General features: G+C 39.7%; 4 protein-coding genes across 4 annotated transcripts in view; 3 read left to right on the top strand and 1 right to left on the bottom strand.

Moving 5' to 3' along the window:
• The first annotated feature begins 621 nt into the window (after positions 1 to 621).
• Positions 622 to 5,188, top strand: tpt1 (tumor protein, translationally-controlled 1). The gene is made up of 6 exons (XM_084022331.1): positions 622 to 697; positions 1,392 to 1,459; positions 2,252 to 2,436; positions 2,725 to 2,830; positions 3,000 to 3,116; positions 4,757 to 5,188. Exons 1-6 carry the CDS (start codon positions 670 to 672, stop codon positions 4,757 to 4,759), a joined length of 507 nt encoding a protein of 168 aa, XP_083878457.1. The 5' UTR covers positions 622 to 669; the 3' UTR covers positions 4,760 to 5,188.
• An 827-nt stretch (positions 5,189 to 6,015) lies between these two features.
• Positions 6,016 to 42,507, bottom strand: LOC311021649 (general transcription factor IIF subunit 2-like; the record flags this gene model as incomplete). The annotated part of the gene is made up of 8 exons (XM_084022333.1): positions 6,016 to 6,832; positions 9,183 to 9,326; positions 9,850 to 9,949; positions 13,183 to 13,264; positions 41,555 to 41,699; positions 41,996 to 42,014; positions 42,116 to 42,189; positions 42,442 to 42,507. 8 exons carry the CDS (start codon positions 42,505 to 42,507, stop codon positions 6,701 to 6,703), a joined length of 762 nt encoding a protein of 253 aa, XP_083878459.1. The 3' UTR covers positions 6,016 to 6,700.
• kctd4 (potassium channel tetramerization domain containing 4) lies at positions 25,008 to 26,070 on the top strand. The gene has a single exon (XM_084022330.1). It carries the CDS (start codon positions 25,285 to 25,287, stop codon positions 26,059 to 26,061), a length of 777 nt encoding a protein of 258 aa, XP_083878456.1. The 5' UTR covers positions 25,008 to 25,284; the 3' UTR covers positions 26,062 to 26,070.
• Positions 42,508 to 50,920: 8,413 nt separating the features above from the next.
• The window catches only part of LOC311021645 (TSC22 domain family protein 1-like), a 26,136-nt gene continuing 23,326 nt past the window's right edge, over positions 50,921 to 53,730 (top strand). Inside the window, exon 1 of the mRNA XM_084022329.1 lies at positions 50,921 to 53,730. This exon is cut by the window's right edge and continues 595 nt beyond it. Within this exon, the coding sequence (XP_083878455.1) occupies positions 51,627 to 53,730 (2,104 nt within the window). The 5' untranslated portion in view covers positions 50,921 to 51,626.

Below are 53,730 nucleotides of genomic sequence, written 5' to 3'. Positions count from 1 at the left end.
CTTGAGTTTTACACATCCACATAACTGTAGCCTCAATATATTTGATCTTCACTACTTTTAAGCCAAACAGAGAGATCCCTTAGTTCACAAGAAGTATTAAGTGTTTGGGACTTTGTGTTAGGAAATATTGAAATATATTTTACAGATGATATAAATGAAAAAGCCATCCCAATCAAAATCCAAACTGACATTCAACTAATTGAAACATTATACATGGTGTACGTTAAGGGGAGACTTCACACATTAAGCTTTGTATCGTTAGAAACCCACTAGTATTTTTGAATGGTCATGCATTTTACATTTCGACTACATATATGACCCACTTTCAATACATATTCATGTTTACACTGGGGAAGTATCCCTTTAACTTTTCTGGGCAAGGAAGTTGGACTGTGTGTGTGTATATCATTCATAACCTCTTTGTCTGTCCCAGTAGAATTTAGGCTTCTCATGGATAGATGCTGGAGTAGGTAGGCGTAGTACCACGTCCGGCCACCATGTCAAAATGGCAGCAAAGCTCAGCGGCAGAGCCAGAGACCGACCCACGAAGACGTCAGCAGGATGTAAATGCAGTGCCTCGCTGCCCCATCGGCCTTTTTCCTCTCCAGTACTGAGAGAGCGGGAGGACTACGCTCTGTCTCTGAAAGATTTAACACCGAAACAGCAAAAATGATCATCTACAAGTGCGTCATCAGCAGTAAGTAATCGTATTTTGTGTAATCACCCGCGTTCATTACCTAGCGTTAACGTTGCGGCCGTTATTTTAACGGTTTCGTGTGTCATGTTATGGATTGGAGAGCTATATACGGGCGAGCTAACGGTTAGCCTGATAACTCGTGTTAGCTAAATGCTAAGCCGAAATGAAGAAATCTACCCCAATGGCTAACCGGCGATATGAAGGCCGGCTAGCTTTTAAGCTTCGACAATGATTGAACTAAGTTGGCAAAAGTGGTAAAGTATTGCCTAGGGTTGGGCCTATATATTTATATATATAACAGAAAGCTGTTAGCGGAGAAACGACACGGCAGTTAACGATATTAACGTAACGTCATCAGGCTCGAGCGCAGATTGTACGCGGCCTTCAGCTAGAATGCTAGCATTCCTATTTATAGTGAGATATCTGACTGACCGATCTTTCTGGAACTAGCATTAGCATCGCTAACCGGGTGGAGTAGGGTGGGGGTGAAAAACGGGGATAAAAACGGGGATACCGCGCCACTAAACCCCTCGTTATATTTATCACAAAGTTCGAGACTCGGGACAGAAACGTTGACGATAGTTTATTACTACAGAATGATTAAAATGGTTCTTCCGGGATACACGTAGCTTGTGGCTTATGGCGCAACCAGACCTGCTTTGTGTTCATCAAGTGACCGTGTTTCTTCCCGCAGATGATGAGATGTTCGCGGACACCTTCAAAGTAACTGAAAACGGCCTATTCTATGAAGTTGAAGGCAAGGTGAGTCATAAATAGATACTCAAAATGTATTTGGATTTTTTTCCCCCTTTTCTTTCCACATGGTTGGTCTAACGCAGGGACACAATGGAACGGACGTATCACCAGTTAACTGTTAGCAATGTTTATGAAAACATAATTGTGTATTTTTTAAGTTGAGACAGATGTTCACAAAAAGTGATGTAGAGATGCCAACACCGCTAACGCATCCACAGTTAACGTCCCGGTTTTTTGCAGCCTCCTCCGGTCACACAGAAAACCGCATAGTATTCATGGTTTAATGATAAGAACTACATCATTCGCGCACGTGACAAGGGTTAATCGTGCTGTTTTTCCAAATAAAATGTATTTAAATAATTTTCCCATTTTTTGTACAAGTAAATGACTATGTAAAAAAAAAACTGATTTAGTTTCAATAGTTAAGTTGTGACTTAAAAGAAAAATCAGATGCATTTGGGTGTTTGGCTGAGTGTTTATTTTGAGGTTAATTTAAATTTGGTTTACTTGCTACCAAGGAGTGTTCCGCCCTGACGTCAGTCTAACGCTCCGGTCACGGCATATTTCGACTCGCCATTACGGCGGAATCGTCTGTGTAAAAGGGGCTTTAGTTTATTGGGATAAGCTTCACTTCATCTATTGAAATAAACCATGAAACGGTGCATGAAATCTTGACTTTCGAGCGTATGACTATCAACTTTCTTGCCATCCATCCCATTGTCATTGGGACTCACCATACTTTGATGTTCTCCCCTCTCATGTCTCTGTCCCCTCTGTTCCCCCGCTTAATGTGTCTAGACCATCACCAGGACTGAAGGCTTTGATGAGGCTTTAATATCGGCCAATGCCTCCGCTGAAGACGCGGCAGAGGGCACCGATTCATCCTCCATCTCCGGAGTGGACATTATCCTCAACCACAAGCTGCAGGAGACATGCTTTTCCAAGAAGGCCTACATACAGCACTTGAAGGATTATGTTAAAAGGTGAGTATCAGTGCTGAAATGCTTGAGATGGGTTTGATGCCATGTTCAAAGTTCACGTATGTGATGGTCAAAGGGAAGTTTGAATGTTTTATCCGAACAAGTAACTGTCTTGTAGAACTGTGTGCTGTTTTAGAGAACATTTATTCCGTGGGTCTTAGAAAGGGAAAGCCGAATCAGCAGGTCGTGGCCAAGAAAATGACAATCGCGGCGTCTTTATTCAAGGAGCTGGAGATGAAATGCTGTATATTGTCTTTAACACACTGATGTTCTTGCAATTTGCATTTCCAGCGTGAAGGCCAAGTTGGAAGAGAACAAACCAGAAAGAGTGCAGTCCTTCATGGCTGAAGCCTCAAAAGGAGTTAAGGAGCACCTGGCTAACTTCGACAGCTACCAGGTATTATGATGATTATTATTATTATTTAAAGTGAGAGATGTGGACAAGTCTATATTTTAAACTACACATTGTCAGCCCTGCACCCCACGTTTAATGTTCAGTTTTTTTTATACCAGCATATTTTTGAAAACCGACTTTCAATTCGTCTTCCGTCTTTGTCTCCCTGCAGTTCTTCTCAGGAGAGTCGATGAACCCAGATGGCATGGTTGGACTGCTGGACTACCGTGAAGATGGTATCACACCATTCATGCTTTTCTTCAAAGATGGTCTCCTCCTTGAAAAATGCGTAAGTACCCGGCTGAGTCTCCAAATACAAGGGCCATCTGCCGTAGAGTAACGTCTCCCGTGGAACATTCTGAAACGTCACAGTAGCACAGGCGTAAATAATCATACCAGGGACCTCATTTATCAACAGTGCAAGTAAAAAGTTCAAAATGTTGTCTTATGTATGAAATTTAAACTACGCAAGTACAAAAAAAATCTGTATTTATCAAACATGCGCACGCCAGTCGTACACACATCAGCGTTGATCAATCCCAAATTCTAAACCACCACGCTCCTAAACCTTCCCGTAATGCAAGATGTTAAATTTTTTAAATACCTGTCACAGGTGTCTTTTATAGATTTTGACACCAATTAGGCTACACGTCTGTCATAGAAAATACAGAACACATGTGGATGTTAAAATTGTTTAACGCATGCTGTAACACTCGCAATGCTTTTCTATTTGCGGTTCCCCTATTCTACCACAAGATGCTGTACGTAAGCATCGTCAGAGCTGGACTTATGTTTCCGCACATTTTTAAGTACAAGTACATTTTGATAAATTCCACACTTTGCGTAGGAATGATCGTATGCACAGAACTGATAAATGAGGCCCAGGACTCTGAAACGGCTAAATAGCATTCAACCCCACAGTCATGCCTTACCGGGACACTTGTCCATAGGTCTGTGGCAAAAGGCCAGTTTTGGAAATGTATTTTGTGTTAAGAGATATTTAACAGTTTGACCCTTGTAGAAGAAAATGCGTTACCGTACAATTCTTATTTTAATCTCATACTAATATTCCTTTCTCTTGTACTCATCAAATGTCCTGCTGCCCCTATTTGATTGTACTTAACCCTTGTAGTCTTGATGAAACGACCCTTTGAGCTTTCCCCCTTCCTGAACTGTCTCCGTAACATCTTTATCACACATACATTGATCAAGACCGATGAGTGGCTCCTGTTGTGATTGTCTAGCTGTACTGAGAAGAGTCACACCTTGTAGACATCCACAGATGTCTCTTCCTCTGTAGAAAGACATTTTGATTCAATGCAAATCCACTCATGACGCCGTCCCTTTTGTTCTCCAGAGAGTTCTGTATAAATCTCTCTCGGCTAGGCCATTCGACAGAACGCGGTATTTTCCTTTCTCCGCTGTCGGTGATTAAACCTCATCTGAACCAGCCACAGAATTGGACCTGAAGAGTTTTTCTTCCACACCCTCCAAAAACAAGCATGACTTAACATAACTGCCAGTTTTGATCCCTTTTATACTTAAAATAAAACTGCTGTATTCCCCACTTTATTCTTTTTAATTTAATTAATTTGAACAGTTTAATTTCAGGTGTCACAGTAATGTAGAAATTGTCATTTGAATGGAAAGTAGTCAGATTCTGGTATTGAAATATATTGTGCCATCTGGTGCAGGTTTTGTTTAAACCATAATGTTTCTTTAGTAGCACTAACTGAATAAACCAAAATCAAAGAGTTCCTGTAACTGAAGTAAAAACGACTAGTCCACATTTTCCTTGGATGCACGTGTATAAAGTCTGGCAGTATTATTTCTCACTTAACTATACCAGAAATACAATATTTAATTTGAGTACTCTTTGTGAAAAGTTAAGATGCCTCAAGTATATTAACGTACATTTCTTTCTTGCAGTAACTATTGGAACGATATCGGCTTCCCAAATGGTCCCAAGAGCAGAACGGAGCGAGATTTTTGCATCATACCAGACCAGAAACATTCTTGCAATTTCTTATATTCACATTAAGGCTCACAGCATCATACCCAAGGCTGAGCGAATCGAACACGAATGGTCAATGAATAATGTTCATTTTTCTTTTTGGCTTTTGCGGTGTTTGATTTTCTTTTTCTCTGAGGATTGGCCCAGTTTTGAACTGAAAATAAAAAAGGCAGGACAGTGAGTGGAGCTCTTGACTGACGTTTTATTTCCTTAAATCTGCATACTATTTTAGCAATGATCTATACCGGTTGACCTCCTCTGACCACTTGTTTATGGTTGCATTAAATGATTCCATCTTGAATGAAAATACTTATGGTTTGATTTGAAAATAAAGTCTAGTACCACCACTTTCTCTCTTGCTTTGCTGTACTTTACCTTTATTGCAATACAATCATGAATCGGGATGTTTCCCATGATACAAACAAAACGTTTACTCTGGCAAGCAGCAATAGTGACGGAAATTAGCATCCTGATTTTGTTCAATTGATAAATCCCTGTGATTGAGGGTATATTTTGAATATGAATGGGCTCACAATTGTGGCATATTCTCTTACAATGCTGAGGGATTTGAGGGTAAGACCTACAGTTAAAACTTATGGGAGGGGAAGGTATAGTGCCTAAGAGTATGGCGGAAGCATATTTCCAGATATTTTTTTTTCTGTTAATCTGTATTGAGGATTAAATACTTTGTATTCTTCCTCATTTTATTTCAATGAAGCCACATAAATTCGAGTTACACAGGTTATTAGCTTACAGTTTTTCTCCATTGGTTTGGCTCATTTCACCTGTCGGGTAGAACATCCTGTTTGGTCATCTGAGATGAGTAAAACTCCTCCTTCGTTAGTCAAGTTCTAGTTTCACCTGACTGTCCATTACTGTACTCAATTTATCAAATGTTCCAAGAGATTCATATATGGTATTCATGGTATTTTGTTCTTGACTAATTTTGACTAACGTTAACGTGAACAGACTATTGTGCAAGTGATGACTTACACAATGAAATGATGCCGACGTGTTTTGCAGAGAACAACCATTAGACTGAGAATCGACAATCAGTTTAGATCAACAAGATCTATTCACTTGGAAATTGTGCTAAATGTAGGCTACCTGTACTTTCATTTGCAAAGATGTAATGAGATATTGAGGCATGTACTAAGACAACTGCAATTTGGTGAGAAATGACAAGTGGTTTGGAGATTTGAGAATGTTTTGAGAATGTAATTTCTGTTTCAAGGAAAGAGCCAAACCAATGGAGAAAAACTGTAATATAGACTGTCCACGGGTGCCATTTTGAATGTTCAAGCTGATTAGACTGCATATTTTTTCATCAGAGAGCACTGTTTATTTTGTAAGACTTGACAAGTTTTCTCTACAATTTAGGCAAGAAGTAGGAAAAGCTTTAATTTAAATAACAAAAATAAACAAGTCTAAAGTTGAATAGACACATCTTGTCACACGTGTAACTAATGACATCATTAATTGCAGCAAGGCTTTGCACCTGACTGAAATGTCACCGTTTGGGGAGGAATCATCAAAAGTGCTCTGATGCGTTTATTCATGAAGTAAAATGTGTAAACTTTGAGATGAACAGACTTGATAGGGAACAAAAAGGAAACTGTTGAGGCTCATCAAGCAAACAGAAGTCAAAAGGCCAAAATAAAAATAATTATTCTTGCTGGAGTTCATTGTCAGTGGAGCAGGAGAGCCTCGAGTCTTTGGTGTCTAGAAAGAAATAGATTGAAAGAAGAGATTGGTCTTAATCAAACCTGTTTTACCCACATACGTCTTCTGATCATTATTTGGAATATAAGTTGTTTTGCAACATATTTAACATAGCGGAGTATTTAAAGTGCCGGTACCTAGGTGGTCTGCATCTCCTCTTCCTCAGCAGACTGGTAGTGTCGGTACTCTTGCTTCAGCTCCCAGGTGCTTTTGTGAGTCCCCTTGCTGTTGTATGTCCCGATTTCCCTCATGATTTCTTTCAGGTAGGTCTGGAGAAAAAGGTTGAAATGAACAGACTGTGAAAACTGATCTATATCTGTCTTATGGGTTGCATGTTTGTGTTTAAATTTGTATTTAACATAACAGATAAAGCAATTTAAATAGTAATAGCAACTTGTACTTTGAGTATTTCCATTTTTTGACATTTTTATGAAGTATATTTTTACATTTTTATATGTACATAGTATCATATGTCATGTTTTTAATGACATACTATACTATGACTTGACGTACTATACTTTTATGTTGTGTTATGTTTACATGCTGTATGTTTTATTGTACATTTTGTTTGTTGTGTGTTTTTACACTTGCCACAGCTTGAATACATTTGATTGATTGACTTTTATGGCATACTAATACCATTTTTTTTTTACAAACTGTATTTTTTCAACGCACTATATCAGAACTGTTTTCATTACTTACTCAAATTTTGTGTGACTTTTTTCATTACTTTTTTTAATATATGACTTTTGAACATAGTGTTCTATTACTTTTTTCTACCTACTATATACACTATGCCATTTTTTAACATACACTGACTTTTTGACATACTACACTGACTTTTTTCAACCTACAAAAAAAGAACTTTCGCAACTTTTTTTTTTTACCATACTATACTATATTTTTCAACATACTGACTTTTTTTTCGACGTACTATACTAAAACCTTTTCCGACATAATATACTACACATTTTTCAACATACTATACTAAGACGTTTATCAACATTCTACACAATAACTTTTTTATGACTTTTTTCAACATAGTATCCTATAACATTTTATGACTTTTTGACATACTATATGACTTTTTTCAGCATATTTTACTGTAACATTTTTATGACTTTTTGACATACTTTACATATATACTTTTCAACTTACTATACTAGAACTTTTTTTGTGACTTTTTTTTAACCATACTACAACATACTATGATATTTTTCAACATACTATGACTTTTTTTCAACGTTCTATACTAAAACCTTTTCAGACATACTATACATTTTTCAACATTCAATACAAGAACTTTTTTATGACCTTTTTCCACATACTGTACTATAACATTTTATGACTTTTTGACACTATATACTATGACTTTTTTCAACATACTATACTTTTTTTAATGACATACAATACTATAAAAATTATTATTAAAATTGAATGACGCCGGGACAGCTTTATCGACTCTCACCACTATACGAGGGCAGTGCAGAGCGGCGATTGCATGTTAGCCAGTTGGTAACGCTCAAATTAACTATTAATTAACCCCACTACGTGCATAAAACACAAAGAAGCTCAGATTACAACATACAGAGAGGGAGAGTGACATTCAGGTGGCCATTACTCCTAGATCTCCACTGACACCTCTGCATGGTCTGCCCGGTTGTCAGCTGGTTGGGTTCTCACTCATGAGTTGTGAAGCTCCTGCGACGTCCATATTGGGGATTCTCCTTTTGGAACGTATACATATTGTGGCAACATGATGGAAGCAATGGCACTTCCACATTTCCTCACATCACTATGTACACAAACAAAGCGTGGATCCTACGCACTACGTTTTATAATCCAGCCTGAATGTAGTAAGTATGTAAGATTTCCGACCGCTTTAATACTCCTATAATAAATGGTGGTCTCCCTGTAACTCTGCTTACACTCACACAACCAGCTTTGCTTCTTCTTAATCTGTTTAGAGCTCTCATTTCTGTAGCGACATTACCGTTTTGAACAGGCATAAATCCAACACAAATCTAATGTCTAATACTGAGCAGGAGCTGTGGAAGACCATTCAGTGATGCCGTGTGAAAGACCATACTCTCCAACAGCCACTGGGTGTCTCTGTTGAGCTTGTAGGAATGGCTCCACTGCACCTGGTGAATGCAGTGTGTCAAGACTTTTCATAATGGGCATTTCAGTTACTTTAGTTCAGTTAATTCAAGTGTTAGCCAAGTGCTTCAGGAGAGAAATGATGGTGTTGAGTGTAGTGCAGCGTTTGACTCCTACTCAGCCGATGGTTATGCAATCAGATGCAATCAGAGGGAGAAGAGGACCTCGAGGTCTCATCAGCACCTACACATTGCTGTTCTCTGCGGGCTGGAACGAATCCACTGCACTGTATCGATTCAGCCCATGTTTGTGTGTGTGTGTGAGAGAGAGAGAGCATGTTGGCCCAAATTTCAGCCACAAAAGAATGTGTGAACAGGCATGAACGTCATGCCGTGGGCGATTTGTTCAAATTTAACAAAGCAAGGTGGATAGTGGGCAGGTGCATGTTTTTTCCCCAGCTATATTGTTACGTGTGTTTGTTTGTTTGTATGTGTGTGTGTGTGCGTGTGCGCTGCTTACCACAGGTTGTTTGGTGATGTCCACCAAGTCCTTAATGTTGTAATACTGGTGCTTCTCAAAGGCAGAGAACAGCATGTCCAACACGATCTGCCGCTCAGCCCTCACCATCTTCCCCTCTGACTTCTTCTTCTTCTCATGCTCCAGCTGACAACCATAACAAATGTTACTACTACTTATATTTATAAATATTTCAAATATCTCATTTTGTCCAACCAATAATCCAAAACTCAAAGATATTCAGTTTATTGTCATAGATAATTAAGAAAAACAGTGAATATTCATATGTGACAGGTTTGAAGCAGGGAATTTGGCAACTCAACGCAAATGACCTAAATTTGAGCAGTAAGCTGAAACTAACTGTTTCAGCTTACTGTATATTTTCGCAGGTTGAAGACTACTCTGTGTTGAGTAAAAATAAAGAAATAAAAATAATCTAAATCTATTTTAAAGCTGTGAATTGAATCGGCTCCTAAATGTGAAACTGTAAAAATATGACCATACACTTTTTTTCAAACTGCTGCGTGACACATTCACTATGCAGTTTATGAGACCTACTTTCTATTATTTTACCTTAATGATTTTGATGATCAGTCATATCATGTTTTTTTTTGGGGGGGGGGTAAATCAAACAAACACACACAAATGTCTTGCTGTAATCAGTTCTCACATTGAAATCATGGTTGGCCACAGGCTTGAAGATGGTAGTGACAGCTTTCTGCAGCTGCTGTGACAAACGCTGAGGCTTGGTGGACTCTTTAATCTGCAGCCTGAGAGAGAGAGAGAGAGAGAGAGAGAGAGAGAGAGAGAGAGAGAGAGAGAGAGAGAGAGAGAGAGAGAGAGAGACATTAAAGTTTGAACTCTGCTGACAGATGTGCCTGTTCGCATGGAGACAACAGTCAGCACCTTGAGGTTAAACTAACCAAAGAAGTAAAGGCAGCTGCTCTCCTTTCTATTCATGTATTGTTCGTCTTATCATTAAAACACATTTTATTAAAAACTGATGGCCACACAAACAGAAAACCTTATAAGCCTAGAAGAAATATTAAACACAAAGCTCTGCAGCAGCCTGATGTCTTGCCATATTTATTATTTATATTAGCCATACACTGCTATGCTAATTTAATTTAATTTCAACACTCATAAGGCATTGAGGTTTCCCTCATTTACAATGACGATGAGTTTACATCACAACAATAGAAATGACAAATTAACATTAGTAAGTAAATATAAATAAAATAAAACTAAAAACAGTTGCAATTTGATGAGCTGAGATTAAACTCCAAATGTTTAAAAACAGTAGCAGATGGGAGTACCTCTAACTTTAGGGTTTGTTGCATGATAAAGGCGTTTTAACAAGCATGCACAAGGAACCCTAAGAGGAAGCCAATTGTTGGGTCTGGTTTGATAAGAACCAGGATTCCGATGTAGGAGGGAGGAGATGCAGGGAGGAAGTTTACCACTAGTAGCTTTGCAAAGAAAGAAAGAGTCTAATTGTTTCAAATTAGATGTAGCCGCATCAACAGCCATCAACAGTAAACATCTGTTTCGTAAAATCAACATTTCTAGCTCTTGAAAATACCATACATTTGTTTTTTCGCGAGTTAAGGACTAATTTAAGGTCAGAGAGAGTCCTGTAACAAATTAAAAGAAACCTGCAAGTTGTCAGTAGCTGCCTGGGGGGGGGGGGGGGGGGGGTATCTGCAGTGCAGTCAGGAATAGTGTCATCAGCTTACAGATGGGCAAAGCAACCAGTTACAGAAGGGACTAGCTCATTCATGTAGATGGTAAAAAGTAGAGGGCCCAAAACAGAGCCTTGAGGGACACCTCCAAATTACCAAGTGGTGATTTCACATATTGACATTGACTGGAAGACAGGTAGTCATGGAACCACTCACAAGCACCTGTATCCAGGACGATATCAGTCAGCTTTTTTAAAAGCAGATGGTGATCGACCGTGTCAAACGCCCTTGAGAGGTCAACAAAGAGTGCTGCTGCTTCCTCATGTCCAAGGCCGAGACTATGTTGTTGGTTATAACGGTGATAGCTTAACTGAGAGCCATTTGAAAAGCATGCTGATGCATTAGACTACTGAATTCCTATTTCTGCTTTTTTCTGTTTCTATTATTTTTTTGTAGATCAAAATCAAAACCCAATGATGATGATGATGAATACAATACAACACAAATATCAGTAATAATGACAATCAGGGAAGAAATACGCAAACTCTCTGCATTATTTCTTCTCCAAAATGTGGATGTGTTTGGCAAATACTACTCTATCCAGTAGGAACTTGTGTTGAATTTTCTTGAAAAAAATCATTCTTGAATTGTGTCCACACACAGACGGCACCATGACAACTTGATGTCCTGCATATTCTGTAGCCTGCCATGATGGAGGGACATTTGTCAGCTGCCACCCAAATGTGAGATTACAAAACTGGATTGGAAAGTTAAGACGTTCCTTGTCAAGTCAGAAATGAAAACCAATTGGATAAATCTAACAGCGTGGTACCATCCCGTAACATTGAAGGCGACCTGCTAGTGAGGATCAGGAGGGACGTCTCTATTACACATCAGCTTTCCTTCAATGAGTCTTACTGATTTGATGGCTGACACAAAAACACACACTCTCTAGTGTATTTGGCTTGGGTTGTATTGTAGCAGTGAATCTGCCACAGTGATGTGGTTGCCATAGCAATAACATTCACTAGCTGGAATAACAGGAACAGGAAGAAAAGTTTAGTTAACAGCAAACTTCTCCTGTTAGAATTAATTCACTGCACAGATGTTGTGCTGTCCAGGGGTGAAAAAAAGAAAAAAAGATTCTGCTCTGACATGTGTGTGTTCATTATTCAACTAGTTTTAAGAATAATCCATCAATAGTAAGTCCCTTCCTTAATTTTAATGGAGATGCTGCAACATACGAGTGTACTGTATAAATTGTGGGGTGGTTGTGGCTCAAGGGGATTGTCAATTAGTCTCAAGGAAGCCAATTCGATCCCCGGCTCCTCCTGTGCGCTTGTCAAAGTGTCCTTGAGCAAGACTGAGCCCCAAATTGCTCCTGATGGGCAGGGCAGTGCCTAGCATGGCAGCTCTGCCATCGCTTTATGAATGTTTGTGTGAAAGGGTGAGAGGTCCGGTAAGGTATTGGGGGATTGGACAAAGTGCAGGCGAACACCGCCCATGGTATCTTCCTGACCACCCAACCAGACTTGCTGGACCAAATTCAATGCACAGTCGACCGCCCCAGGGTGCGAGGGAGGAGAGTCGGAATGGGAGCCAAGCTAACCCACCTCGGACCTAAGGCGGCTCCACTCGCCTACTCCTGGTTGATGGAGTAGTGTCATCACCATTCATATTATATATTCTTCTTCATATACAACAAGCAGAACACAGTGTAAAAATACTGTTACAGTCACAGTCCTGCATTTCAAGTAAAAAGTACAAAAGTATTAGCCTTAAAATGCAATTAAAGCCCCAAAAGTAAACGTATACTCATCATGCAGGATGACAATTTCCGCTAATATATTTACTTCAGACCTATATCATTGGTTTATGATTATTTATAAATGAATGTGTGCATCACTTTATTGTTGCGGCTGATAAGGTGGAGCTAATTACTGCATATATTGAATATTTAGGCTATATACTATGCAATAATACATAATTGTTCATTAGCCAATTTACATTTTGTATTAAGAATTTGAATATTTCCCTGAGATGTAGGGGTAGGTGTAGTATAAAGTCTTATGAAATAGAAATACTCAAGTACAAGTATGTCAAGTATTTAGTTACATTCTGCCACTGCTAGAATAATAAGTTCTTCATAGTTGCAGCCTCTTAATTTAGCCTCCAACTTGCACCAGATTGATGCATCTAACTATAAAACATAGACAAAGTTCTCATCCCCCAGGAAGGTCCGAGGTCCAGCCATCATAGTCTCACAAATCCTGTGGGAAACACAATCACAAAGCGTCTCTGAGCTGAACAATTTCACTCACTTCTTCAGTCTCATGTAGTTGTCATTGACGACCGGTCTGCATTCAGCTCTGTGCACCACCATCCCCTCCAGACTGATTTTATCTACAACAAAGACAGTGACTCAGCTGTTCAATCATGATTCAGACAAAAGCACACAGACACACCGACTGTCTGTCCTTATTTAGTTAAACTCCACACTTTGTTGTTGTCAAACGTGTTTCAATACCTTGTACACCTATTAGAGGTGGGAGAAATAATCCATGCTATGATGCATCGCGATGCTTTGTCTATAACTGATTATTATTTTATGGGCAATCTTTGCACATTTTATATAAGTAATGTAGCACATCAACTGTATCATACAAATAGGAATTGGTTGAAAGATTTGAAGGAAAAATTTGTATTATATTTAAATCTAAAACAGAGAGGCATCGTGATGCATTGAGAATCATTTAATAATCAAATCATGACCCTCTGAATCATAATCGAATCGTGAGGTGACTGGCCATTCCCACAACTAATACTTATACTTAAACATCCCACAGAGAAAATAAATGTGGCAAATTCCACATGCACTTTACCAGTTTCCAACTCATTGTTCACGTCAACATTTAAATTGTGATTAAAACACAACTCAGATTTTTCGATAAGCTTGGATGTATCCCAACTGGCACAGCAACAATATAAGTGTCTGAAAGGCAAAACAAATATGGACGCCTCACATCAGCCATAGTTCAGATCAGAGTCAAACAAAAACCAAAAAAGCCAAAAACGCATTTTTTACTGCCTGCAGTCTGAACATAACTCCTGGTCTACCACACGGAGAGACTTCTGGTCCAGTCAGTCAGAGGAAAGTACCCAAGTATATTAACTGTGACTTGTCAGATTAACATTTGACATAAAACACTGTCATAGTTGCTTAGATTAAACCAGAGGTTTTGGGCTTCTGATCTCCTACAGTATCTCTTAAGATGTCTACAAAACAGATATGTCTCTATCTTCCATACACAGTTTAAAATTCAAAAGACCAAATAGTTAACAAAAAAGCAATGATTAGAGAAAAGTCCAAAAAGGAGTACAGATTCATGTATCAGAACTAAGCCCCATTTATCATATAACCCTTCAGATTTATCATGTGACCCTTAAGAGGTTCAGTAATTTTGAATGAATGGATACTTTTATTTAATTCAGCTTATACCGACCTCCTTTTACTTAGGTAGTATTAAAAATGCAGGACTTTTATTTTCATAATGTGGTAGTATTATTTGCTTGAAGAATCTAAATACTTTCATAAGGTGCTTTATCCCATTATCGATCTGTCCATCCCACAACCTTTTCCAAAACCATTTGTTGCCTCTTCTGCTCCTCACCAATCGGAATGTTGAGTCCAGTTGGTGAGCGTTGGCGTTATATTGGCAGCAGCTCGGTCTATTGTGCATTGTTGCGTAATTTGGCATTGTTTGTATCTGGACACATAAAAAGGTCTGAGAAGCCGCTACATTTACACCCACCGGTTAACAATACCAGCAGAGAAGGAGACACTAAAAAAAGGCAAAAACAGAGAGGAAGTCTACAGGGATGTAGAGGTCACCAAACGGACAGCGAGGCATTGATAATAAATACATTTACAGAGCCAGTTCAGCTGTGGGGAGGCTGTCAGACTTATTTTAACATTTTCTTACAATATCCATAAACAGTTCCACAGGTGTCAAATTCTGTCAGGTAAATCCTCTGGGGACACGTGCCAATTGCCTTTCTTGTCTTCACACTTCCCTCACTCACATCCCTCAATTTTGTCTCCCACTTTAAACATAGAGGCAACATGCAAAAGAGAAAAGACTTCTTTCCCCCTCAAACGTCATCTGAACCAACGCCATTTTCTGATGACGCCCGTACAGCAGACCTGTCAGTCGGCTTCAATTGCTCTGTTGCGTCTTTTATTCCCTAGTCTGTCCACAGATGTGAACTACATGTTTATCAAACCACAATTACATTTAGGGCACTTCAGAGTACAGACAGTGTGTTTGTTCGTGTCCTGTCCTACTGGTAGCAAAGATTTTGTATTAATTCATTATTTACGTCTCCATTAGTTGAAGTTGTGCTTGTAAAGTGATTATTTAATTATTTATGGAGAAGCTTATTAATTAATTTATGAGCAACAACTACAAATATGCACAAATTCAAACAGTAATGTGAAACTGTAGACTGCATGTGTTACTTGTTTTAGTAAAACACTACTACTGATGCACTGTAGTATAATTACAGATTTTCTTTCTTGGAACATTGTCTAAAATATTGTGCTGGTTGCTGCACTTTTTTTTTTTTTTTTTTTTTTTTTATTGTTACCACCATCAAACAACCAAACCCCACAATATGTTGGTTTCATATTTCAAAATATTTCAACGTCTTTAACTCTTATGGTGGAACTTCCTTCTGAAGACTTAAATCTTAAAAAAAAAATAAAAAAAATATGTAGTTTCATTTTTTTAAACTCCATAATGTGCAATAATGTACAATACTGTAATACTGTGTCAGTACGAATGATTTATTGTGTGTGTGTGTGTGTGTGGGGGGGGGGGGGGGTTGGCAACAAAAGAGGATATCGCCAGCCTCATCTTTAATGAGAAAAGCTGTGATGTATTCAGTGTTAACCACAGCTGAACAAATGCAGGTGCCACCGTCACCATAGTAACCATCACATGCCACCTTACATCACATGTCATGGAACATTCCATCAAGAGGCTGCGAGGGTCCATCTTTAATCTTGAGGCGACTAATGCTCGTCAGTGCGTCACAGATCTCACTAATGTTCATCTTTGCCTTTTTCCACAAATGGATGCAATTATGTGCAATTATTGGCTGACGAGCGCCAGAGCACTTGCCAGCGACACATCTAAAAAAAAAACACACCCACACACAAGAAACATGTGTGCACACCAGCATCCCTGCTGCGCAGTAGTCACGGTCAAACACCCTGTTTGATAAGGCCGTTTCCTTTTTCCAGGATCCAAAGGGACACTGTATGAAAGAGGGAATAGTCTTTGCAATCATGGAAAGACAAATACTGTAGCGAGAGAGAGGACCAACATTGGATGTGAATGCAACATGTTTAGCTCAAGGCGTCTGTGAGTAGGAGGAACACTTGAGATAAATAGTAGACTCATGCACATCGGCTTCACTATAAAACTCTTAAGTGCCAGATCAATGTTTTTGTCCACACCTTCAGCAGAAGGATCCTAATTCTCCTACGCAGCCGTCATTCAGGGCTGCATCACATTCTATCTCCCTATTTGATTAGGAAAAGCTGAGGCTGACAACACATCAATAAAATCACAACTGTTTTTGTGCAGCCATATGGTGGATTTTAATTCCATCAGGCAGCTGCTCCTGCGTTCATTTACAAATGGGCCACAATTCATACGGACATATCCAATCACCAATTTGCTCTTATCTCTAATTGTGTCTTAGATACGAAATGTAACAAATTTTTAAAAGTCTGACATCGGGAGAAAACACTTGTTTGACTTAAAGGAATATATTTATTAATTATTTTAGCAGCGAGCAGAGAAAACTGTCACCACTCTCATGTCTTTAGGAGACCGTTAGCTTAGGTTAACACAGAGAGTGGAGCGGGGGAAACTGCTTAACTGGCAAATACATTTTTCTTGTTTGTTTAATCTGTACAAAAACAATAAATAAATAAATCATGGTTTACATGAGGGTTATGCACCTAGCAAGATGTTGACCACAGTGGAAAATCACTTTGAATGTCAAAACGCCAACAAGTATGGATTGAAGTGGAATATGTGTATATTTTTTGATCAAATAATCAATCAAAAAATGTTCGTCTTTCAGACTGAGGACTAAAACCATGACAGAGATGAGGATAAGGCTGTGGCACTAGCTGTGAGAGAGGTAAATGGTGTACAACAGCATCAAACTATTCGGCACAGCCCTAATTAGTATTTCATAAATAAAGATTTGCAATCAACGTTACATAACTGACCTGAGAAATGGTCGTTGTCAATGGTTTCCAATTAAATTGTCATTACATCTGACATGATCCCCCTTTACAAGCAATTTTCTTTAAATAGTTGTTGCACATCCCCGTGTTGAGATCCTCCTACTGAGCCTTAAATGTGACTCCTTACACTGTCGCTATTCCTGCCAAGAAGAGTGGATCTACACGGAATCGTTCAAAGAGCATTATAAGACATTAGGTGTTGGGTGCACATATCCAATGCAATTAATGAGAGCAAATATACGGTGAGTCGCAAATCAATGAAGCAATCCAACGCAAGGTATCCTCACTCACTTAACAGAGTTTATATCACGACCCTGTTGTGGTTCAGGTCTAAGCGTTTCAGAGGCTGAGCGTTCATTCAATTAAAGATGTTTTGTGTCCAGTGTGGTTTAGAGTTATTATGCTTCTCTCTTTCACACTTAAAATTGACATTTACATAATCACTATATCCGTTCGACAAAGCACCGCCGCTACTTTAACCCCATCTGTTTTCTTCTGGACAACCAGTATATTATCAGAAATGATGCTTTTGTGCCAACTTTCAGTAAATATAGTCACTCAGATACATTCACAAGTGAATGTTACACTTCAGAAAAAGGAGACCTAGCATGTAAAGATGAGAAAAGACCCTTGTGCTTAAGGTGGACATTGGCTGGAACTGCAGCGGATCATTTCTGTGATGCACAACAGAGCTAAACCATGGCCAGTTGTATCCAGTGGACATTAATTATAATTCATTATTAATTACTCTTTTAAAACAAATTGTCTCCAAAAGAAATCTTCAATCCGTCTCCAATTTCAAATCTGCAGTCATGACAAAAGAACCGGAGAACAAAAGATGCTCCATTGAGACTAAATAATGATTATGAATTTGCTATTTCACGGTTATCTTGGGACATTTTATTTGTAAAACGGCATTTATTACAAGAGAGCTATATTAAATACATTTAGCTAATTCTATAAGGATAGAGAAGAGAAAAATGGTCGAGTAAAGACAGTAGTAGGAGGACAGAGACAGATGAGAGGGTGAGGAGTTCACTCTTCCACCCCCTCATGCTTATCTCTTACCTCCATCTGCTCCAAGGCCCTTTCCTCAAAGCTCTGACCTTCTTAATGTTAAACACAACAAACAGCTCACCGCCCACCCGGCCTCCATCCACCATCACCGTCTCCGGGTGAACCATCCCTCTTCTTCTATGTTTCACGATATATCACTCAAACCTACATCCAACACCAGAGCTAGAGAAATACATACACAAATGTTGGCCAAAGACCTTCATCAGCATGTACATTACATAGTATTGTAAAACCTCTGCAGCAAAGCAGTTCTTCCTTTGTTCTTTTGGAGGTTATCCAACCTTAAGCTCCATTCAGTGTCTACAAAAAGAATTCCTATCTCACAAACACAAGATCTGACGTATTACATAAGTTGCTTCTGTTACTGTGCCCCAGGCTATTCACCCCATCTCTTTCTGCTCTGAGACCACTCTCCAATAAGACTTTTTGGATGATTTTTTTGTTCTTCTCAACAACAAAAAACCCAGCACACTCTTGCCTCTGATCTTGACTCGGTGCAACTTACCAAGGGAGCCAGGGGGAGCCGGCTCATTTAATAAGACTAGATACGTTTTTCTGTTTTGTAGTCAGCAACATACAGATGGCCTGTGTCAAAGAGAACACAAGTGAGCTTACTAGCAATTTATAATTTACCAAAAAATATCCAAGGCAATCCAAAAAAGAAGAAAAGAAATGATTGTTTTTTTAAACATTGTACTGTACTCCCAAACAAATAAAAATAAAATCTGTTTTTCCCATCCCACTGAAATGGCTGCAAGCAAACCTTTTAACAAAGGGAGACTGGACTGTACTTGTCAGTGAAATGAACTGTATGTAAAAATCGACCTTTATCTTAACTCTACAATATGAACAGTATGTAAATTACTGGCATAATTATAATAAATGTGCCTATGAGATGAAATACATAATTTAAAGTATTGTGTTGCTCATGTCAACCCACTCATTCAACTTGAAAATATAAACAAAAATGTAGTTTCCAAGACACATTTACAAATTGATTGGTTTGTTTGACAGACTATCATTCTATTCATTTACACTGGAGGTATTAATCCATTTCTCTGTGTTTATTGTCTTATTTGGTCCCTTTATTGTAAAACCGTTCTAAAGTCTGTTTCAATATGAGCAATGTAAACTACATTATAACTGTTCTCATATCGATGGATTAGAGGTTTATGTGATGGGTTAATGATACGGCCTCTATAAATAGCATCGTGCATGATAACAGCTGCTCCGGCCTTGTTAGAGAACCCTGCTCAATGCAACATAATTAGTGAAACCATGCTAATTCTTTTCATTGAAGGGTCTAAAGACTGCTCATGACTACATCCATCTGTGGTCAACAGTTAAGGTGGAAACAAGCTTGTGCATCTGCACCCAGTTTCATAATAATTTAATTTATAAAAACAAAGATTTACGTATGCACGGTTTTAGAAATCTGATGCATTTTTCTAAGTTAAAGAAACTTGTACATGGACGTTAGTATAACTTGGTCAGTCAGTTCCTCCAGAAATGTGGGATCTAGCGATCACATTTTATGCATGTTACTGCACATTTCACTTACCAGGTATAAAACGCGACAGAAAAAGTAAAATAGACTCACTTAGACTTACATATGCGTGCACACACAGTAGTGACAGACTTGTCTACACATGGTGACAACAAGGAAGCAATAAGAGAGTGGGGATGAAGTCACTGATTGGATCTCCAAATATAATTTCCCATTAGATCTCATCTCTACCAAGCCCAGGGGCTGCTTCATTAAGGAAATTTAATGATTCCATTCATTAACTTTGAAGTAATTTTCCGATGACTAACTGTATTCAGCCCACTCGTTTTGATTTCAACATGGACGAGCAGCATCCATATGCAACAAATAAGACTTCAAAAGCTAGCGGATTAGTTCATTACTAGTGGATTAGAGTGCTGCAAAGCAATTTCTCCCCTTTTAAAGTCAGTGGCTGGACTACAACTTAGTGCGTTACGTAATATTTATAACAACAGAGCCCCCCAGTATCTCAAGGACCACCTTCAAAGTGTAATCTCTGGGAACATCAGTATGTCAATATGCTCACAATGACAATGTTAACATGTTGAACAGATATAATCTTAACCATGTTCACCATTTCAGTTTGAGGTGCTTATTGGCAGCAAACACAAAGAGCAGCTGAAGCAGATAGGAAGGTCATTAGTTAAGCAGGTACTTGATTAGAAATGAATGGAACAATCACAAATGTTAACGTAATGGAGACCTAAGGAAGAGTCAGGGGATCGCCTAAGTTGGTAGGATTCATCCTATGAGCACTATTAATATTTGTACCAATGCTCTTGGCCATTCATTTAGATGTGGAGTTAGTCCAGTGTGAATCAAATGCTAGCCATGCTAACCTTGCAGCTCAGGTTAGAAAAGAAAAATTTAATCACTTAAACCTAGTCATGGTTGCTAAACTGTGATTGGACAACCTGTGTTCGAGGAATGGGTTTATCAATTAAAACAATTAAAAAAGTGTTTATCCTCTTGTATTATATTATTATCTTGTATGTATTATATTGTAGATCGCAATACATTTCTTCTGCAAATGTCTAAAGTGCTTCAAAGGTTTTGTACTGAAACACCTGAATACTCAAAAAAAAACATTAACATTAAAAAGGTCACGTGACAACAACGCTCCACTGACAAAAAATGTATTGATATCTGATCCATGGGATTAACTTCACCCCTGACACACACAACGCCTCTACAGTACATAGACTTCCATTATGAATAAAGACCAAGATTGACATCTCTGAGCTCATATAAGACCCTATTTTGAGTGGTTGCCATGCCAGCCTCACAGCAGTCAGTGACTCAATGTTACACCACAAGCTCTAAGAGCAGCTCCATGAATAATTCACCACCTTTAAAAAGGAGAGGAGAGTCCTTGCTTGCAGCGTTTTGGGAAATTTAATTTGAATGTCCTAAGCTGTCAGTTTGATAAAGAGACACAACAGCTGTGACAAACAGCTTCTCAATGACTTTGATGTTAACGAATGTGCTCGACGAGCCAGTTTTAATGAACAGGAGGCAGAAAGCAGGTCAAACCTCCCACAATCCTCTCTGCTGCATCTTGGCCTCGTTTGCAATTCCAATTGGTGTTGTTGATGATGATACCACTATTCACTTATGATTAGAAAATGAATGCAGAGACAGAGAGCTGTCACTCTGGGATCGTCTCCCACATAAACATACAGCAGTGTTTCAGTAACCCGCCAGGTTTGAATCGAGTGTTTCAGTTAAAATGATTCTGCAGTCAATTCTACTTCCACTTATAGCACTTGCTCTGAGGTGTAACTAATTAGCAACCTGTTGCACACATGAATCACAACTGTTGCGTAGAATAAGCACAATACAAAGTGCAATCCTTTATTCTTATTTAGTTTGTTGGGGAAAGAGCTGGGATTATTTTCCAAGATAGTGTTATCTGTCAAATAAATCATTAACTATGTTTTTCCTGCTCTTGCACACAAACAAGCACAGATAAATGCCGTTTTAGTAGAGGTGTAACGATTAATCGATGAATCGATTGTCAGTCCTATAGATTCTATTAAATCGATCTGCTAAAATAAATAAATAGAATGAATCGTTTTGGCTTCACCAATAATCGATATTAATGTATATAATCGGATGAATCGTGATTCTTAGTTATGATTAATGTTTTAATACGTTTAAGACACTCTCTCCTGCCAGCATGTAGTCTATTGAAAAATGTTCAAAATAACTGAGCAATGTTTAATTACATTTTTGTATTCAGCATAAAATATTATGCAGGACTACTTTTTTCTAGAATAAATATGTTATTTTTCACCTTTCAGAAGAATACAGATAGTCTCACTCGCATTATTGCACGTTTATTTCGTGGATATAGAATTTTGGTTACAAGTTACTGAATTGAATCGTGGTTTACAGAATCCAATCGAATCGTTACAAAAAGAAAAAATCGTCCTTGAATCGAATCGCCAACTACTGTATCGTTAATCGAAGTGAAGCCAAAGATTCACACCCCTACGTTTTAGTGATCCGAGTCAAAACTTATCAAACTTTGGAATTCTGGATTCAAAAGATTAATCTGACTCACAAAATTGAATTTATGAGCGCTAATGGATGCTCTTACGTTGACTGAGTGTCGTGGTCCTAGTTGGGTGCAGAACAGAGACAAAGCACATCTTCCGAGTGTTTTGGAATGACTGTACAACATCACCATGAAAAATTATGCATTGTATAAAACAATAAAACACGTTTGTAACACTTCAAATTCTCTTTGGAGCATTTGAAAGTGTATCAAGTATCAAATAAGGGCCCAAAAAATCAATCCCGTCTTGTTTTCCATTTGTCTCCCTAAACAAACAGGTGCATGCAAGAGCACCATTATTTCTACATCTACTTTGTAACCACACTGCTGAGAAGTGGCCAAAGGTGTGATCCCGCTGACTTTGGAAAAGATTGTGGGCGCCAAGAGAGTGAATCTGAGCATCAACCAGACCGGAACATAATGAATACACCTCATCCAATAGTTTGCCAAGTGAGAAGTGCTGGTCCCTGGTAGAGAAACAACAGTGGCTTGAGGCACTCAATGAGATGTAATAACACAAAACACCAAACAGTGAGTGACCTTGTATTCAGCACTGAAAAGAAAGTAACACACACCCTTTTATGTTTGATAGTTGCACAAAGCTCTAATGTCTGTAGGGTCAGTGTGAGCAGCAAGGACATCCAGCTCCTTTAAAGTCACTCTCGCAACATGTAGAAACAGTTTTAAATGGTTCAGTGTGGTGATGAACAAGGGTTTGTTTTTTCTGTACATTCTTTTCTACTTTTCTATTTAAACGGTTCAGCTTTTCATGATGAACAAATAGGTCCTGCAAGTGCTAATACTATAACTGGTACTTTATATTTAGTCTTTTACTTGAGTCCAGACATTTTAGTTGATTAATGGACTAAAAGTAAATCATTTAGATAGTATATTAATGATTTATGTAATTTGATAAGCATGTAAAGCACAGGTTCCAGCATCTGAAATGTTAATATGTACATGATATGTATGGTATAATACATTTAATATCTTTGGGTTTGGACTGATGGTAGGACAAAACCTGGGAAAAACTGGGATGTTTCACCCAATATATTTTTGTTTTATACACCAAATGATTCATGGATTTATTGAAACAATAATTTCTGACCATAAAAAAGCGTTGTAGCCCTAAATCTAACCTAATCCTCCCAGTGCCCTGCTTTAATTGTCTGCAATATCGAGTACATCCAAATCATCATAAGAGAAATGAGTCAATAAACAATATTTTTCCACCAAGTAGTCCGAGATATAAACATCCCTTATACGCACAATATACAAGATATAAGCACACCATCTCTCCGGTCTACAATCCAGGTATTTTGTCATTGTCAGACTCCTGTGCAAGTGGTGATAAATTATGCAAACTGATTGGCATTCCCTCCCTGGTGCAAAAAAGAAATCCCATTTGAAGTAGATTACAAACCAGCTGGACTGAAATATTCCTACAACAGAATCGTTGTTGGGGTCAGAATCCAGCATAAACATAAATTCAGAGTGCAGGTTGTCCGCCCGAGTGTTTGTGAAATGAGAAGTTTATGCACAGTGCAGAGAGTTTAACGTGAGCATTTTTTGTGCCATTTTCTACTTCTTCCCCCATGGTTTTGTAATTTCTCACTGAAACATGAAATTTGGCAAAATACAGCACACCCTCGAAGTAAATAGACATCTCTAACATAAGTCCACCAGATCATGTCACATTTAAAGTAACACAATAAGCCATTGCTGCCTTCCTAGAATGATCATTTTCAATCAACACAGTATTGTGTTAACATGTTGGACTTGATCCAGTCGCCCACAGTATACATAGATTTTTGTGTTTTCCTTAAATCACAGACTATAGCCAGTCAGAAACCAGAGATATTATCCTTACATATTTTTCCTGCACATTATTTATGTATATATATATATATATATATATATATATATGTATAAAAACGCAGTAGCACTTTGAGTTGGTATGAAGCATTTGTACCAAATTACCAGTGCCGTGAAGCTCCCCTGAAAGGGGCTTCACTGCAGGCCAAAGCATAAGTCAATTCATACCCGTTCTTTATGACCAGACCAACTGTGACGGTAATTGGACCATTTCCTCCACAGGAACTCAAAGCCATGCACGCTCACACGTACGATGCACAAGCAAAATTCGCTAAAACAGAGGACTGCTTGTCAACAAGATGTGCATATATAAACGCAGCGCCTGTTGCTTTCATTTACATAAGTAAAGCTAGCAGCCGTCTTCTCCCTGAGACGGAAAAAGCACGGCAGTAAAGCCCTGAAATAAATTGGACTCCTTCTCAAACAGATTCCTGCACACTTGTAGCACTGTGTGGTAACCAGATGGATTTGGCTGCAAAAGGAGTTTCATATTCAGACTCGCACAAGCTGAGACAGTTTCACACCACAAAAATGATGGAAGCAACCCCCCCTCCATCTGGTGGTGTGTGTGTGTGTGTGTGTGTGTGTGTGTGTGTGTGTGTGTGTGTGTGTGTGTGCGCGATAATTAGGAAAAGTGAGCAATAAAGAGTCCATACTCTTCTATTTGCTCTCATATTTTCCGTCTCTCTCCTCCCTGAATGTGACGCTGTCTACCCACCCATTCCTAAAGAGAGAGAGACAGAGGGAGACGGAGAGAGAGGGAGAGGAGGGACACCGAGCAGCACAGAGAGCCGGTCTGTTTTCAGCTCCCAGTTCACTGTTCCTCCTCTGTCAGACAGCACTCACCCATCCACCATCACACACTCTCAAACACATTCACTCTCACTGTACGACGGCTGACAACACCTTTTCATTTTCTCAGCAGCAGCACAGACTCACGCAGCCACATTCAAAAGAGAAGAGAAAAAGCAGCCTCGATTTCTACTGCAGACACACCAGCTCAGAGGCGGCTGGGTCGAGGCTGGAGAGGGTGACTGGAAATGGAATGGAACCTCAGAAGGATGGAAAGTGAACTGAGGCACATCAACCCGGACCTGCTGCAACCCAGCAAGAGCTTCAAGAAGCCCACTTCAGGCACCATCACCATCAACGTAGGGGGGTTCCTGTACACTGCTCATCGGACCACCCTTGTCAAATACCAGGGTTCCTTTCTGGAAGAGCTGGCAAATGGAAAGAAGCCAGTTCAGCACACCGATTCCATGGGCAATCCGTTCATCGACAGAGATGGTCCAGTTTTTCGCCATGTGCTCAACTACCTCCGATCCGGCGAGCTCCAATTACCTGACGATTTCCGGGAGGCAGGGCTCCTGCGACGGGAGGCTGATTTTTACCGCTTGAGTGAACTGGTGGAAGCCGTGGTCGAGTGGGAAAGTCAGCGGGCGGCCCAGCGGGAGGCCGCCTTTTTGGAGATGACAGATAGCCACGAGAGGTCGCAGGGCCTCAAGGTGTACTGCAGTGACTCCACCTTCATCGACAAGGTCAAAGGGCGGCTGGTGCAGATCTCCAAGAGCCGCCTCGACGGCTTTCCGGAAGAATTTGTGGTGTCGTCCAACGTGATCCAGTTCCGACACTTCATAAAGTCAGAGCCGGGCTCGCGGCTCGTACTGAAGGAGGACAGCACATTCTTGTGCACGCTTGACTGTCTGAAACTAGAGACAGTGATGCTGGCGCTGAGATCAGGCTTCAAGCTGGTCACCAGTCTCGACAGCAGCAAAGGCTCTGTGGTGGCGGCGGAGGCCCTGCACTTTGTCAAGTAGGATGAAGGGGAGCAGAGAGAAGAGAGAGGAGGAATGGGTGAGGCAGAGAAAGAAAAAGTAGTGCCTGATTACATATCCACCCCGCTAACGTAAGGTATTGGCTAGAAAATCGTGTAACATTTGCTGAGCTGTAATGTGTCATTGGGTGGGAGAAGAACAGGTGGGTTTGGACTGTCTCACCAGACAGTGTTTATATATTTACTGCACAATGCTGGCTTACAAACATGGGATTTGATAAGTTTCAGGCGGGTGATTCATCAACCTTTACACCGCTTTGTAACCTCGTATTTAATAATTAGAATAGTCGACATCAACTTAGCGTTTATGATATCTAAATGACATTTGATTGGATATCACACAAAAAGTAGAACTCTGTAATATGGAAGTCAAGCCAACAGTTAATCTTTTCATATATAAGCATGGGTTCAAACAGAGTCTGACCATTGACAGCTTTATCAGTGGATTTGTCTCTGCACATGAACTGATTCTGCTGCTTCGTCAACAGCTGCCGGAGCCTTCAAAACCAGCCGTGAGGTACACTGTTGAGCCATTCAGCTTTTACTACAGTCTGTGCCTGTGTGTGTGTTGCTATACACTGTGTGTGCCGTGCTTAGTTGGTTTAATAGCTCGTATTTAGTTTATTAGCCTCTCTGGTGCCTGGAGGGAAAACCATTGTGCATTGAGGTTGTTTTTTGGGTGGACTAACAAACTTCACATCCAAAAATCAGACTGAAGCAAAACAAACTGTTTCTCAGATCATGTGGTCAAATTGAGTTTACGTGCGAAGAACCGTGATTATTGTATAAGGGCTTTGAATCTAGCATGATGCATGTGCACTTAATAAACTGTGTTTGTTGGTGCTGTGAGCCTCTGTGAAGTCAGTGCCACAACAATGCCTATTACTTTTCAATGTGAATATTTTACAAATAAAAGTGACACTAAAACTGTTGGAAAGTGTTTAACTGTATCTGCAAAAGTCTGTGAACCCTTTAATGTTTGAGTTATTGCTTGGTGTAATAAGTCTATCAAATGCTGCTTATAATAATGTTGAGTGTTGAAAAGTTTTACAGCCAGACTGAAAAATGTACTGGGATCATGGCTAATTTTGCTTGCATCCAATAGCACAAAAGGTACATTGATGACCATTGATTCCTGAGTCACAAGCCAATTGCAGTCGGTACACTGTGTAACTGTTAACCACTGAGGCAGGCGGGAGTATTATTTGTGCTAAGTTTCCATAATCATCTGATAAAAAATAAGAAATGAGTGGGAGTGACACACTGAACTGGCTCACACTTTCAGCTTTGCAAACCAGAACATTTTCTTTGCATACAATTACTCCTTTTACACTTCTCTTCCCGTCATCAACACTGCTTTACATGTCTGGAACAATGATACTATGTGCACCATATTCTTTGCCATTACACACATCAGTTGTCAGACCAGTTAAGGGTGTCATGTTCCTGGGTTTCTGCTCTGTGAAAGTGGCTTGAATGGAAGCCTGTAGGATTGACTGTAGGATTTTCAACAATAAAAAAACCAACACAGCCCTTTAACCAAAATATTCTAGCAATTTTAGCGTTTTATGACTTCATCCAAATTCACAGTGTATGATTTATCAGTCATTTGCAGGGCAGAAGACACTTTATAAAGGACTTTAAAATGTCTGCATTTGGTGCCGCCAAGAGCTATGTGGTTAATAGACAATGTGATATTTCTGTTGGCTTTTATACAGTAGATAACTATAAATTTAAATTGAGAATCGATTGAAATTGGGAATATGTATAGATGCATACGTAAGACATTTTATAAAAGCAAAACTCGGCTCTGCTCCATAAACTCTCATGTCATAGTTTCAGTTTTTCTTGATTTTCAGAGTGGTTTTGCAGATTGCAAGCTAGTCCTGGTTAAACGTTGTGTAATCGTGATACTCCTCACCCGGAGAGGTGGGAAGGAGATATACGCATCTACGTCAAAAAACCTGTGGAGCCAACATTAGCAGAGCATGTTAGCACATAATTAACTAGTTAGTGCTTCTATGCTACGCAAGCTACTAAAGGTATTTTGAATGTATACACATACTGCTTTTGCTTTTTTAAAAGGAGTGTTAACAGTGAATAAAGACCTTTACCCGGCTTTACAGGAACAGTGTTGTTCCGTAATTTTATTGTCTTCTGTCTCGATCACCTGGTGATGTGGTGGTTCACTTTTACACTGTGATCTGTCGGGTTTATCTTCTAAACCATTTTCGCTGCTGAAACAGGTTGACAACCTGACTATATCACTCAAATGCATAATGCATATACCGTTATATAATCAGAGAGTGGTTCGCCCATCCTGACATCACTTTTGCACCATAGCTGACGCCGCCCAGCAGCGATACTGAGGATGGTCAGGGGTGCAACTAACCAGAGATGGTCTGTGTTAAAAGCTTGGCGTTTTTTTAAGTGATAATGTTGATGCCTCTGCATTTAACTTCTACTTATAAATGGTAATTATTGATTTGTTAGTAAAAAATAAAACTCTTTCAATGTCATCACACAATAATGTTACACATTGTAAATCAACAATTTGATGAAAACTTGCTCGGCTTCACTCTTCACACTGCCGGCTGCATTGACAGTATGGTGTACTGTCTATACCACCACAGTGTAGCAACTCCCCTGCAGAAGCCTTCGGGGAGCCCCTTCAAACCCTCCCAGTTACAGTAAAGATGTCTGGCATTTTAAAAGTAGGTCAGTCTGTGAGATAAATTCTGCCTTTTTCCCTCAAGGAGAACCTCTTTTTATATCTCTGCATTGCACTCTGATCTGTGTCATCGTCAATGTTACTGTTTTTCCAAGTAATGTGCAGTGAAAATATTTACAATATTACAACTTCAGCAATATAGAAAGTGATTGATCTTTGAGGCGATACAGGGATGCTTGGAGCCTATCCTAAACTAACGTCAGTTAACGGAAGTAATTTTCCCCGCCACTACAATGAGATATGATTGAAAAGATGACTTCAACTTGAAATAGCGTTATCAAGTAAAAAAGCTTTTTTTTAATTGTAAAATCTAACGAAAAGCACACATATCTCTTCCTTGACATACTTATTAAAAGGGGTACTCAAATCACATTTAAAAAAAAAAAGGCTCAAAATCAATTTGACAGAATTCAAGATATTCTTAATTCCAAATATAATGGACCATAGATTTCCTATTATGCATGCTACTGCATCTTTCATCTAAAATCATGCCACAGTTTGATTCACCATTTTTCTGTTACCACTTTATCTGTTGGAACAGTAACTTCAACACCTCTCAGTTGCCGAGCATCACAATCAGTCACCGTTAAATGAACAGCATCTCTCACTTTACCTCAAACTGTGCTCCTCCCTTCACGGTGACTGAAACCATCTGCTCTAGCAGGCAATGTCGTCAAACCGTAGGACCAGCTGCCACCACCCCCGTCATGACTCATACACCCACTTCAAACTCAGACATCAGGGTAACCTCTTCCTCAGCTCACTAACATACAACGCACACGTAACACCTTCAAGAGGAGATAAACCCAGTGAGCCTGAGCTGTTCAGATGTCCTACTGGTACGTTATGGTCATCAACATCAAACCTTTTTTTTTTTAAATTGCAGATCAGCTTCATGCATTTTTTACGACAGTGACTGCTTAACTTATGAGTCCCAGAGTCTGATCCACACCTTATCAAAAGGTTGGGATGGTGAGGGAGGCAAGAGGTGCAGGGGTTAGAAAGAGGAGAGAGGTGGTAACCGCAGTGAGAAAAGCTCATCATACTACAATCAACGGTCTCATCGCAGCCTTTTCACCTGTTGCCAGGCAAACTCAACACACACTCCTCCTTATCGTGACGCCTTAATCGTGTGGTGTCGCTCGGCCAGAAAATGACATACATGCAACATACGTCAGATTTTTTATCTTTCAACTCCATAAAGAGAGGCAATGGCAGAGTAGGAGGAGGAGGAGGAGGAGGTCAGACCACTTCCACTCTCAGCTCAGACAAAAGAGGCAGCAGCAACCATTATTCAGTCACAAAAAATGAGACAAGGCCGGGGTGGGCTCATTGAAACGGTGAGTATAGGGAATTGTTTTTCATGCATCGATATATTTTCATATTTTAAATTGAAGCTGATATTATAAAATCTGGAGGGGAGAGATATGGGCATAACATGCAGAAAGGGATTCAAACCCAGGGGTGCTGCAGTGAGCACTAAGCCTCTGTAAATAGGGTGTCAACTCACTGAGCTATCGGGCACCCCCCATAGCCATATTCTATATCGATCCATCATTTTTTCCATAAAGTGGATGAATGATGAATAATAAAATTGTGATAAAATACTACACTTCCCCTTCTAAACCGTGTCTCCCATCTGTCTGTCACGGCTGAATTATGACTAACTGGAAGCTCCTGCAGTCTCACACCTTAACTTTGCACAGATCCGAACGTACAGTATGCAGCATTAATCATGCAGCCTTACAGTTTGTTTCCCCTTCAAGGCATCACTGCTCCAGTTGGGATAGCTGGGGCACGGCAATCTGAGCATGATATATTCAGCTCAGGCTTTATTTGGACAATGCAAAGCAGCAACTCCCCACTGACAGCCACACTAATGGGTGAGCAACATTTTCTTTTTTAAGACCGAATGAAACAAGTTTTGCTACCGTTAGTAAAATACTCCCACACAACACTAAAAGATTTTCTTGCTCCATCTCACACAAAATAAATACAACCATATGGACTGTGTGGCCTGTGTAGAGGAATGGCCATCATATCAGATGAGGGCTGTTATAACATTTTTAATAAATATGCACAGGTCTTAATGTGATTCTTTTTATTCATGCGTCGGTGTGGGTGACTCCTTATGAAAGGGCACTAGCCGATCTCCCTCTAAAAACCCACTGGTGCAGGTCTGGAAGTCTGGGTGTTAAACACAGAAATGGGCTCTTAGAAATAATTGGACTCCTCATTTGAAATGCAGTCGTGATGGGAATAAAATAAAACAGAACAAGCTGCCCGACTCCGTGATACAAACAGATGGATTGTTGAAATGGAAGCTGTAATACTAGTGTGAAGAGAAAATTATAAGAAAGAAATATAAAATCACATAATTTGACAAGTTAGATAATTGACCGTAGTTGATTAGTGATCCATATGGATCCCCCCCAGCTCCCCTACACCACCGTTCGGCACACATGTGAACCAGAGATCAATTAATCACTAAGTTTAACCACCGCACAGGGAAATTAAGTTTTACTGCTGATCGTTATCTGCCGCAGCACGGGAGCTAACAGCTAACGTACAGAGGTTGTTCATTTTGCCAAGTCCCACCTCTCAATGTAGAATGGCCAATCACAGCACAGCATCAGCCAATGCTATCTACTGAAGGTGTACTGAATGTATACAAATTCTGCTTTTGCTTTTTAATGATTGTAAGCATCTCTCCAAATAAAAAAATCCAGACTCCAATTAATTTTTTACTTTATACACTTAAAAATGAAAACAAATAACGCTCACCAAAACCATCTTGATTCATCATTCCACTTTTGCAGCAATAATTTAATCTGGTTTGGGCGAAATAAACAACTGTAGAGCCAGAATATTTTCACATCTAAGGCGGGGAATTGAAAGATGTTGTCAGACACCTGAGCCTGTCAGTGGCAAGAAAAAGCACTGGTGCTGCGGTGGTTCACTTCATCTTTTTAACCTGGATATACTGTATATTTCAAATGCATATTGTAAACCCTTCTGAGTATAAAAATGTGATAAACTGTAATGCTGTGGGCTCCGTGGCAGCTCTGACGGCTTGACAAGGTAGCAGGGCTTACCGAAGATTTAATTATGATGCGTTCCTTATCTATTCTGTAAAATTAGTATCGAGTGACATCACATTTTAACTTCAACAAACTTTGAATGTGATTTATAGCTTGAAATTATAATTGCTATAATGCAAGCGGCACAACAGAGACGGCAAAAAATGTTTCTCTTGCATCATCTTACAATGTGCTCTTCTATGACCATTTTAGTCAATAAACCTACTAACGGAGGCTCATATCGTATCTACTGGAGATAGAGCATCACACTTTAGTCCTCTATTATTATTCTGGGTTTCACGTGTCTCTTGTGTGGGAGCACAGCAGGGGTTGGACAAACCTTTATTTCAAGAGGCAAAACAGAAATGAGAACAGAGATGACATTTCTCTTGCGAAACAATAGCTGGCTCACTCTCCTATTTTCACCTTTGGGCAACCACAAACATGCTTTTCTGAGAAGAAAAGCAGGCCTTGAGTCACAGTGATTCAGCCCCCTGCTTCATTCTGACTACAGGGAAAACAAATTTCTATTTATTTATTATTATTATTGTTGTTTTTATGGGGTCAGTTCAGTGTCATTAATAATGAATGCACAGAGAAGGATTCACAAATGTATTTTGTGATTTATATATAAATGCCTCTTCTCACGGATGCCTCTGGATGTGGATTCACGAATGCATTTTTTTCAACAAGGAACTCTCTGTAGCCAATCAGATGCCTCCCTCGTTTTCAGCCAATCACATGACTGCATTCCCACGAGGGGTACCTCACCGTGGCCAGAGCACAGTTTTTCTCTGCACATTTTGCGTTGCTTTTCGGTAAAAGAAAAAAGAACAAAAAGTATTTTGAAAGTTATTTTATTTTCTCTCTAGCCAACGTTATTGAAAAGTTTGTAGCTAGCTAAATCCATTAGCTAGCTCTTATAGTCAGTACTTTGTAACCAATGTAGAAAGCAATTTACCTATTAGTTATTATGGTTTGCTTACTTATTTTTGCATGTGCTAACAACAGGTAAGCTTTAGCAAGCAAATTACCGATAAGGTTATGTTTTCTAGTAGGATCATATTATGCTAGCTAAGTTAGGTTAGTCTGTTATATGGCTAACTAGTTAGCTAACGCAAATGCGCAGAGAAAAAGCTATGTTCACAAATTAAAAGCGTCATTGAAGTTTAACAGTTTGTATATAAATGTAACAACATCCAAATACATTTTTGATGAAAATTGCAAATATTTTTTTAATTCATATATTTATGGATTTATTTTACATTTATTTAAAAGGAGACATTTGTGTGTGGATCAGAAATGTGTTTGTGAACCTTATTTTTGTTTATGGATTCATTTTACATTTTCACATTCCGATTTCATTTGTGTGTGTATTGAAATGTATTTGTGAGTCACTTAAATATAAATCACAAAATATATTTGTGAATCCTTCTCTGTGCATTCATTATTAATGAGACTGAACTGACCCCGTATGTTTTTTAAAAGGAACCTGTGGGGTGCAAACAACAATTTAGACTCTTGTTTTCTGGTGAAAATACAGCAAATGTTTATGTATTGAGAGCATAGCAACATACCATCTGCCTGCCCAATTTAAATAAGGCAATCATGCTCTCCGAGTACTGGAAAACTGTAACACCATATTTTCTACATTTCAGTGATTCTAAGAGAGAGCAAGTGTCACCTTTGGTGTAAACACATATCACCCAACATCGAGGTGCCTTCAAACAAGATGCTTTACACCAAAATGCATTACTGGAGTTTTACAGTGCTCAAGGTGTAATTTTTAAAAAAGGTGCTAAATTCAATATTTAGAGTATATCTATTGCCACCACGTGGTCCTCAAATACTTGTTTGCTGCTATATTAATGCTCTGTACATCTTACATTCAGAATACAGAGAAAGTAATTGGCAATATTACAAATTTTGAGCCTTCATAATACTTAGTCTCGGTTATAATCTTCAAAACTAGAAATGTATTTAAATACCTACACTCATATTTCGAGAATGATAATTTTTCAATGTAATTTCTGGTGGTGCTGAGAGAAAGTAGTGCAACAGGAGACAACTTCCAACAGCTCTGACAGTGAGTATGCCCAAGAGGATTGAACTCCCAGACAGCAGGCAAACTTTAAAAGCCTCCCATTGGATTAAAGTTGGCAAGGCACAGCCTGAACACCAACAAATCATACTGTGGGTCTGATAAATCATTGTGAATGAAGTCAAATATAGTCCCGAAAGTATGTTTAGTGTCGTCTGACTGCAAAGCCATGATTTTCAAGAGGTATCCATCCAGTCAAGAGATATTCCTCTTTAAACCCTCAGTGATTCGTGAGCCACACTTTTGGAATGAACCTCCAAAGCTAAGCCAGACACACTCCTTCAATAAAACACCTACGACAGTCTGCACAGGATCCAACAGCCTGCACATTTCCAAAGGTTTTGTGCATGACGCTACTACACAAAAGGGATTTGAAATAATAACACAACAGTTATGTATCCCTTTCAAAACAAACTACGCAAATATTACTGAATTTCTACATCTTATATTTGGACTGATTCCAGCCCAGATCTCTAGTTGTATCAGCCTTTTGAAAGGTCTAGTTATGTTCTGGTGAATGTCTGTTTCCTTGTTGGACTAACAGCTGAGTATTGTACAGTTGAAACTGGTGTCTTTATCAAAGCTTTGTGACACATCTTAAGTACAGAGTTATAAAGTGAGAAGCCACTGGTCCTGGATGTATTTTTCTCCCATTAAATTTCCTGTTGCTAAGCAGGTTTACATCAAGTTGTAGAGAACATTTTAACGTCCCTTCACACCCTAGCATTCAACAAGTAGTTGGCTTATTTAAAATGAATTTTTGCATCTAAAAGAAAAGTATCAAAGTATGTATTCAAAGATACAACTACTCCTGTAGTTGATGACATTAATGAAGACACTCTGTTCTGTGGTTTGGAGTCATTTCAAAACAACTCAAGGACAGCAAAGTTTTAGTGAAAGCTTCACAGAGGCAGCTGAAGGAAAGTCATACTGTAACAGCAGTGCATTACATCTGGCTTTCTATTCTCCCCTGCAACGCTTCTGTGGCAAGTAAGCCTGTTGCTTAGCAACCTCTTAATCAATACCTGGTCCTTCCGGAACAAAGCAGAACAACGAGGGGAGGAAATAATGGAGGAACATTTAGCTAGCAGCCTTTCAGTACAAAAGCCACGTCCGACACCATTTGTGTAGGTATCAATCATTGTCGGTCGCCCCTAGCAACCTTTTGCTATTGTTGGTTCATTGAATACTTGAAAAGCAGAGGTGGAGGAATGTATTATACAGTCTGAGATAGGGCTGGACGATTAATCGAATTTTGATCGCGATTTCGACTTTGGCTTCTCACGATCATGAAAACACTATTATCAAGGAATGTGCCGCCGCGCGGTGTGTACGCAAATTACTGCGCTTTAAAGCACAGTGAATGCACCTGTGTCGCCTGCAGCTACACGTAGCATATGCCGCTCCGTATCCCACCGGCTCCCGGCAACTGCAACAGATAATGGAGGCGGTGACATTCATGCTAGCTGAGGACATGTGCCCCATCGGTACAGTTAGCAACAAGGCTTCAAGACACCGGTCAAGACTTTGGACAAGCGGTACGTGTTGCCATCACGCAAACACTTCCACTGCCGAGTATTATTTATTTTTATTTATTGTTTTTACATTGGTATTGCTATTATTCGTTCATCACTGAAGCTTGAAGTGAAAAGACTGGTGTTCCTGCCAAAAACCTCAGTTTGTAAAGCAAACAGTCTGAGTGCATGTAGACTGGGTATTTATTTTTAATTATTGTTTTTTTATTGCTATTATTTTTTATTATTTATATATGTTATTTAATATATTTTTTATTTACTTTTTTACTTGTTACTCATTTATTTCTGGTTGTTTTTCTAAAATGTTTATTTAAAGTTGAGTTTTGGTGGCTCAATAAATACTTTTTTTTTCAAGCAATGAATAATCGTGTTTATTAATTGTGATTTCAATATAAATCAAAATAATCGTGATTATTATTTTTTCCATAATCGTCCAGCCCTAGTCTGAGATGTTTGGATTATAAAGATCAGAAACTTTGTGGCTGGCTGGATTACAGAGCATTTTTAGGCGTTATGTAGGAATAAATGGCTGTGCCTTGTTTAGTGACACACCAATTTAAAGCTATGGTCTACGATTTGGAATTAAAAAAAATCCATTCAGTCTATCAGCCATAGGCCCTCATAGAAATTGACTAATGGGAGCCATTGCTCCGGAAGGCTCCCATTGGCTGGTACCCTCCATCCAATCCCCTCGTCATCCCGCCTCGTCCCCTCCCACTCCCGGCGAATCGTGGAGCAGTGAGGGGAGGGGTTTGGTTGGGGGGACGAGATGCTTTTTTCAAATCTGTCTCAGAGGCTCAACTGATTTTCAGAATGTAGACCAAAGCTTTATGTCACTTGTTTTTAAGTGCAAGTAATTTGCCATACAGTTGTCAACAGAACTATGCGATTAGGAATGTCGGTTTCAGTTGAATTTGCTTTTGATGCCTGACACCCATTAACAGGTAACTCACCGGTTCATTTTTAAGAAAAAAATAACCAGTTTGATAAAAAAATAAAAATAAAGATCACAATTTGATATAAAAACCATGATTCAACAATTATCATTCCCTCTTATATTTTGCAATATCAATCAAAATTGATATATTGTTTAGTTTTTTTCAAAATCAATCAGCCGACATATCAGATTTTTAGCTTGTTCTGCTTGGCTATTTTGATAGCTGAGGTATTGTACCTCAGGACCTCACCTATGGGGAATAAAGATGCAAGTTTTTATGATTCCATTCGCATTAGCCAAATTGGCAAATGCGAATTGGCAAATATATATATATATATATATATATATATATATATATATATGAGGTTTTACAAGGAGCATAGTGAAGGTCACATAGCAAAAAGGAGATATTATAACAATATATCGGATATGCTTTGTATTACAATTTTTCTCAGTCTCAGTGGTGCTTTTCTCAGATCAGAATGAAATTTCTCATAACTATTAGTCCAACCTCGACCTCGAACATTTAGTCATTTATGCACATCATAGCAATGTCTCCTTCCTCTGAACAAATTGCAAATGCTTTTGGACATGTATCAGTTGCTTTCATACAATTCTCTGCTGTTTTATAACATTATCATTTGCTTATGTCATGTCAGTCAAAATTAACTATACTTATGGATGCTGAATAGTCGTTCCCAATAAAACTAATAGGTCTTCATTTCATTGCTTGAGTCATTACATACAAAATTGTTGAACTAGTTATCAAATTCACCGTGACCCTGAATACAGGATAAGCGGTAGACAATGGATGGATGGATAGTTAGAAAGTAGTAATAATGGAGGAACATTTAGCTAGCAGCCTTTCAGTACAAAAGCCACGTCTGACACCATTTGTGTAGGTATCAATCATTGTCGGTCGCCCCTAGCAACCTAGATAGTTAGAAAGTAGTTGCTGCATTGTAAGGGATGATATCCATTGTGATGTAGATGAAAATATGTTGCCAGACAGACAGGAACGTCTGGATGTGCCAGCATGATGTATCGGTGTTCAGTTACAATATGTACTGTGATATTGTTCACATTTGTGCACAGCTCTACCAAAGGGGTGTTACTTATGTTTGTTCTAAATAAGTGACTGTAGTGTATTTTTCTTTTGCACAATGCTGTAGAATTGCAAAGAGCATATACAGTAAAAATGTGAAACGTACGTATTCAGTGTCTTGTACTCACTTACTCCCATAACTACAGCAATGTGTAACTTTACTGTAGTTTTCAAATGGCTGTACAAGTAGTGCTGTCTATTTTCAGTTCGTGTCACCGAGTTCTGACCTTTTTTTGCACTGAGAGAATAAACTGTCATAATGAAAACATGACAAAGCCATTTGAAAATCTTGCTCATAAACGATGGTGTCAAGACTTCTCATGTTGATGACACTGGCAGTTTCATTGACATGAATACTTGCTTTTGAGGAATGGACTATCCATTTTGAGCAAGTGACGTGCTTTTGCAGATTATCCACTAGGTTTTGCAGTTTGCACTAATTGTTTTGAGGATGCTGTGCAAATGTTAATAGTGATGTGAGAAAAGCACCAAAGCTGAGACTGAGAAAAACTGTAAATTTGGTCATTTCTAAGTAGTTACATAAAAGCTATATTTTCTGAGCAAAAGGTAAGTAATTGCACGATGATGGTTGATAACATATTTGACTTAATTCCTCCCCTGCTCTGTCCGAGGTGTCAACAATCAGAAAAAATTGAGTAGGTGTGAGGCAAAAAGTGTGAGAGTGCATGTGCAAATCATAGTGCAGGGAAGGTAAAATAAAATGTGGCTGGTGTGTGTGTGTGTGTGTGTGTGTGTGTGACAATGAGACTGTGAAAGTGAGTGGGAGACCGATGTCAGAAACAGTACACCTTCCTGTGGGCGAGTGGGGGTGGAGTCGAGCTCCGGTAAGGTAAATGGAGATAGAGACTACAAAACACCACATCTCAGAAGACATCATCCTACTTCTGGTTTCCAGCGCACTTTCACAGTCAAACCAGCAATCTGGTACACCGACACATTCAGGTACATGTTAAAAAAAATCAAAAACAACAGCCCCTTAATGCCATGTTTCCAAATTCACAAACACTTGAATATTAAAACTGATCTCTGCACTAAAGCCCAATACTTTAGCACTTCTCCTAGTGTTGCTAGAAAATAGAAACATACAAGGGAGAAAAATCCATTAACACATGTAGGAGGTATTAATCCACATGCAAGTGTGGGTGAATCTAAAGTGCACGAGGGCGGTGATAGAATAAACCTAGTGGCTGTAGGACGCACCCTGATAAAGAGAAAGCTTTTCATTTCAATTTCCATTACCGTTCTGAGGCAGAGTTTACTGACAATGACTAGAGACGTTGCTGTTAGAAAAACACTTTTTCACTGCAACATATTCACAAAATCACATTTTCATATTGAAAGTTATGTTTAGCTTTTGTTGAAACAGTTTTATAGGAGGTGTTGATTTGACATTGTGGTCCCTTAAGAGGATGCAGTGTATGGTGCTGCTGTACTGTAATGTGTTATACTTCCAGGCGTTTCTATTTTCCATATGAATGGATGGGAAAGGGGGGGGAGGACATGCAATTTAATTTTCTTTCTCACACCGTTATGCTGGAGGATACATTTGTCCATTGTGGATGCTCCTTCAGTTTGTTCCAATCTTTCTTTGTTTGCTTTTGCACTGCATACACTAGTAATAGTGAGAGATAAAATGACTGATTTTTGGTGAATATATGTCATTGCTAAAAGCTACCAAAACAAGTGTTCCAGTGTTTTTGTTGTTCCAATTGTTTCCCTGCTGCTAACAGAAATAATCTAATCCAAGGTTTGCCTGTATCTTGTGTCTGCTCAGCTGCCTAATGACAACATTATCTTTATGTTTTCCGGTGTCTCTTGGCTGCTACTCATAATTGAAACAAATGTCATCATTCACGACAAGTTGCTTTTGCTCCTCGTACAAACCTAAACGTTGAAAGCTTGACACTGAATTTATTTTATATTTTGCACATTTGATTAATGTCCTCTAAGCCATACCACAGACCTTGGGAGATAAACTGAAAAACCAATTAACCAAAAAGACACCAAACGCATATTAGAGAGAGGGCGAGTGAGTCACCATGAGGCTGAACCGTTGGCAGCTATCCGCAGGCCCTACAACCTTCCTTGTGAGTTTTCTAATGTCACTGTTATATTGGCCAATATTTCACCCCCTGCTAATTCCAATGTCATGTTAATCACAACCTTCAAAGTCTTATGATCTCTTATGATCATCAGTGGTGACTTTAACCAATGTACTCTCTCCTCTTCAGTGCCTTATTTTAGGCAGTTTGTTAAATGCCCTACCAGGAATTACTGAGCTATTGGCTTGTTTTATGCTCATGTCAAGGACATTTACTCTTCCACTGCCCTGCCACGCTTGGGAGCTCATACCATAACTTTGTGCTGGTGACAACCAAATGCACTCCCCTGGTTCGTTAACAGCCCATCTCCACTAATCAGTGCACGTGTGGTCCAAGGAGAGAGAGTCCTGTCTATATTGTTTTTCATCGGGAAGCTCGGGTTGGTTGAAATTAGCAGGTCTCTTTTACACGTTTTTAAATCAAGGTATTTTAAGCAAGTGTTCTTTTTCATGTCATTGTCTGTTGCGGTGGCAACATTCCAGCTGTGAATAGGAACAGGATCAACGAGTCGATCAAGAAGGCGGGATCTATTATTGGCGTGACTCTGGAGATCATCACAGAGCACAGACCCAGAAGGAAGCTCAGGCGTGTTCTGTCAGGGGACAGTCATCCTGTGGACAGTAGCAACTGAACAAGGATCCACCGAAAGGTTCAGCAAGTCTTTTGTTTTTTTTTATGGTGGCATAGCAGTCTCCCCTTCAGGGATTATTAAAGTTCACTAGAGAACTATACACTGCTGCCACACTTTCCATCTTGGATAGAGCTTTGGTAACTTTCCAATCCAGTCAATATTTGTGCGTTAAATTAATTGACCATGGTTGGGGCACGCTTGTTTTTATGCCAACAACACCCAAGCACACATACACCCTTAGCAGAGATACAATGAGAAGCAGTAATTTCATTTTTACTAAGCACTGGCATCCAGGGAGGTAATAGAATTGCTTTTGACATTTACTGATCTGCACCCTGCTGTATATTCACTATCTTACTAAAGGAAAGTCACTGAATTATCATTTCATTCCCTTTCAGAGGCAATAAAAAACTGTAATTTTCTTTTAATTACTCCTTAGGCCTTGAAAGAATAATTCAATCAACATTATTATTTTATTGGTCCGACACATGATAGTTATCAATAGAAGTATCACATTAAAAGTAACAAAACTAATGTCCTCGAATTTGTCAGTATTTTTTGTCAAACACTCACAGACATCAAACCATACACTTGTTTATAGACAGCTATATTTAAGATCTGGGTCTGATGCAAATTCCCGCAAATCCCTCTGGCTCATGTATATGTATGACACATCATGCCTGGTAGCAAATGTCGTCTATTAATCAGAAGCCACACTCAGTATCCTCATACATTTTACAGTGCAATCAATGTTGAATCTATCAACAGCAGCTTTCTTTCAAAGCAAGAAAACCTCACAAACTAAGAGCGCTACGGACAGTTAAATCTGTAATGTCATGTCAATAAATCAAGTAAATTAGCATAAGACTCCTCTATTTTCTAAGGCACAGTGAAAACTTTAGATTTGACATATGGCAAAGAAAGGTACCCAAACTACTCTGTCTCAATTATAGTTGAATTATAATGAGTAAACACTTTTCTCTTACAATTCAATTTCAGATGTTTGTGTAAAGCCCATTTTGTGTGAACTTGTTTGATTTAGTAATCTGCAGGTACCTGCATAAAAGTCTTGGTTTCTTTTCTCATATTTGGCGAGAATATGACTTTGGCACAAACCGTACTGCCCTGGGGACAGTCACAGTAATCATACCCCTAACATGCGTTTCAGCTGACAGTACCATGCACAGGAGAAACACAGAGATGAGGGCTGGAACAGCCGAGTCCAAGACTGACCTGCATCGCTCTGGCTGTAGACGGCCATGGTCTGTCCACCCACGGTGTGCATAGTGAAAGGATGATCCCTTGGGACGTGCAGTGATGCATCCTTCTCCCCCACAGCGCCCAGGTTCGTCAGCTCCTCATTCAGGCTGAAGCGTACCTGAGAAACAAAGCATATTCAAGGCCCTGGTGACTACTCATATCAACAGCCGGCTCTTTGATTCATCAGATAAGGTCAAATATGATGTGATGAAACTATGGATTGCTGTGAGGAGGTTCGGTCAAGACAGCAGCAAATAGTGATGGAGATGTAACGAATATGAAATAAACGGGAAAATAAAGGAAAAAGGTGCAGTGAATAATCTTGGTGCTAAAAAATTTACAATAAATGCTGTATGAATCGGAAGAAATAAAGTCACTTAGCAGTCTGTGTAGTATTATATGAAGCTGTCTCACATCTGTTTTGCCTTCCTTCCTATGGAGAAGACAGAAAAGAAAGTATGCATCACTGATGCTGATAATCATGAGGGCTAGATCTAAGCATATAAACACCATGTAGTTCAAAAAACAACATACTTTCCAATGGTAATCTTCCCTACTTCTCCCTTGTCTGTGGCCTTGTCCCACTGCTGAGATAGATACTTGGGAACCTGGTGAGATAGGACGGTTAGGAATTGTATTATTCAGATTACCGGGTAGAGATTTACGTTACACACCACTTTACATTTTACCCAACAAGAGCGTCGACGGTGAGTTTTCATCAAGTCTGTTGTAATTCGCGGCATTGTTGAGCTGCGGCCATTTTTATTAGCCAACGTAGTAAAACTGTTAACGTTAGCTCAATTAGCTACGAGATTTACTGTTCGTCTGTTGGGTGAGAGAGCAGGTGCAGGTGTACAAACCTTAACGAGCCACACGCCTTTACTTTGTTTGACTCCAGTTAAATTAACCTCCGCTTTGTCTGACATGGTGTCAAAATACTTGGTTACGGTAAACCAGAACTAGCTAGGCGCTTGTTAACGCCTCAATTTAGTCAGTAGAGTGCCCAATCTAGTAGAATAACTACAAAATAAAACTTCCTGTGACATATTTCACAATAAATCTCCGAACAACGAGTCAGTGGTGGAAATCGGAATAATAGTCCTTATAATAGCAGGAACCTTTTACAGTGTGATTAAAAAAAACAACAACAATATATACAGTTAAATTGATGTCTTCCTTCTTCATGTTCTTCCTTCAGGGCAAAAGTGACAGACTATTACCTTCAACGAATTATATTGGCCTACACGTTTATTTTATATATGTATGGAAAGTTACCAAAACTCTTTTAAGCAGACCCAGTGTGCTACCCAAGTGTTTCTTTAAATAATGAAATAACAAAATCTTAAGGCAGATTTTAATTCTTGCAATATTTGATCTAGTAGTCTTTGTAGTATCATTTGTAACTCACAAGATTAATTTACAACAAGGCCTATTTGGTCATTAAAGACATTCAGCCTTTAACTGTAGGTCAAAACAATTGAAAAAACTAGTAGCCTACATACTGGCAGTTCAAAGATATGGCTCAGGTGTGTGTCGTTTTAGGAACTGCAGGCTACCAATTAAAATTACATGACATCCCACTAGTAAGACATTCACATAACTGTGTGTTAATATATAATCACTTGTGATGAAATGTAATCGATCTACCTTTAAGACCTTCATTATATCAACTGATATGTGTTCTGTCAGCTTAGTTAGTTGGTTACCACTCAGGAAACTTGGACCATGAATTAATCCGGCAGGGAAACACCATACATGTTGGAAAGGGAGAATAGGAACAGGAGGCTAAAAAAGGCCCCAGCTGTTCACTTTTGCCCTGAAGCCAAACCAGACTATGATGGGCAAATGCATTATATGTTATTGTTATTCGACCTGCAATTGGCCTCCAACTAAACATCCTTATAGTAATTTGTACAGAACTCTGAATCACCAGCGGCATCTCAAATGTACTCAACAAATCAAACTCAATTGTAATTCAGCCTGATTATGAGGCAGCTAATGCTCAGGGTCAAGCATGGAATGAATGCATAACACATACACGCTGAAGGTCGCATTATAGATAAATTGTAGCCCACATGTTTATTTCATCACTTACATTTAAAACACCGAACTACCACCTTAAAAGGCCTGCTAATTATTACCTTTGCAAATATTATTCTTTTATTTTGAAATCCCCTACTTATTTTTTAGATAAACATTGAAAGATAAAACGATATATGTCCTACAATCTTCATATGCAATCGAAAACGAGCCCACTATTACTATTGTAATGTATCAAACATGTTAAAAAAAATGAAATGTCCAAGAATGCAAAGCAAATATAAAACATCCATCATTAACACTAACACTGTGCTAACACACATCAAATATGATTTACAATACAGTGGGTTCGGACTGAGGCAACTAACAAATCAATTGGCATTATTTTTTAATGGTAGGCTACACAACAATAATACAATTAAACATTTAGAGGAATTGATACACTTGTGGTCTGTTTTCTTCCGTCTCCTGTAAATAAATAGAATTATTATTTATTAGAACTAACCCATGTATTTGCATTTACATCCCCTTGCCTTTTGTCATTATTTAAACAGCGTATGACTATGTATTTAGTTGAATGAAAAGGCCTTTTAACGCTGTTTTCTCCCTGTGTCAATTTAAACAGAGGCTGGTAGCATCACCATGTGGATCAACAGACAACCTGCACTCTTTTACAACGATGCCGTCCAGGTGGTCCTAAAAATAATAACATTTCTAGTCAGTATCTGATATGATGTGTGAACCTCAGATGTCTATTTTTTAATATAGATTTTTGTCTCATAACCTCTATCTCCACAACCCCCCTCCCTATCAGTGTTGAACAGTTGTGGTTTACATGTGAGTCCTCAGTTGTCAATATAACTTGAATTAAGTGAGGGCTGGGAGTTCAGTTGTTTATGGTGTAGTTTTTTCTCTCTATCTTCGCTGTTTAGATGTGATGCTTTCTTGTTAAATACTAGGTTTCACAAGTAATATTTATCATAGCCCTTAGTGACTTGAAGTCACTGCTGTTATGGATAATTTTAGAAAGGGAGCCAGTTCAACACCACACTCATTATTTTTGCATAATGAATTATGTATGTAGAGCTTGAGATCACAATGAATCAAGATTAGCTTTCAAGATCATTAACATTAATCATTAGAGAGTGGCTAGCATGGAATTAGGCCACTTGAAATCTGCATCAGCATAATACAAAGAAGGGAAATTAAATATTTATGACAAAATAGAATGTACAAAAACATCAATATTGTGTCCCCATTATCCCCATTACTTAATATTCAATGACAGCTAATATCGAATATGTCTGCCACCACTGATAAACTCCTGGTTTAATCCAGTTTGAATGGAATCAAAGTGAGGGCTGTTTTTCTTACTGCAATATTACTGAGATATTCTATTCATTTCCAGTGGCTTAAATTTAATATTGTTAGTTTTGAAAACAAGCAAACAGTTTTTGTTGTTGTTGTTGTTTTTTTTGTTTTTTTTTATTGTTTTTTTTTTCTTTGCTTGAATTTCTGTAGATCTGCTGGCTTTGTCCAAATCGAGATCATTTCTGGAGAGAAGCACATTTTCTCATTTCTGAAGTGTGAGTGGCAAGTTTGTAAGAGAAAGAGAAGAGAGAAACACACATGGTCCTAAACACAGCATCTAAACTTGGTAATGAAGAGCATCTAAAGCCCCCTTTTACAACTGCAGCTGATTTGTATGTATTGCCACCTTGTGGACACCTACTGGAACTTTTTGGGAAATTTTACAATATGAATGAACAAATTAATTAATGAAATAGCAGTAAGATGAATAACATTCCTACACATTCTATGGCCTCACTGATTTCCTCTTTGGGTGAAATATATATATATACATTATGAGACATATAACTTTAGTCTTAGACACAGTTTTTTTCTTCAGTCACCTGCCTTTATTTAAAGATATGGTGAGAAACACTATTATATTATTTTATATTATTATATCAATGCCGAATATTTGCGGCATTGTCAGGCGTATTTTATCCAGCACTGTACAACCATGGCAACACGTAAGACTGGCCAGGCTGTCATTGTATATTTATGGTCCCCAGTAGATGAATCCTGATTCTGTTTGGGACATTTATGACCCTTGCTGGTCCACCATCAGGGTAAAATGTCCAGTTTCACAGAAGAAATGGCCACTCAGTTTACTAAGCACACAACTTTTCATTTAGATTAGACTCTATAGGAGTAGGTCTGATAGAAGTATTATTACATTTCTACATACAGTCATGCTCCCATGGCGATAAACCCTTTTCATTTTGAGTTATCTTGTGACCTGTCCTCTGGTACCAATCTGTAAAACCTATGTTCAGCTGGTTTAATATTTGATTAGAAAGCTGCACTCTCAGCACAGCACAAATTTACTGCAAGTAAATGTTATCTGTATTGTCCGTGGTGGAAATGGTTACTGAGATGCACATTTCGGTTGCAAAAGGCAGCAAGGAGTTGTGGGAGTTGGCACTGGTGTAGTGATTTAGGATTAATATAAACTTCCTACGCCCCCAAGTGGATCTCTCAGCAGTGTGACCAATCCCAAACCAGCCATATCTGTGCAACACAAAGATTTCACTCAGAGGAAGCTGAAGAGTCTCCTCTGTTGGCCGACCAGCCGTCAGCACATTCACATAAAGCTTATCAAGCAGAAAGCTCTCGTCTTCGTCGAGACGTCGAGACACAGCCTCCACAGTCTCCTAGCTGCTGGCTGCACTTCATCTGCATCATAGGGATGTGTTGAAAGTGTGTGAGTGCAGGACACTGAAGCCTAACTTCCTCTTATTACCCAAATTCTAAATTCTCTGAAACTCCAGTAACCCTCTGCCGGTTGATTCAGAACCTTCTTTTCATCAGGGATAAAATGAGCTTGGCACAGACTTACGGAGGGTTTTTGGCTTCCCTTTCAAGGTCATCCTGGCTTTGAGGTAGGATTTTTTTGCCCACAGTCTGGGTTTATTTCAGGGGCCAGACTAGGGAGATAAATCAGTCACAGAATTTGAATGGTAGCAGACTCATATATCAATCCACTGACAAACCCTAACCTTCAGCTGCATAAAAACATACTTACATTTATAGAATCAATCATTATGATAGCCTATTCAAGCACTTGTCTCACTGAAATGATTGTTTCTCCAAAAACTGAGATGAGTTGGCATTAATGTACAGATATATAATCATTATTTCCAATTGTTTAGTGTCTCTCAGTATGGGCTCACAATGCTTTGATGGGCTGTTGCCATGGCAGCTCGGCAGATACAGTCTTTAAAATAGGACACCAAAAAAATAACGAGATTTTCCTAAAGACATATAGATATTTTGCAAATGCTAGAATACAATTATTATATGTATCAGTAAGAGATTTCAAAGGAATCTGCTTTTCCAGTCTTTTCCAGCGTAATTCCAGTTTGATTTCCATGAGGTGCAATGGAGTGAAGAGAAAAGGTGGATTGCAGTATTTATTATCATACTACTTTGTTTTAAATTCACAATTCAAAGTAAAATGTGACCCCCTGATGAATATTTCCATTTACATCATTCTGGTTCTACATCAGTTTAGTTGATTCTGATAGACCGTATCTGTCATGTACATGGAGCCCTGCTGTCCATACACCCATATGCAACAGGGCATCGAGGTACTTGCATTAAGAAATTCAATGAATATTTTTTAAACACATTTGTTCACTGGAGTGTGGCTCCCTTGGGTAGAAAGGTGAGGTGTGAGGCCTCTGAGATTTAATGGAAAGCTATTATATATTTCTACAACCTGCATGATGTACGCTATCCTGTATTTCTTATCTGGTATCAGCATCATTTTTCTGCAATGTCACATTTAATGACAACAAGTGTAGTTTGATATTATATGTGCTATATTGTTGATGAGCGTGCATTATTGAGCTGTCTATGACAATTTGAGGGAGGATGCATCTTTCTACTGTTTCAGTATTTAACATGGATTAACCTGATGGGGGTGCTATAATTGCAGCTCTTTATATACCGTATATGAATATACAAATTAAATGTTTTACCAAACATCGTTACTGTGGTCTGGAATGTGAGTATGCTATCTTAGATTCTCTCCTTCATTATTAAATACAGTATTTCCATCGGTGGCTCTCAAGTTCCCCTTTCACTCACCAGTCAGGTAACCAGATCTAAGGTTACTGCTTTGATTAATTCATTGGGCTGACTGTATGCTTGCCTTTAAATGCAATAATTAATTAATAAGCAACTATTTTTATATGTGTATAGAGCATTAAACCCATAACACACATTTCTGACATTATTCTCAAGGGCATTATCTATCTACACTTACTGATGAGTGACATTTATACGCATAGACCTTCACACCAATGAATATATATATATATATATATATATATATATATATATATATATATATATATATATATATATATATATATTCTAGCTGGACCGCTGCTCTGTTCAGCACCATTGCATCTTACTGGCTTTTATAGTTCATAACATTTCCTCTCTATTCTGTCTTTGTTACAGTGACGCACAGCAGTGCCAAGTTGGCTTTGGACTGTAGTTTGTGTGGGAAGGGGAAAAAAATGAATGAATGTGGTGGGCCTGGGTTTTTAGACATCTACTAAAGCACACTGTGATTTTCTGCTGGGACTGTTGTCCAATGAAAATAAAGCCAGCATCTATTCTGGTCTCCATTCAGAGCAGGGAGGCTGAGTGGACACAAGCCCCAGACAGAGACACAGACACCCTGCCCCGCATCACTGGGCACGGCCCTGTGCTCTCCAAGCTCTGTTGTTTCAAGAGTTCTGGTTTGGTTTCACCGTCATCGCCACTCGGCTCCAACAGATCCGTCTTTTTATGCTCCAAACTTGACAGTTACTTGTACTTCAGATGGCAATGACTATATTGAGTAATAAATACATGCAGCTAGCCTAAGTAGTCATAGACTACTGAACACCATACACATGGTAGTTATGTGCAAGTAAATGTACAGAGGTGTCAGCAAATTGTAATCAATAATACAATTAAGTTTACCTACTGTGTAAAGTGTTGAGTTGTTTAATTTATAAGGCATCCAATTAAAAATAAAATCTTCATCTGACAGATAAATGTACAATATTTCCTTCTGAATTATACAGTAATGGATGTACCTCAAAAAATGCTAGATTTGAGTAAGTGTACGTACTCACAGTCCCCAACTGCTTTCTAATACAGTTCCCAAAAATAACTTGGGACTCAATGTCTCACTCATGGGCTTCAGACAGGAGCTGGGAATCAATCTTTAAATTACAAACAGCTTATTAAGGGCATATCTAACAGCTGAATGTCTTTCAATCAGCTATAAAGGGAGAATACAATTATTATATATTTACATGCTCACACTGCGGAGTATTACTTTTGTTCAGAACCAAAAATTGTTTACAAAATAAAACCAGTCAGAGTATAAATTGTTCTTTATTGTTGGGGCGGCGGCACAATAGTGCTGTGTGTTTTTTTTTGTTGTGGAGTGCCAGTGTGATTTAAAGCTGCTGACAGCACCAGACGCTTACACTGCACTAGGCTCCTGCTGTCTCTCGTCCTCTATCATTTGTATCGATGGATATAGCCTGTCTGCTAGCCTGACTGTCAATACTCCTCTTCTCTCGCTCCTCTGCCTCTGTCACCAATCACTAGCCTTCTCCTCTCCATCCTCTCTCAGTTTCTAGCTTGCTTCAAGGCTAGAAACTGACATTCCTAAGGTTAAAGAAGATTTCTCCCAAATGGCTTAACCTGGTTAACTGTACTAAACACCTCAGATTTTTTTTAACATTCTGCAGATTGTTTCACCTTAAAAAAAAAAAACTTGTCTCAGGTAAATAAAATTACTTGCATTAAGCATTCACTTATTTTGTCAGATACTAAGTACAGATAAATTAAGTGTGCTATAGTATTTGGGCATAACAAGCTGCGATTAAAACTTTGGAATATGGCCACTAAATATATACTGCATTAAAGACTGTGGAGCCCAGAATAAGGCTAGCTTTTTTTGATTGAAGACGTTCTAACATTTTCATACGGGGGTCTTATCTCTGATGAACCAGAATGGTTGAGTCTGCCTCCTGCTATTGAGACACAATTCAATTTAGGTTAGGTTTGCTTAATTCAGTGATAAATATCTTGCCTGTTTAATTTGAAAAATCCCTTTGATGGCCTTTTGCTTCTAGACAAGTGTAATATAAATCATGAAAGATGAGATGAGATTGAAAGAGAAAAAAAGGTCTGAATAAGAAAACGACATATTATATCCAGACATGAAGAGAAAAGACCAGAACACAGAAAATGGAGATGCGTGGCCACTTTAACACACCAGAGTTCATTGACCTAAGTGGCAACATTACATTGTAATGTAGATTAATGTGTACATATTCTCTCAGCCTCCCACTCTCACACACCAGACACACCAGAACCAGAGAGAGAGAGAGAGAGAGAGAGAGAGAGAGGGAGAGAGAGAGAGAGAGGGAGAGAGAGAGAGAGAGAGAGAGGGAGAGAGAGACAGACAGAGAGAGGGAGGGGGAGGCCCCAAACAGTACCTGTGTGTAGAATAATCCTTCAGTGTAGTTAGCACCTGTGTCTGCAGAGAGATCTAGCAGCTCTCGACCCACCTTTGTTTCAGGAGCACTGTTGTGATGTTGATGTTTTGCTCAATCCACAACAAATGCTCAGCATGGCTAGGATGTCCTCGATGGGATATTTTCATAGTTTTTGTTTAATCTTTATCACTTTCACCATTAATCAGTATATCATTCCATATATAACGCAGGAATTAACCCATATCACTTGAATGTTAAATAAATGACCTCTACCACACATTAGTATACGCAGTCAGGTCATTCACTTAAGTAAAGGTACAAACATCACAATGTTATAATAATATATTTTTTAAGTAGTTAAAAACATGTTTTTGGAAAATTGGAAATTATCTGCTATCAAATGTTATCTATCTATCTATCTATCTATCTATCTATCTATCTATCTATCTATCTATCTATCTATCTATCTATCTATCTATCTATCTATCTATCCATCCATCCATCCATTTGTTATGCTGTCCCCCATGCTGGTTTTTGAGGGAGCGCCCTCTCCTCGGCACTTTCCGGCGTTTTCCGTTGATGTTGATACCGGGTTCGTCACCGCCTCTCCCAGACTGCTTTATGTCTGGCAGCAGAGACCATGCGCGGTCGCCATATTACGGAGCACCCCTCCCCTTCAGCTCCGTCACAGCACAGAGCCACGGCAGCGGTGCGGGAGGCTACCTACTGAACAACGCTTCCGTTGGGGAGGACCAGTGATACAGCAAAACCGGGACCAAAACGAGGATTCTGTGGCATGGATTAAACCTCTGTACGCCACTACTAAGTGACTGTGTTCCATTGTACATTGCTGCGTACCGGATGAAAGGTTGCTTGTTTACGTTTTCTTTCGTTTGAGCAAATTCCGCAGCTAAAACGACTCGCTATAGTCTGTGTTTAGCTAGCCGGTGATGGAGACTGGCAGCTAGCTAGCTGACGTTACTCTTCTGTCAGGCTAGCTATCTAATACAAGGCTAACGGTACGTAGCGTGTACTATTCTGCCTTTAGTACGAATGGTCATAGCAACATCGTTTCTCATTGGAAACCGGACAACATGTTAGCTTGTGCTTAAAAAAGGCACAGACGGATAACACTTGTGGTTAGCCGGTAAATTAACACTGGCATCAGCTGACGTTTGGGCGCTAGCTACTCGGCAAACGATCACTAGCTTATTTTGCCTCACCGGAGAACACTGAGTCGTGTATGAGATGCTGTAAATATTCGCAGAACTTTGCCTGATATTTGAGAACAGCCTATACTTGTTCAAATACTTTTTTTTTATCGTGTTGTCTGTTGATCGTAGTTTAGTCAAAACGGCGCCGTTAACGAACTGCAACCTTATTGCATACTGTCAGAGACCAACTACTCCCCGGATTCTCTCGAAATGCATCATCCGGACCCTGCAGGAGACTCTGGCAGTGTTAGAAAGATGGCGCAACCGGCTGTCTTTCACAGAAGGGGTAGCAACACGGGCAGCGGGAGCGGCTCCGCGCTGTCAACACCGGCAAACCCGGTGGTCAATAACAGCCACGTCCCAGCTGATGATTATCAGACCTCAATGTTGATTCAGTGCCAACCTCCTGCTGGTTCATCCTCCCCGGGTCCCCATCATATTCCACCCCACAGTCTAAATCTGCATTCCCAGCCCGCACAGTCGACCGGAGCTCAGATAAAAAAGAAGAGTGGTTTCCAGATCACAAGTGTGACTCCAGCGCAAGTGTCCGTGAGTACCAACAACAGTATTGCAGAGGACACGGAAAGCTACGATGACCTGGATGAGTCCCACACGGAGGATCTCTCGTCTTCTGAAATCCTGGATGTGTCCCTCTCCCGAGCTAATGACATAGTGGGAGCCGAGAGGAGCTCTTCGGAGGAGACGCTGAATAATTTCCATGAGGCGGAGACCCCTGGAGCTGTCTCCCCCAACCAGCCTTCACACCCCCAAGCCCTGAACCAGGCTGGTGGGGCCATGGTTAACGGGACTGTGCACCACCACCATCCACATCATCTTAACCATGCCCAGGTTTACCCTCTGTCCTCTGGGCCCGGGAGCACCCAATCTGCCCTCAGTTCTGGAGCTTTACCATGTGTCACCCAGAAAATGCCTTCTAACATTGGGGTCCCTCTAGAGAATGTTTCCCAGGCTGCACCTCCAAGTATTGTTGCTCAGCCCGTGGGGGTTGTGGCACCGGGATCTATCCCTGGAATGCACAGCTCTGCTACAGGCACTACCGTTAGCATAGTTAATCCGCAGACCAGCACTGTTAGTAATGTGAATATGTTGAGCTCTGCCAATGTGCCTGTGAGAGGGGGGCTCAGCATGCGTGCTAGCAGTAGCAGTGGTGGCTTTCCTCTCAATGTGATAAGCAGCAGTGGGGGGAGCGGAGGTGGAGGTGGTGCTGTTTCAGCTGGGGGTAACCTTATAAGCACCTCCAATGTCAGCATGATCCAGCAACACCAAAACATCAACTCCAACATCACCATGGCTACGACGACGACGGCTGCTGGTGTCGGTGCCTGTGGAGGGATTGGACTCTCCAGTGGTATCCTGGGAAGAGTTGGATCTGCTGTGGTGCAGCCTGTGAGTGCCCCTCTGACAGCTGTGGCCACAGCCCCTGTACCATCTGTTCCTACCCAGCCTGCCCCAGGTCCAGCCCCTGCAGTGGCCACCACCAGTTCTCGCTTCAGGGTGGTGAAGCTGGACTCTAGCTCTGAACCCTTTAAGAAGGGCAGATGGACATGCACGGAATTCTATGACAAGGAGACTCCAGCCTCGGCTCCCAGCTCATCTGCATCCGATACTGGGTCCCTCAGCATGCGTCAGTTTGTCTCTGAGAACTTTGCTGGGGCCTCAGAGAGGGAAAGCACAAGTGGCAGTTCTGTGAGTAGCACTATTAGTACATTGAGTCATTATACTGAGAGTGTGTGCAGTGGAGAGGCTGGGGGACCCACAGTACCCCAGCATACCCAGGATTATTCCTCCCCCCCTCAGGGCTTTCAAGGAATCCTCCCCAGTGGCTTAAGCATGGGAGTGTCTCAACCTCACATGCACCCCAAGGATATTACCCATTCCCATCTGAAGACTACTGTTGCTCCCGCTAACGTTCATCAGCCTGCTCCCATGCCAGGCCATCAGACCACCAGTGGTCTTCCTACATCGGCGTTATCCCATCAACAGCTCACTTACGCCCAGGCAGTTGCTAATCAGCCGTCAGGCTCCACACAGGGCCTAGTGGGTGTTCAGCAGCAGCAGGTCGGCTATGCCACCCTGCCACAGCAACCACCGGCTACCCCCCAAGCAGCTGCAGTTCAGGTGAGGCCACCTGAGTACACCCATCCACAACAAGGTATCCCCCAGGCTGTTGCTTCTCAGTCTCTGTCAAACCAAGCTGGATCAGCTCCATCCGGGTCAGCTAATGGAACATGCCAGATGATGGGAGGTCTGCAGCAGTCACATGCACTCCTTAACGCACAGCCCCAGCATCCCT

The sequence above is a fragment of the Eutrigla gurnardus genome (genome assembly GCF_963514095.1).
Source record: "Eutrigla gurnardus genome assembly, chromosome: 12".
NCBI lineage: Eukaryota > Metazoa > Chordata > Actinopteri > Perciformes > Triglidae > Eutrigla > Eutrigla gurnardus.
This window is presented reverse-complemented; position numbering and strand designations above follow the sequence as displayed.

What these genes read in the sequence shown, in the direction of transcription:
- tpt1 (XM_084022331.1), top strand. Translation starts at nt 670, where the DNA reads ATGATCATCTACAAGTGCGTCATCAGCA. An exon ending in CTACAAGTGCGTCATCAGCA is followed by an intron (nt 698 to 1,391) that starts GTAAGTAATCGT and finishes TTCTTCCCGCAG; the next exon opens with ATGATGAGATGTTCGCGGAC. An exon ending in TCTATGAAGTTGAAGGCAAG is followed by an intron (nt 1,460 to 2,251) that starts GTGAGTCATAAA and finishes TAATGTGTCTAG; the next exon opens with ACCATCACCAGGACTGAAGG.
- kctd4 (XM_084022330.1), top strand. Translation starts at nt 25,285, where the DNA reads ATGGAATGGAACCTCAGAAGGATGGAAAGTGAACTGAGGCACATCAAC.